Source organism: Pleurodeles waltl, chromosome 11 (genome assembly GCF_031143425.1).
Source record: "Pleurodeles waltl isolate 20211129_DDA chromosome 11, aPleWal1.hap1.20221129, whole genome shotgun sequence".
NCBI classification, from domain to species: Eukaryota; Metazoa; Chordata; class Amphibia; order Caudata; family Salamandridae; genus Pleurodeles; species Pleurodeles waltl.
Genome location: NC_090450.1, coordinates 771,032,848 through 771,104,936, shown reverse-complemented (window position 1 = coordinate 771,104,936; position 72,089 = coordinate 771,032,848).

Below are 72,089 nucleotides of genomic sequence, written 5' to 3'. Positions count from 1 at the left end.
TCCTTTTTCATGTTCTTCAGAGACTAGACCAGGCACTCTAGTTAACAAACACAAATCTACAGAAAATACTCAAATTCTGTTTCTCTCCTTGTTTTTCAATAGCAGTGAGCTACAGGTCTATCTCGCTCAAGTCGAGCGGATTTGGACTGATTTGTTACTTGGAGTAAGGAGGAGTCTGTAAGGACTTAGGGTGGGACTAAGTCAATATCCAGAAAAAGGAAGTTATCAAGTCTATCAACTTCAAAGGGAAACCAACAGGATGATGACTCAGAGGCCTACTCAGCTCTGTAAACTGGAGAAAGGTGCGTTGATTTAGGAAATGCTTCTGAGTATGTGTGCTGCTCTCAAATGTGAAACTCTTCTTATATGGGTGTGGTCTGGGGGGGCCTGTTTCATGTGAGACCCACTTGTTATGCCACATCATCATCTTCTCTTGACGCACGCACTCGGCTACATGTTACATAGTTGTGAGATTGATCAGCCTGGTATATGCAACAACTTGTCTGTGATTGGTGGTAAATTGCTCTAACTTCTCAGTTAATCGATCTGCCATGAGTGATAAAATGAATGATTGCAGCAGCCTATGCTTTTGCGCTGCCTCTGTCTTGGCAGTTTGTACACGACTTATGAAGCTTAACTTTTGTCCTTTTCTTTGACTCTACAATATTGTGTCTGTTTTACAATCCGCAGACCTCTTCCCTTGCATCAAAGGTGAATGCTCCATAACACTTTTGCTGATCTTACTAGACCAGTTCAGCCAGGCACCCACGATGGACATTCTGAAAAGAATGCAGATGCACTGCCAAATTTGGCAATGCAGTGTTATTTTTCTTTTAAACAATCATAATTTTTAGAACTGTATGTGCTCACTAATTACAGTGGGAGCCAGGCTGCACAATCAATGATAAGGGTTGTACAGTAAACTTTATCAGGGACTTTTGACCTGCCCCTCCCTTAATATGGATCCATGATCCATGATCCATTCCCGATACCTTTGTGCTTCTGACACCTTTTTTGACTTCTCAGGACCCCATCTGCTGCCCCTTAAATGTTCTCTCATGGTACCTCAACTTTGCTAGTGCACCAACCCATTTTCGAGCCTTTGAGTGACTACAAACAAACACCCTTCCTTTTTGCTCTCCATGTGCATTCTCTCAATAACCCAGGTGCTTTTGTCGCTGTTCAGTCTCAAGTGGCTGGTTGGATGCACACTGCTCGGGTATCCACTTTCCACTTCCACTTACCACCTTGTACAGCCCCTCTCAGCACACCCAGGCTTCACTTCTTTTCACTCCTCCATAATTTGTATTTTTCAAACCTAGATGACAGAACAATTAAAAATATAATTACTTGAGTCTCTGGTGCTGAAGGACTGTTTGCAATGCATTTAACTGAACTGAGTCATACTCAGTCCTTAATTTCTTTCCACAACAGATTAATGATGATGTGCTGTTCATTGCCGTGATGAATATTGCTGTTGTGTAGTGTTTGTCTATGTCACTCCTTTATCCAAATTCACTTTCCCATCCATTCACCAAAACTCTAACCCTCTCCCCATGGGATTTATTAAGGTGTGACTTTATTTACACCATAAATGAATGACACACTTGGTGGGGCAGATGTGGTCAAAACAACACCAACTCACTTTGGAATCTTCTTACCTGGACAATACAGAAGCCCACACCTGCCCAACTTACGCACCCAGGCATGAAAGGAATAATATGAGTGCAGCAAAAGAGTCAGAACAATGTCTGAATCTTTTCCAGTGTCCCACAATAGTGCACACTAGTACAAGAGTTTGGTGGTCTCAGTCTTTGATAACGTACTAACTCTGTGTTTACTTTTTCTTTCAGTCGAGTTACCTATTATGAATAATCTTTCTGAAGAATCTGACAGTTGGAGTTCACCTGTCACAACTCCATCTTGTGCTCTATGTGGGGAGGGTTTTACTCACCGGGCTCATGTCACTTTTCCCTCTTGGTGCCTCCTTAACCTGAATACTTCCAGTAATGCTTGCTTCTCTTGTGACAACTCTCAGCTGGAGGTCTCTATATGGTTTCCGCCCTCCCAAGAAGTTTGAACCATTGACCCATCTGCTTTGTTGCAATGCAAGTTTTCAGCTTGTTTGCACCTGCAGATATCACATGTCTATTTAGGATGGTGATGTCTCCACTGTGAATCATTGAGTTGTATCATGATGCACTTGAGTTTCCATTTTAATTGGAATATTCCATGCTTCCACGTGGGTCACATGCCCTTTTGGAACACACTTGGCTTCATGTATAAATGCTCCATTTTGAACTTACCCCAGTGTTTGGCCTCAAACCTGCTCCCAACATGGGCAAGCATGGTTCCTGCACTCACCTTTTAGCATTCCAGTCCAGAGCAATACTCTTCTCTGCAAATCTCTCCTGATTCGGCAGGAGCTTCCAGCACTCTAGCCTTCCAAGACTTCCAAGACTGATGACTCAGTCTCATCTTAAGCTTCTTGCATTGAGTTCCTGTTGCCTTTGGATTCCTGTTCCAATATTGTTAAGGCTAAGTACTTAACTCTCAGTTTAGTGCACTCTAATCCACAGACTAGCAATATTTTAAGAATTAACCCCCTGAAGGCACAAGCCCATTTTGGATTTTAAACATTGTTGGAATACAGAACCACTCCCATGAGGCCCAGCACTTTAGACTCTTTCACTGTAGCACCCTGAACTTTTGATATGCAAACTGAAAGTTTATCATTGTGTTTCTTGGCCAGTTGTATTGAGTACCTTGGAACAAGTTCGTAGAGACTAAATTTGTATTGGTTTAAAATCAGAAGTTCTGAATGTTCTGGAATTCTGGAAGATCACCATTTGTTCTTGAATTGATTGCTGCTCCCTTTCATGCAACATTTATGATGATGCTTGTAAGTGTACTAGAAGCGCAAACTATTGCTTGAGATTCTGAGTAAGGAATCTATAGGTAACATTGTTTGTTGCCACCTGTTGTGTATCACATCTGCAGGTTTATCTTTTTCTTGTTTTATCCCATCCCCCTTTCCCCTCTGGGGGCTGTTGGTGGATCTAGGCAGTCGTTACTTGTTACCTTGTGTAGCCCCAGCTGGGATTGGAGGTCCAGCATTGCCCCGTGGTTGGAGCCAAGTGAGTGTGTGACATCACTTCATTGGACTAGGTGAGAGCAGGACCTCGTTTTGATTTCTTCCCTGGCATCACAATAAGAGAAGATAACACTGCTACTACCACCACTAATAAGAAGCCTCTTTTAGGAAACCCTGTAATAAGGTTTGCAAAGATTTTTAAGAGGCACCATCTCCTAATCAGTTCGGGGAAGAAACTAATTAACTTAGTACTTACATTGTTCTTCGGAAGATGAATTACATTTTGTATTAAGGGCAGTAAGTTACTAGACTAACTACTACTATACTATACAGTAAAACTGATTGGTGGCTGGGAGATAGAAAACCTCATCAATACTAATTTAAATTAACCTATTTTCAGTTGCCAGACAAAGCCACTTTGGTGGCTGTGTATATAACTTGACTGTAGGAAGAGGTAAGTAACCTACTGAAGAGTAATATGGCGGAGGACTCTTCAGGTAAGGAAGGTTTAGGGGGAACAACAGTGCACTCAGCAATGCTATATACTGCACCAACCAGCAACAGAAATACAGAAAGAAAGAATGATGACAAAAAAGTAAAACCCATTTATTATTTTCCACAAATACACAACCCAACAACAGGCCCACACCTACCCAAGCCAAAATGTTCTAAAATGTTCAAAAAATTCCAGGGTAAAGTCCAAAAGTCCAATGTGAATATTAAGGAATAAAGCCTTTCCCCCACCCTCTGAACCCACAAAATGCCCTCCCACCAAAACAAACAAACAATAAAAAAGGTCATTAAGGACCTCCACTTCTTTGGCACATTTCTGCTGCCTTTCCCACACCAGTGCCATCTCCTACTACACGTTAGTTAGGTATAGGAGGTGATGCTGGAGGTATGGGTGGCATGGGATAACAGCTGTAGGAGACGGTTGTGGCATAGCTTTGTTGGTGGTGGGCCTGGCAGGGGGTCTGAGGTCCCCAGATATTGAAAGTCTTGTGTCTGATACTCCTCCACTTTGAGGGCCACCAGCAAGTAAAAATAGCCCGCCACTGCCTCCAACTTTTTCTGCCACAGACAGGTGGCTAGCTCCTGCAGTGTTGGTAGGTAGTGGTGCCTTTATCCAGACACACCATCAGTAGGAGTAGCTATATCAAGAAAGTAAGATAAGAACAAAATACATAAAAACACATTATGATGTTGCTCACCTCAAACACTTGTTTATAACGTAATGACATAGTACAGTAGCATAACATTGCCATTCCCCTAGGGCCATTGGAATTTTAATTGAGTGTGATTAATGATGATATTGATAGTAGTATTAGTCAGTCACACACTGACTTGGCCCGGGCCAAGTCTTTCCCAACCATCAATCACATCATAGCTAGGTAATCAATCATCAATCATAGCACTGACTGCAAGGAATAATCTTAAACAAAACACTAAGACACAAAAGAAAAAAAAGAAAACATTATTTTTCTAAAGGATTTAATTTCATACTAATTTGGATGACCTTACCAGCCATTAATGAGTAAGGCCTATAAGTATATATATGCTGCACAATTAATACTTGACTATGCAACACAACAGAACCTCGCTGGTGGGTCTGGTTACTGACTACTCCAGTATGCTGTTGGGACAGCTCAGCTATTATTTGAACTTAATAATTCCAATGACCCTGCACTTCTCAAACTCCCTCCTCCTTTCTACTACCCTACATCCTAAATTACGTTATAGGCTTAGGCTGATAGTCTGGCAAATGGGACACAATGGGGGGATAACGGATATCCCACCTGCCGCATTACAGTAGACAGTGCATAGAAGAATATGATTAACCATAGTATCATAGCTGCTTGGGCAAACATCCTGTGTTTATGTTCAACTGTTGTTGATGTATGACTATGGAGTACATGTGTTACAACATTGTGCCTAATTCCATGTACTTTTCTCTCTTCAGCTCACCTGTCAGTTTGCAAGCTACTTATTGATTTGCCTGTTGGCATCATTGACACCGGATGTTACTACAATGTACTTACACACCTGCTGGAGATTCCTACTTCATCCGTCACTTTGACATTTCTGTGGTGCCGACACGTGTATATGATTGTTGCTTCAAACAGAATTTCGACTTTAAGCAATGAAGACACATGTACCATGACTTGTGCAAATTGGTGTTTATTAAGTGTTTTATATCACAGTCCAGGGGAGTGGGGACATGGTTTAGGTGAAGATCAGAGTGGATGCGACAGCTGTTTGTTTCACATCATGTATCCATTAGCTATGGGATGATGGGGATTTGGTATTGGACAGCCAACAAGGTGTAACAGTGGCTCACATGGGTGACAGTTCAGGAGAGGGATCACTTCCTGGTGGGGGAATTGGTCTTTGCCTCAGGTCCTGCAGGATGTCTTGATGGCTGACCTCTTTTATGGGGAGGGGTCCCTCATGTGCAGGAGTAGGGTGTGGTGACCTGGGGTCCTCCTGCTGTGCCTCCATTCCAGTAGCAGGTGCTGAGTAGAGGGCAGTGGTGCTGTCTGACTACTGGATGGGGTCTGCTGTTGGGTGGAGGATGTCCGCAGGATGTTGTTGAGTTCCTTGAACTCTTCTAACATGGAGACCATGGTGGCATTGAGTAGCCCTTGGGTCTCCTACAAGGTGGTAAGTATCTGGCCCATCTTGTCCTGGGATTGCTGGAAGGCTCCTAGGACTCTGGAGACGGCCTCCTGGCTAGTTGCGTCCTGCTGCTGCCTCGTCCCTTGGCCTACTCATGCCCCTGTCCTGTAGGGCACACTGATGCTTAATGTGACTTTGGGACACAGGTTTGGGAAGGTGGGCTCTACTGTGCAATGGATGCCTCAGGGGAGGTGGTTTAAGTTGTTAGCAGGGTGAGGCTGGTGGTGGTGGACTGGGCCAGGTTCACCATCCATATCCAGACATCCAGGGGATTCCTCCACTATTGGACCTGCTTCCAAGCCTGGGCTTTCTGTCACTGGCATCTCTGCTATGTAGCAGTACTTGGGGGACCTGTGGAATGAGCGGTATTGTGTCACATGATGGTATTGTACCAGTGATACACATGGGTGTATGCCATCATTGACTGGATTTGCAGGGCAGTAAAGGCATTGACAGGTACTAGGCTAATGCTTATGTTTCCATCAGTGGAATGTTCCAATGGTCCTATTTTGGGGAATAGTTTGGATTTGTCTTGCTACTCTCATTGCCATGTACTGATGTGCATTCCAATTACTTGTTGATGAAGGGGAGTGACATGGTTTAACGTGCAGGTGCAGAGATGTGAAGTGGATGTAGCAGTCAAGCAAGGGTAGGAAGTGTTGCATTGTGGTAGTTATAGTACTTGCTGCAGTGTGGGGTATCCATGCACTAGGTAGGCCTTTGAAGGAATGGTGTTAGTAGGGGTCCATGGTGGGTTTGTGCATGTTAGGATGGTGTGAGCGGGTGAGAGGGTGGGGGGGATACATGCTGTGAACAGGGACATGTTGGCCGGGAAGTGTAGTTTACTCACCAGTGTCCAGTCCATTAGGTATTCCCGTTAGCCCCTCTGGGTGTAGGATGGCCAGGAACTTCTCCTCCCATGATGATAATTCTGGGGGAGGTGGTGGGGGCCCACCACCAGTCCTCATTACTGCGATTTGGTGCCTGGAAGCCATGGCCTGTACCTTCCCTTGTAGGTCATTCCACCTCTTCCTAATGTCCTCCCTTGTGCGTGGATGGTTCCCCCCAGCATTCACCCTGACGACGATCGTCTGCCATAAGTCATTTTTCCAGGATATGTATGTCTGCTGGACCTGTGCTCCAAACAGTTGTGGCTCCACTCTGACGATTTTGTCGATCATGACCATCAGCTCCTCATCTACGAAACGTGGGTTTTCTTGTGGTGCCCTGTTGGTTGTGTTGTATGTGGTGGGGTGTGTGCAGAGATACTATGGGGGTCATTCCAATGTTGGCGGGCGGCGGAGAATTCCCCCCTCCGAAATACCGCGCCGCGGTCAAAAGACCGCGGCGGGTATTACAAGTTTTCCCCTGGGCTGGCGGGTGGTTGCTGAAAAACCGCCCGCCAGCCCAGGGGAAAACGACCTTCCCACGAGGATGCCGGCTCGTAATCGAGCCGGCGGAGTGGGAAGGTGCGACTGGTGCAGTGGCACCCGTCGCGTATTTCAGTGTCTGCAATGCAGACACTGAAATACTTTGCGGGGCCCCCAGGGGCCCCGCAACCCCCCCTACCGCCATCCTGTTCATGGCGGCTTTCCCGCCATGAACAGGATGGCGGTAGGGGGGGTCGGAATCCTCATGGCTGCGGAGCGCGCTCCGCAGCCATGGAGGATTCACACGAGCAGCGGAAAGTCGGCGGGAGACCGCTGACTTTCCGCTTCTGACCGCGGCTGAACCGCCGCGGTCAGAATGCTCGTTGGAGCACCGCCAGCCTGTTGGCGGTGCTCCCGTGGTCGGTGGCCCTGGCACACAGAATGACCCTCTATGTGTGCTGTTTGTTGGTGTGAGTTTGTGTGATAGGATGTGCACGTGGTTTGTGGTATTTGTGTGCAGTGTTGATGTGTGTGTTGTGTTTCTCTTGATATTGTGTGTTGTGTGATACATGTTCAGTGTGATGGTTCCTGTGATATGTAGGTGCAGTTTTTCTTTCAGTGTTCTCTTGCCTTGCTCTGTCAAACTTTCTCGGTGCAAATGGTTCTGGGCATGTGTGGGTGTGTGTTTTGTAGTGTTGTGGTCAGGTGTATGTGTGTATCAGGTGTGGGGTATAGGTTTTGTCCAATGTGGAGCAGTTTTCTGTTGGAGGTGTGTTTTTCCCATGGCGGTTCAGACCACCAAGGGACTGACAACCTGCTAAGACCGCAGTGTTGATTTGAGATTCCTGATTTGGCAGATGAGATGACCTCGGCGTGACGGTGCTGGTGGCGCAGACACCTCCTTCACGCCGCCGTTTAGGCCGACTGTGTCGTTTCTTTGGTAATTTTTGGGCGGTGTTGTGTTGGTGACTTGTAATACGGCGGTCTTCAGGCCACCATCACTGGTGATCTTATGGTGCCTGCTTACATGGCGGTCTTCGGTAAAGACCGCCAAAGTCAGAATGGCCACCTTAATTGTGTTGTGCTGCTGTGCTGCAGCAGACATACATGAATTTAATCACTGCCTGTACTCACTGCAACAGCAGCACTGTAGATAACACTGAACTGAGGTTTTAGGTGGCGAGTAGATAAGAGCAGGAACTGAGTTCTGGAGCTAATGGGTCAGATAAGGATACTATCTGCCTCACTTAACAAGTACAATACATTGTCAGTAAGAAAGCAAGAGCTCGAACCAGAGACAATATATTGAACAAAACAATGATGAAAAAACCTCAGGAAGACACAACTATCAGATTTGTAATGACATACACCAAGGAGAGCCATTTAATCTCGAAAATTCTGAGGAAAGAGGTGGGAAAGTTGGTTGGGGAAAAACCTATGGTTACCTATAAAAAAGTACCATCTCTACAGGACCTTTTGGTTAATAGTCACTTTCAGATCAAAGAACAGTCAAACTGGCTCTCGAGCCAAACAAATGGTTTTGTTTGCTGTAAGAAGTGCAAAGCATGCCGCATTGCGGTGAACGTGAAGGAATTTGAGGACTCTGGTGGTAACAAGATGACTATCAACAAAAAGATCACATCTAATTCCAATTATGTGGTATATGTGATTCAAGGCACATGTGGTCTGCGTTATGTGGGCAGTACAATTTGTCCTTTAAAAAACGCATTTTGGAACACATTAGAGCCGTGCAAAATAAGGATACAACCTATGCTATTGCAAAACACCTTATGACTCATGATGGAGCTAAATGGACAGACATGAGATTTTTTGGTATTGCGAGTATAGATAGCAATGAAAGGGGAGGAGATAGAGAGTTACAACTGAGACGTTTGGAGTCACGGTTCATAATACAGCTCAAAACCAAAAGCCCGAGGGGTCTGAATGGGGATGAAGAATTGCATAATCATCTGTAGGTTGAGGATATATAATGCTCTTGCTAACAGTTATTAGATAAGATTACCTGTGGATGTGTGGATAGAGGACACTTATAGATAAATATCAAGGAGAAAATGAGGCAAATTTAGGATGTATATGAGAAAGTATGAAAACAATAATAGATAAGTGCACCAATCTATTATCAGGTATATATAGCAATCACAGAGGTAATTGCATTAAATAAGGTTAATAGTACCAACAGAATAGAAATGGACATAATGATTGTTGTGAATAGTGATATTCTTTGTACATATTAATTTAGACAATTTGTGTAGCGTTGGGCACATTCTGTGGTGGTGGGGAGCTTGGTTTTTAATGAACAACATTTAATTTATTTTTAATAGACTACATGTCCCACAATGGACTAATAGGGGTCATAGGAGAGGCACTATAAATAGGGGACATGGAGATAGGACTAAGTTACTGTGATCAAGACCAGTAGGTCGAAACGCGTAAGTGGTGAAGGATGGTGATTTAATCCTGACTGCAATAAAAATAAATAATTTCCTCCTGGAGTGCGGTGGTGAAGTTGCTTGCAACTCTTTGTTTTTGGATTCATGAGAGGAAATTGTCCATTCTTCACACCTGCACCAACAGGAAAGAGCGCGCCAGAAGCAGGACCAGTTTGTGTTCTCATATATATATATTTATAAATGTGTGTGTATATATACACAGACATATCTATCTATCTATCTATCTATCTATTGAAAAAAACAGAGGTTACAGGGACATTATAGTTAGCTCACATTTTAAACGTACAAAACAATAGAAATGCATTACCTTAAGTAACTATATTTTTTAAGTAACTATAAATCGTGCCTTAAGGTAACTATAACTAATCAAAAGCACCAGGGAGGTGGTGGTCCTCGGAGGTGTGGGGGAGGCCATCTAGCCTCTCCCACATCAGAAAATCATTTTGCCCCAGGGAGGGATTGGTCCCCGGAGGGGGGGGACAAGATGCCCCTCTATTTAAGAAAAAACAATGCCCCAGTACCTGGCCCATCTGGGGGCATGGTAAAAAACAAGCACGGAAGCCTGTGCTTGTGTTTTTTTTATTTTATTTTCCTATGATTCACATTGTCTCGATTTCATGGTAAAAATGTCAAAAATATGTTTTTTTCCCCTGGAGTGGTACCTCCTGGACCCCAGCATCACAGCTAAGGGGTCAGGGTGACTCTACTCTAGTGTTGGCAGTCAATCAGAGCTGTGCATTTCGGTGCACAGGCTTGTCATTTTTCGTGAAGTCTTCGCAATACAAATTTGGATATCCCTTAATATCTGAAAAACTACTGTGCGGATTTACCTCAAATAAGCGAAAGTGTAATCCGCTTACCGAAAATTAGCTTTCTGCCAAATTTGTTGTAATTCTGTCCAGTGGGTCGGGCTGAAGTCATGTCTAAATGTCTTATGGAAATAAATATGGGAAATACAACTTTCTTGACCCCCTTTTTTCTCAGCCCCACTTCACAGATCACCCTGAAACTTTCCATGCACAATGAGAATCACCGAGGCACGAGGTTTGGAAAATGTTGTGAAGATTCGTCAAACGGTTCCAAAGATATAGGTATGTCAAAAAATGCTTTTTCAATGGAAACATGTTTGTAACTATAACTACCTAGTGACGACTGTCAGTGGGTAATAGATATCTATATATATTACCTGTGATCATGTTTTCTATAAAACAAATTTCAAAAACAAAAATAATTTTTGTAATTTAGTATTCACTGAGCCACGCAACCCGCCACACCCAGCAGGTCTTGCTCCTGGTCAAGGACATCTGCCCAGCAGTGCATTTGCCGCTGCTGTGTGAAAGTGAATCTGGTTCTGCATTTGCATGCACTGTCCCCCTTGCCCCCACACCAGCTGACTCTCCCAGAGGGCATAACCCTTGCCAGGACTGCTGCCTGCTGTCAGCGTGCGGGGAGGTGGCTCTGCACCCAAAAAATTAGTGTGACTACCTCTGCGTCGCTAAAGATGGGGTGGAGCTGCACCCCTGCCTGCGGAACCCTCATGTAATATGATTGGTGCCCGTGCTGCCTGGTTATGCCATCTGGACTGGAAAAGGAAGTAGTGGGTCTGAGACAGGAGGGAAAGTTGAGAAACATGAGGAGGACCAACAGAGGATCTACCAGGAAAGGGGATTAAGGATTAAACAATAACAAACATTAAAAAGTAACCAAAACAAAACCAAACTAAACATAAAATAAACACAAGGAACATTAGACAGTAGCTAAATAAGTGCAAAAAAGTTGAAATTCAGGTTAATAAAGAGCAGATGGGGTTAGATTGATGAGGATTCAAATAACATGGAAAGGGGAACAGACGAAGACAAAACCAAAATGGCCATGCCCATGCATACCACATGGTACCTTTTGTGCTGAGTTTTCACTGTAGAATGCGCTACCGGCACGAGAAGCAGCGCAAACAGGTGACTGAGCATTCTTCCTTCCGTTCGCAGTGTTACATCCAATCTCACTGAGTTTTTTTGGGAACTCCACGTAATTCCGCAGAGCAAGCTCCTGTGAGTTCCGTCCAGGCCTATATTATTTCTGCATATGAACCACACATGTTGACAGCAACAATTAGGGAATGTTCCACCAAGTTACCATCCTGATAAATAAACACACATTGCGACAAGGGCACTTCATCAAGACATCTTTGGATTGTGGTGCGCACTCAACTCAGAAAAAATAGCAAAGGATGATTCTCGGCATTAGATCCAATGTAACAATTTTAGCTCCTGATTCTTTATTTTCATTTCAGTGGTACAGGAATCTAAAATTTCGAAGAGAAAAAATACAAACTCCTTGCGGATGCATTCCTTCAATGCTTCTCTGTAAATTCAACAAAGTAATAGCCCCTCCACAGCATGATCTGTTCTTCGATACAGCTTCATATCCTGAGTTAGCATTAATGTTTGGAAGTTGAAAACATGAACTTTAGAATCTTTGGTCCAATACATAAAATTCTTCTACAGAGGTAAGATTCAACATATGAACACAAAATATTTGTGACAGTTTGATGTCACAAATGGATATCCCATGTAGTGTTTGAACTGAGTTGATACCATAAGTGTACATATTGTCAGACATTTTTCTTAGAGTATTTTAAATGCCCATACGATCATATGCACATCAAAGCGTATGTATCATTTCAAGGGAAATTTGAGCCACATGCCATAAGTTATATATAGGTGTTTGTTTGACAACAATGATAGCATTTGATTTGGAACTAAAGAATGATCAGATTGCTCCTCATAGACACTTTAGCTAGTTATTAGTTTGTTGAGAGTCAGAAAGAGGCACAGCTAACAGGATCACATCACCACCCAGGAGGAGGCAAATCAGGCGTGGCCATTTTTGATGTCTAATGTGAAATTAGCATTAAAAAATGACACTAATGTTGCACTAGAGATTCTTAAATCTGAGCCTTTGTTCTCAAAGGTGTTGGAAGTTAACCACACAAAATATGATAGAAGGAATGCTTGTGAATTGTCTAAACCACTGACAATCACTCTGGGTAGCATTCTAGCCTATCATTGTTCATCATTCTTCATCCACTCTAGACAAAACACAAATAACCTTGGGCTTTGGGCAAGTTACATGCCAAAAGCAAGGAACCTTTTCTACCTGATATATTTGAAAAGGAGGTGACCCAGAAGCCACTAACACCTAGAGTCCAGTGATATTAAGTGTGACTGTCAGTTGAGTATTTGCCTGGACACATTAATGAATTTGCTCTGCTTGTTGTAGAAGAGAATCTAATGGAGATCCTGGTCAGGTTTTAGCTGCATTGTTGCTACTATTTGACTTCTCAACAATAACAAATTTTGCACAGCTCTAGTGCTGGTGTAGAGTATGGGAGGCCATGGCCAAGGCATTAACACCATTCAGAGTTGAGAGTACGAGGTCTTAAACTACAACTCTGAAGTCACTTTCTAGAAGAAATTGTTTCACTTTCCTTAGAAGAGAGAGTTGGTTGCAGCAGTCCTTGTTTTGTTAGCAATGTGTCCATGAGGGTGAGGTTGGTGTTCTGGGAGAATCCAAGTGATTTTTATTCAGTGAAAGTGGGGACAGTGGGGATTCAAAATTAGCAATGCTCTTCATTGAGAGAGTTTTGTAGTGTTTCACTGTTATGTCTTTCCTACACAGTGCATGGCTGTATTGCAAGATGTATTAGTTTCAATTCAGAAGGCGTACAACCCACCGGCAGCATACCATTAGTTGTTTTTGTTGTCACTCTCATTTGAAATCTTTCAATTGCTTACATCCTGTAGGCTTTGCTTCCTTTCTTGTGTAAGCTCCTCACTGGAGGAAGAACCAAGTGCATTTGTTCTTCCTCATCTTTTTCCAATGCACTTTTTTTATAAGCATTTCAGTAGTATTCCTGGATGTGCAATGTGCTTTCCTACTCAACATGGCATACAACTTCTTATTTATGTTGCCTTCACCCTATCTGCCATCTCTAATGAAGGTTTAGTTACTTAGACACACAACTGTACTACTCTACACCACTCTACTCTATGGCACTTCAAGCTACGCCAATCTACTCTACTCCACTCTATGAAACTGTATTCTACTTTATGCTACCACTCCACTCTTCTCTGCATGATTCCATGTCATTCTGTGCCACTTTAAAAAACTCTATGCCATTCCACTCTATGCACTCTGTGCCATTCTCCTCTATGTCATTCTACTCCACTCTATACCACTCTCTAACATTCTACTCTATGTCACTCTATTCTATCCCACTCCGCACCACTCTACTCTATGTCGCTCTACTCTATGCCACTCTATTCAATGCCACTCTACTCCACTCCAAATCACTGTATGGCACTCTAATCCACTCCATGCCTTTCTACTCTTTGCCACGCTTTGCCACTCTATATCATTACAGTTCACTCTACACTACTCCACTCTCTACCCCACCACTCCACTGTATGCCACTCTATTCTAGGCCACTCTACTCTACATCTCTCTACTCTATTCCACTCCGTGCCACTCCACTGTACTCCACACAACAGTATGCCATTCTGTTCAAAGCCACTCTATTTCACTCCACTCAATGCCACTCCATGTCACTATATGCCACTTAACTGTATGCCACTCTACTTTCTCCACTCTGCACCACTGTACTCTATTCCACTCCACTCTATTCGCCTCTACCCCACTCTAGTCCACTCCACCTCATTCTATGTCACTCAGCACTATGCCACTCTACCCCATTCTACTCTATGGCACTCTGCTCTATGCCACTGTGCACCATTCTGTACCAATTTAATCTATGCCACTCCACACAACTCCACACTACTCCACATCATCCACACAATGCCACTCTACTGCACTCTAAGAAACTCTACTTTATGCCATTCTACACTGTACCACATCCCTCAATGCCACTCCACTCTTTGCCACTCTGCTCTACAATACTCTACTCTACATCCCTCTACTCCACTCTATGGCACTCTAATTTATGCAACTCTGCTCTACTCTCTACTCTATGCTACTCTACCCTATGCCACTGTAGTCTATGCCACTGCATTCTACACCACTCTAACCCACCCCACTCCACTCTACTCCACTATACTCTACACTTCTCTACACCACTCTCCATGCCATCACACTCTATTCTCCTCTATACCACTCTCACCTACACCCCTCTCCTCTAGGCCACTCTACTGTATGCCACTCAACTAACTTTTAGTCATGCTGAACAACAGCTACACTGCAGGGCAACATGGCTAAACACATTAGCAATGTCAGTAGCTTTCACATAGGTGAAACCTATTGGCTTTACCAATGCTTGTTGTTGTTTTTGGCAACATTCTGGAATTCTGTCGTGGTTGACTTGAGCATCAGGTGGGCATTAGATATCCAGGTCTGGTGTTTGTGTAGGCAATGTTTGAGATGTTGGATGTTTGAGCAGAGGAGACTTTCAAGTGTAATTGTGTATCATTGACCAATTGGTGACTCTTGAAGCTGTCATCTGTAAGTAGAGCACCAAGCAGCTCCATGTGAAGGTTGAAGATAGCAGGGCATAGTATAGAGTGCTCAGGGACATCACATGTGAGAGGGAGCTTTTTGGGACTTGGACGTGCCCATGTGAACAAACTTGTGTGAGTTGGGGAAGTTGAAGGAGGACATTGCTGAAGAATCCAATTTGAGATTTGAGGATTTATATCAGGTTGGAATGTTAGACCATGCCAAATGCAACTGATTGATCCAGAAATATCAAGAGGCAGGGGCTATCTTCATCTGTGGTTAGGAGGGCATCATCTACGATGTGTAAAGTAGTAGTCTCCATGTTGCAGCATGATCTGAAGCCAGACTGGTGGTCTTGCAAGAGATTGTTAGCATTATTGTGATCTTGGAGTTGAACGTAGACTGCTTTTTCACTGATTTTGCCAATGATTGGTAGATAAATGATGGGACTGGTATTTGGATGGATCATTACGGTCTAGAGCAGGCTTCTTTAGTAGTGGGCAGATTAGGAGTTTCTGGAGAGCTTCTGAGAAAATGCCTGGCGTGAGGGTGGAATTGAAGATTATTAGTAGGGGTGAGAATGCATCACAAAAGAGAGAAGTGGTTTGAGGGAATTGAGAATGTCAGCAAAAACTATGAGCAATGGAGCTTGGAGGGCTGAACATTGTGGGATTCTGTGGGAAGAGTGTGGACAAAAGAGATGAAGTAGGCTTAGTGTTGTCAAAGTACTATCAGTTCTTCAGTATTTTTCAATGAAGAAAAGATTAATGCATTGCACGTTTCTGTGCAGTAAGGAATTAGTGTCTCCAGAAGGGGTTGATGCAGTTCTTATATGTATTGAAAAGCTTTGAATGGTGTGAGGAGTTGTATGTGTGTTGTTTATAAGGACGTAAGTATCATGAGTTCAACAGAGATTCTGTTTTTCTTCTATTTTCTTTCCTGCTTGAATGATAGATTGTGCATTGTCAGCAAGTTCCTTAGACAACCAGGGTGCTCAAGGCTTTGATTTGCACTTTCTTGTTTAAAATGAGGTGTGAAATGGCAGTGATATAGGGGTTCAAGCTACACCTTAACTATGAAGTGAAAAAAGGCTGAGATGGGGCTTGCTTATTCGTGCTGCTATTCTGAATACTTGTTGCCTAATAACTCCTGGCATTCTGATAGGGCAAAGCTAATACAAATAGTTGATGAAGGCACATGTAGGGAAAAGGAAATAATGATTGTTCCAACTCAAATGATTTCAAGTACATCCCAAATGTAAAGATTTGTTTCAGAAACTATGCCCTCATAAGGGCGAAAATAAATGCACTATGTACAGAAACAATTAAATCCAAACATCCATTGAGTAAACTCCACTTCAGTGGAATGACACAGCTGGCAGCACTTTATTCTTGCTGTCCCAGGCTCACAATCATAGTTAGCATTATAACTGAAATGGGAATTCAATGACTGTATGGCTATTTATTGTTTTTTAAGGATATATGAAGGTAACAACAAATGCACTTACAATGCAAGCCTCTACAAAGCAGTAAGTACAATGCATGGTCATTGCCACGCATGCACTTACCACAAAATGTTTTTACCACGCATGTCTTTACCACGAAAATTTCATAGTAAAGGCATAGTTTGTAAAGACATGCACATGGTAAAAAGTAGAGGTAAGTATAACATACATTATTATATATATATATATATGTATATATATATAAATAAATAAATATATATATATATGTATATGTGTGTGTGTGAATACATATATATATATATATTTCATTATATATGTGTGTGTGTGTGTGTGTATATATATATACACACACACACACAAACACAACTTTCCACGCAAAAACCCTACTTACCCTAAACCCTAAAAATTACCTTACCACCCCTAAATCCATACCCACCCTAAAACCTAAACACCCCTTACTACCCCAAATCCCGTACCCACCCTAAAACCTAAAAATTTCCTTACCACCTAAAAACTCATACCCACCCGAAAATACAAAAAATTCCCTTACCACCCCAAAACCCATACCCTCCCTAAAACCTAAACATGTCCTTACTACCCCAAAACCTATACCCATCCTAAAACCTAAAAATGCCCTTACCACCCCAAAACCCATACCCACCCAAAAACCTAGACATGCTCTTACCACCCTAACACCCATACCCACCCAAAAACCTAAACATGCCCTCACCACTCCAAATCCCATAACCACCCTAAAACTTAAAAATGTATTTGCCACCAATAACTGTTACCCAACCTAAACACTATATATATACCCACTTCATACTTACCTCTACTTACCTTTAAAACCTCTACCACGCATACACCTTTACCATTCATGGCTTTACAATTAAATTTGTTTTAAAGGCATTTGTGGGAAAGGGATATTCCTGGTAAAGGCATGCGTGGTAAAGCCATGCATGGTAAACGTATATGCGTTGTAAAGGCATTGTGGTAAGTGCCTCTTGTTGCATTTACCGCGTTGTATGTGATGTTTCCCATTGTTAACGTGTCCTGATGATCTAAACGGGATGGCGTCTTATTCTTTTGGGGTTTGCATGGTTGAGGGTAGGAGGCAATTTCTAATTCAATGTCTTTAGATGAGGTAGCCTATGGTCACAGCCTCTGTAGCTGTTTGCAGTATAAAAGAATATCAGAGAGTGGAAGCCTACCATGTTTAGAACATCAACTATGTTCCTATTTCCACCATTACTCCTAAAAAGGAAAATGTTGGACTTGATATCTTTAGGGTGGTCTTCTTTCCAACTTTTTTGTATTTCTCCTCCACTTTTCTGACCTTGTTTTGCTGGCTTTAGGAGGGAGTCTGTGCACTTTACCACTGCTAACCAGTGCAAAAGTGCTTGCACTCTCACCTTTAAACATGGTTATATTGGATTATTATCATTGGCATATGTTATTTACTTTCAAACCCCTAGTAAAGTACACTGCATGTGCCCAGGGCCTGTAAATCAAATGCTACTTGGTGGCCTGCAGCACTGATTTGCTGCCCACTTACATAGCCCTTTAACCATACTTCAGGACTGCCATTGCATATCCTGTTTGAGAGGTTTCATACAGCCATGTCAACCTGGCAAAATAACCCTTTTGCCAGGCTCATACCTTCCATTTTATTTGTATATGTTAGTCAACCATTAAGGAAGTCCTGGATAACCCAGAGTGCTGGGTGCAATGTTTTCAAAGGTAAGATGTGTACTTTTAAGTTTTACACGTTCTGGTAATGAAAAACGTGTTTTCTAGTTGTTTTTCAATACAGAAAGGCCTATCTCTTCCATGGGATAGCATTGTATTACCTTATTACATCTTATAAGTGTAATTCACAGTCTGCAGGAGATAAACATTTCAAGTTTGGTGTCTTTGGAATCACAATTTAAAATCACAATGTTTGATGAAGTTAGATTTTAAATTGCAATTCTGAAAATGCCACTTTTAGAAAGTTCAAAAAGAACAGGCGATGAGCAGAATACTATACATTCACCCCCAGCCATATATCTGGTCCTAAATCCATCACATTTTGTTGCCACACCATTCCAGTTTGGACCCAGTTTGAATATGCATATGTTTGGGTTCAAACTCGGGTGGCACTGTGGGCAAAAAAGCAATGGATTTAGGCCCAGATCTCTGACTAAGGGTGTATCTGTAAGATTGTTCAGCATTCTGCCCATCATCTGTTTTTTTTTTTTCATGTGTCACCCTAAGTTTGCTAGGTATGCTCAGACATGGGTCATGGGCTCACTGTGCTACTGGATTTAAGCTAGCCTGGCTGATGAGGGATGATACCCTGAAACCTTTCCCAGGATGCTTGTTTCTGGCCCAGACAGTACCTGGCCTGGCAGATCGGGCTGGACTCTTCCCATGAGGAGCAGGGTCAAGACCGATTTGCATATGGTTGGTTCCAAATTGGAGTGAAATACTGAGCAAAAAAACTATGTATTTAGCCCCATATCTCTGACTAGGAGTGCATGTTTGACATTGTTCAGCATTCCATATATCATATGTTCTCTTTACTTTTAGAAAGATAGAATTTTCTTACTTTAGCCATCTGGTGCTTGCCTCTTGTCCCTGATCACTTGTCTGGGGTGGGTGACAGCTAGGCTTTGTGTAGTCCCCCTAGACAGCCATACACAGTGGGAGCTTAGGTGAGAGTTGATGGGGCATCCTGGTGGGATGGGAGAGAGGAGCTGGCCCAAACCTTACTCACACCTGAATGGATTGTGTCCTGTTCCCACCAAAGGGCTGCATAAACCCCTGTAGTGAGTCCGGGGCAAGGGCAGGAAGGGCAGGACCTCTGTGCACAGACAATGCCTGTATTTGAAGACTCAAACACTCCAAAGACCTAACTGAGTATAAGTAATGGACCTCTGAGACCACCAACCTAGTATATTTAGGTACCTGTGAATATTCGGCCAGGAAGAAGGGCTGTTGTGCTGCTGAAAGATTGCCACTCTCCTGAACGTCTGCTTTGCTGGACTTCTGCCTTGCTGTGCTGCCCAGCTGCCTACTGTTCTCCTGCCTGGTTGTGACGAACGGGACCTGCATTACTTTAACCCAGAGTCAATTCAAGGGCTAGCTGATCTGAAAATTCAGGGACATAAAAGACCCTCCTCTTAGACTCTTCAATCTGTGAACCAGCTCTGCCAAGTGGTGCCACCCCAGTCCTGGACCCTTGCAAGTGAGCCTCTAAGGGTCCAGGAGCAGCAAGACAGATGCATCCTCTGCATCCTCTGCTGTAGGAGCAGAACTGACTCATTACTGCTGTTGCTTGGAACAAAAAGGGGAGAACACCTTCAGAACCGGCACTGTGACATTCTTTCTGATGCTTTGCATAACTATCAACTGCAGCTTTGATGACAAAACTGAGTCCACGCTTGAACAACGCATCCTCGGCCCTGGACTTTCCATCACAAGCACAGGTCCCACCAACCTCAATGTCAACGTTGCAGGATCTCGCCCCCCTACTCCACTGCATCTTGGATCTGATGCATTAAGACTACTCCTCGGAAAAAAATTGATGCATCATCTCTAGTGCTTGGAGAAAATTGATGCATATTTGCATGGTTCAGAAATGACACAATGCTATGCAGCCAGGATTTAAGGTACTTTAGTTCAGCAGGCCTAACTGGGTCTCTGTAGCCAGACTGCACTCCATATCTGTTGGCATGAGCTTTCGACTTTGTCCCGGTTCAGTGCAACCAGATATCCCAGTTAGCGCTTCCCTCCCCTAAGTGGTATTTTAAAGTTTAAAAATTCATAACTTAAGTTCCACATATTGGATTTTTTTCTACTTGGTGTTGTTTTTCTCTTAAAAGATTTCTTTTTCTAACCTGATGTGAATCGTTTTGTATGGTGTTTTCACTGTTTTACTGTTTGAAGTATTTCACAAATACTTTACACATTGCCTCCAAGTTAAGCCTAACTACTCAGTGCAGAGCTACCAGAGGGTGAGGGCAGATTAATTTAAAGTTTGCCTGCTACTTACCCTGACTAGGATTATGGCTGCTGTGTAAACAGGGCTTACACTCCAGTCAAACAACAACACAATTTCTAACTGAAAGACTAAGGAAAACTGAAATATTGAGCTACATCAGTCCCAAGTGGAGCGATTGCATGAGAGGCTAAAACTACATCACAAAAACATGCTGCAATATGTAATTAAAGGAGAGACCTCTATAATAAATAGAAGGGGAAAGTGACAGTCAAGTCTAGTGCCAGTAGACAATGTAATAATTTGAGAACCAACCACATTAACCCTCCTCAAGACTGAAGCATCATTCTACTGTGAAAGAATCAGGTGGATTTTCCCCTCTAAAAATGGCATAGTGTAAGATAGCAAATGGTGGCACATAACCCAGTGAAATGTAAATGTAGAGAAAAACTGTATCAGCAAAGCTTTTATGGTTGAACATTAACTAATTGATTCGTTAATTTATTTATCAATTATGCATCACTATAAACTAAGCCTTGTGGTAGCAAACCACTGCACATGATAGCCAACACATAACAATACAATGAATAACACAATAGTTGGTCAGTTAGGAAAACACAATGATTGAGCAGATAGTAACGAGCAGGACTTCAAGATCTTGTGGATAGACAGCAGTGACATTGAGAGTCTAATTCCTTATGGTAAGGCATTTCATTTTTTTGGTGCTTATCCTTGAAAACATGATTTATTTAGCTTTTAAATCTTTGGATTCCTAGCATTAAGCAGGACCTGCTTTTGGTATACCAGACACTCCTGATATGATGATTTCTTTATGTTGGTAGGGACTTTATTGCCTTATATGTCATTGAGGGATCATAAAATATAATTGTGACTTCCAATGTTAGCCAGTAAAGTTTTTTCAAAATGTTGGAAATGTGATCAAATGTCCTTACTCATCGTTATTAGCCTCTTTGTTGTGTGACGGCCTCTTTGGAAACTGACTACGGTATTGTTAGGCACAACTGCTAGGACTGTGTTTTCTTTGTCAATTGAGTATAGTTTCAAAGATTCGGAATCCTAAAGAAGTTAACCATTTGTATAACCGATGTGGGTAATTGGATTATAAATAATCTAAACCACAGTGCCACTGAGAATTCCTTGTGTGACCCTTCATAGCTATTTCAAAGCAGCAGGTAGTTCCATACAGATGTATTTGTATTAAATCCATGTAGAACAAAACAACATTAATTTAAGAAACAACGCAATTGCATTTGCCAAACAATTTAGAAAAATCGTCAGACTCTTAATAAGCAAAATTATGTAAAGGTTTTTAAAAAGATTAATTAATTCAAAAAGCAACAAGCAAATACAAAATGCCAAACTAAGTCAAAGGAACAAGCTCTTTCAACAGAATTAAACAGTATGCTGTAGACAATGAGGGAAACATCAAGTCAGATACTTATTCTTGGATGCACCAGAAAATCCCCAAATTATTAGGGAACTAACTCAAGGACTAGTTCAGAAGTTGAGATTGGATCATCTACATTTCCTGGCAGGGGCACAGCAAGGTCTAGACCAAACTACAGTCATCTGATTATTAGGTTCTTCTTTAAAGGAGCCCATTTCAGCCTTTTGTGACCCTCAGGATGTCAGATAGCAGTTTCCTAGGTGATGAGAGTATGTCTAGAGCCTCAGATACAGGAAACAACAAGCTTAAACTTTAGTCCCCCTCTAAGCAGACAGCAGACAACAGACATCTATCCTCTCATGGGTCTCTGAAGGTTCTTCCAAAGTTAAATTGTGTTCTGATGAGAAGGAAGCTGGTTGCCATTTTCATCCTGTACACTAAAAGAGTGATTTATGAAAATCCATAATCCAATCTTTAGTGAATTCCCCAGTCTACCCAACCCAAATATGTAGCAATTTCCATTTGTTTGTCTGGAACCTATCTCAGAAGTCTTTCTTCAACAGGGCAGGACCAATGCTCAAGGATCACAGCTCCCAATCTCCACTCATCGCTTACCCTAAGAAAATCATTATACTCCATTTTCAAACTCCTTTTGGCACTTAATAAAATCAGTTACCCTCACTCCACACTGCTATTCGAGACAAACTTCTGAGAGTTTAGTGTTCTAATTGCGGAACCTAAAGGGAAGGGAAAATATCATACCTGAGTTATTTCTGCCAGGCTTTCAGGAAGCAAAATATTATATTTCCTAAGCCACCGTAAAGACATACTAATTCATTTTTAGTGTGTCAATCTTTTATAACAGATGCACTATGGTCTATAAGACATACTTAGGGGTCACATAGGTAATAGATGAAAGTATTTTTCTGTTTCTTTTTTACATGAGATACTGTAATTGTTCGAAGATTTTTACCATAGTGGTATATAAGAAATTGGGTTATTAGATATGATGGGTGGAACCCCCACTCGACTATTAACCACAATCCTTATCGGGGTGAACCACAAAAGTCACTAAATAAACCTATGCTTAACCTTCTGCTAGCTTGGCACAAAAGCAGTCAGGCTTAACTTAGAGGCAATATAGAAAGTATTTATGTAGAACTCAAACAGCAATAAAGTGAAAGCACAACATGAGAAAAATCCCAACCAATTAAAAAAACTAGAGTATAATATAATGAATAAGATGATACCAAAACAACCAAAAATCTGATTAGTGGAACCAAAGATATTAGTTTTTAAACTTTTAGGTGAAAATGCCTCCAAAAAGCATAAAGCACCACTGGCCGTCATCTAGTCACGCTAGATCTGAATAAAGTCACAAGTTCAGGCCGTCAGGTGATGGAGTGTGGGTCAGATACATGGACCACATGTGTCCCACTGAAGAGTTATCTTCTCAAGTCCACATGAAGAGTCCCATTGACACTGGTGAAGTCTTTTGGAGGAAGCTGTTAGTGCGAGGACCAGGTCGGGCATCACAGCCGTTCGCTGCTGTTCCACGAAAATCTGGCTGTTGCTTGAACTGTGCATTGGCGATCAATGTGGGCTGTTACTGTCGGCATGAAGAGCAGGTCTCTCTGGAGCTTCAAAATGGCTCCAGTAAGACCTGCGTTATTGTATTTTTAACCACTTTCTTCAATGACTTTTTCACATGAAGGCAGCATACAGTAGCTGAATACTGGTTTAAGTGGAAAATGTCTCTAGGTGAGATTTCTTTTTTTCGAACCAGTATCCTGCCAGGCAAAAATTACACAAAATTGTTCAATGCGTAATTTGAAGATATTTTGCAAAATGCATGTGACGCTTACCTCAGCAATTTCACTAATTTGACTTGCATAATTACAGTTTCACCAGGCCTACTTTTAAGCAATACAAACTGATCATAAGTCACTTCATTAAACGTTTAATCAAATGCACTAATTTATAGTTCATGTATTTAATAAGGCCTTTTGTGAACATATAGAACTATTGCCAGCAGCTACTGTCATGAGAGATAATATCCATATTGGCACTAACACCTACAGCCAGTTGCGCACATGTATACAGGTATAATAAATGGTTATATTTGTGTACGGCATTACTGATGTTAGCAAATTCTTACAATTTCATCAGTAGCCCTCATTGGTCGCGTCTGTCAACGGATGTTACTTACATTGCAATTAAGATAAAGGTAAACAAACTCCATGAAAATCGTACACAGTGAAATAGCAATCTATTTCAAGCATCACTACAGTATATATTGCCATAATAACTACCAAATTTTAAATGCGATTTCTGATGCCATTTGCAATAACTACATTCCATTAGAACCAGTATGAATCAAGCTGGCTTTATTCTAGTCATAAAATTATTATTATTCAGTTAATCAATCACTTCACAGGGAAGTATAAAATCCATTTTGCCGTGAATATTAAACACTTCCTTTTGCATTTTTAAATAGAAGATATACCAGGCACTTTAATATTGTAGCAATTAGCAACACAGCACAAACATTATTATAGCTCGGCTAGTTCTACTGGAATAGGCGATAACCATGAAACCGATCATATATTTGTGATTTATTCCAATTAGCATTAATCGAAAATAAAAGGTTTACAAATAATGAGACTGCAAGATCAAGTTCCGCATTCAATGTGTTCTGAGTAGAAAACAAAATAGCATCGTAAGGATAATGTTATACTTCATTGAAGACACACCACTACTTTAGTGTGGCAAACTAAACCCAAGCATATTGTGTATGAGAAGGAGGTTAAAAGAGGTTATTCTGCTTCGATGGGATTCATAATGATATTTTACCTTCTTCTTAATGTGTGAGTGCCTATGGAGGATTACATCTTACTCAGTCATATTGAATTATTCTTATAATAGCATTTATCTACATAATTGAGCAATTAGGTTAAAAACAGGTAGCTGCATATTCCTCCTGCCTAATTCTCTGGGACAGAGGATCACATTCCCTTGAACCTCCTGCAGAGAGATGCTGGAATCTGAGACAGAAACTCCCTTATGGCTACTCTCCATGTTAATCATAGCCGTTAGTTGGTCCGAATTAATTCTGGCCTTCTAGGATTAGCAAAATTGTTTTTTTGTACCAGCAATCTGCACCATTCTTCTACGAGCTCAGCAAATGGAACCACATTTTTCTGAGTTTTGACATATTCTGATCACTCATGTCAGAGAGAAGAATCACAGACGATCATAAATAATGTACAAGGAAGGACCAATCCACAGTTTACGAGACTGTACCTCCGCATGTTATTGTGCACTGGGTTGAATATACTCAATAACCACACCGCAGACATCGAATACACCATTTAGACATAATTCAGTCCATCAATAAATACTCTGTGCTATTAAAAACAGTGGGTTAGTTGGTGTGAGCCTGACCTTTTATCAGCCTCTATTCTGGAAGATCGAATGGAGGTTTCTTGGCTGGCTGCCTATGTTTCAGGGTCGGTTTCTTGGGATGCTAATGTTAAGGGCACTAGGTCACCTCCTCCGCATTCCCACTGTAGCGTGTTTATGAGCCTTCCTCTGGATGGTCGGGTGGAGGTTTCTTGGCTGGCTGCCTATGTTTCAGGGTCAGTTTCCTGGGATGCTAATGTTAAGGGCAAATAGGTCACCTCCTCCACATTCCAACTGTAGCATTTTGCTGGGAAGGACAGCTTTCATATTTTTGTTCATCCCCAATGAAGGGAATAGTGCAAGCACCCGGTGGCAGATTATTGATGTTAGAGCACCCCAGTACATTGTTGTCACCAGTTGTCAGGAATCAGGATAGGAAGCGTGAGTTATTAAGCAAGATGCAGTATATGCCGTCTAGTGGATTTGTCGATCTACAAGCACATGTAGGGAAAATAATGAAGTATTGGGCAGTGGAAGGTGAGTAGCAGATAAAACAGCTTTTTAATCCTCACTTCTGGGCTAGGTCTTCACTTTCACGTTGAAACAGGCAATGCAACTATTTAACCCTTCAACCTTTCGTGGAACTGCACAGTAATAATTTAGTTTGTTGCATTGATTCTCCACTTGTCAACTAGTTTCGCTCGTGGGCGTCTGTCCCTTCACTTTGTTGTTTTGCTTCTCTTTAGGATCCCTCAGTTCCTTTAGTTAGCAAATTACTGCATCAGTGTATTTTGTTTGTGACCCCTACTGATTTCACATTGCTACTACCTCACCACTGCACAATGTTTTGAGCCAGTTCCAGGTTGGTGTGAGACCTATTAAAGCTACATCCACCCTGGAATAAGTCACGATATCTGTCTTCCAAATAATGTGCATGTAACCCAGCAGTATCAGTCTTTACCACTGTGGCACTGTTTTCTATACCTGCTGAATGAAAACACTGTATTTGTGAACCCCATGACTGAACCTATTTTTTAGAAATGGGGTCTTTGGTTGGCAGTCAGGTTACCCCCTGTCCAAGCAAGAACCCTCACTCTAGTCAGGGTAAGTCACCCACAATCCAAGTTATCCTGTGCCCACCCTCTGGTAGCTTGGCACTGAGCAGTCAGGCTTAACTTAGAAGGCAATGTGTAAAGTATGTTTGCAATAAATCATATAATAACACAATATAGCACCACAAAAATACACCACACAGTGTTTAGGAAAATATAACATTTATCTGGATAAATGCAGGTCAAAACGATTAAAGATGAAATAAGGAAATGTAGGGATATCACTGAAAAGTTTTATAAAGTGTCTTAAGTTCTCCTAGAAACAACAAGTTTCTCTTGCAGGGCAAAGTACCTGGTTTGCGTTGAAAAATCCTTGCAAGGGACTGCAGAGGAGGAGGTGCGTGGAAAACGGTAGGTGTGCGTTGGTTTCGCCCCTTCGCACATGGACTTGTATCATTATTTTCCACGTGGGGAAGATGTTGCGTCGATTTCCGGCACACAGACTTGGATCCTCTTCGGGTTGCGGGGTTTTTGGACACCCCAGGGATGATGCGTGGAATCCTGGGCTTCTGGAGCGAGGTCACAGGTACTGTGTCGATTCCGGTGGGTGATGCGTGGAAGTTTCTCCCGCACGGCAGGTGCTGCGTCGATTCCTCTCAAGAAGTCGGGCTGCGTCGTTCTGTATCGGCTTGCGTCAATCCAGTAGGGCCGTGCATCAAAGTTCCTGTTGCATCACTGGCACTGCGTTGATCTTCTGTCGCAAAGTCGGGCTGCGTCGTTCAGGTCTCGGCGTGTGGTGAATTTTTCACAGCGAGCAGGCTGTGCGTCGTTTTTGGCAGGCAGTGCATGGAATTTTCACCACATGGGGATTTCAGCTGCAGGAGAGAAATCATTTTGGTCCTGAGACTTCAGGGAACAGGAGGCAAGCTCTATCCAAGCCCTTGGAGAGCACTTCTGCAGCACAACAAGAGAGCAGCAAGACAGCAGGGCAACAGCAAGGCAGCAGTCCTTCTCAGAAGGCAGTCAGGTGAGTCTTTTGGGCAGCCAGGCAGTTCTTCTTGGCAGGATTCAGGTTCTGGTTCAGGGTCTCTTCTGCAGGAAGTGTCTGAGTTGGTAGAGCAGAGGCCCTGTTTTTATACTCAAATGTGCCTTTGAAGTGGGGGAGACTTCAAAGAGTGGCTGAGAAGTGCACCAGGTCCCCTTTCAGTTCAATCCTGTCTGCCAGGGTCCCAGTAGGGGGTGTGGCAGTCCTTTGCGTGAGAGCAGGCTCTCCACCCTCCCAGCCCAGGAAGACCCATTCAAAATGAATACACAAGGAGCTGTCAACTAAACTCAGCCAAACATGGATTGTAAGGCACAGAAAGGTTTTAAGTGCAGAGAAATACTCACTTCCCAAAAGTGGCATTTCTAAAATAGTAATATTAAATCCAACTTCACCAGTCAGCAGGATTTGGTATCACCATTCTGGCCATACTAAATATGACCTTCCTACTCCTTTCAGATCAGCAGTTACCACTCAAACAATGTATGAGGGCAGCCCCAATGTTAGCCTATGAAGGGAGCAGGGCTCACAGCAGTGTAAAAACAAATGTAGGAGTTTTACAGTACCAGGACATGTAAACTACACAGGTACATGTCCTGCCTTTTACCTACATAGCACCCTGCCTAGGGGCTACTTAGGGCACACCTCAGGGGTGACTTATATGTAGAAAAAGGGGAGTTTTAGGCTTGACTTTTAAATGCCAAGTCAAATTGGCAGTGAAACTGCACACACAGGTCTTGCAATGGCAGGCCTGAGACAAGGTTAAGGGGCTACTTAAGTGGGTGGCATAATCAGTGCTGCAGGCCCACTAGTAGCTTTTAATCTACATGCCCTGGGCACATATATTGCACTCTACTAGGGACTTATAATTAAATTAAATAGCCCAATTGGGTATGATCCAAGGTTACCATGATTAAAGGGAGAGAGCACATGCACTTGAGCACTGGCTAGCAGTGGTAAAGTGTGCAGAGTCTAAAAAACCAGCAAAAACAGTATCTCAAAAGTGGAGGGAGGCAGGCAAAATGTTAGGGGTGACCACCCTAAGGCTGTCAGGTCTAACACTATTCATGACCATTTCCTGTGTCTCTTTCCTTTCCTCCTTTTCTGATCGCATTGCCATGAGAATCTCTGTATGAAAAGAAGGTGGGAGGATTGAAGCCTCCACAGACCCAATGATTTAGGCCAAGCCTGATACCATTCAACAAATCTCACAATGTTTGTTTGTTTCTTATATAGATGGGTGGGGTAACTACACCCCCTCCCTTGAGCATCGGAGCTGATCAATATAAAACTCTAAACATTCCCTGAATCAGGAACAAAGAAACAAGCGCTCATCTCATTGACCCTGGGCCAAATATACTAAAAGACAAGTGAAAAAATATAGTTACTTATTGCACTTGAACTTTTTGCAACCTGTCTCTGATTTTACAATGCAACCCATGTACCAACGTATTGCATCACAAAATCTCCATTGCAGGGGGTCACATAACAACATGCATAGAAAAGCATTAATTAGGCAGGTCACTATTTGTTACCACATGATTGGCTATTAAAATAGGAATGGTGGTCTGCAACACCTCCATAAATATAATACTGAATTATAAATGCAGTTTAATTACAATCACAGCAGAAGTTGAGATGATATCTATTGTCCTATTAATCAAATGGTTAGGTGTTACACCAAAACAAATAAAATTATCCATAATGCCTACATGACATGGGCAAACCTTTACTGCACTCAAACAGCAGGGAAAACCAGTTGATATTCTATTATATTGATTGTGTGATCAAACATATCAGCGGTGAGACCATTGAAACTATTCCACAAGCTCCACAGAACACTCCAGTACCTGGTGGCATCTCACAGTAAGTACTATTCAGTCTGGGCCTGCCTGTGGAAAGGTAGGAGGTGTACTGTACTCTCTAGTTGAACCCCAAGACTGGAAGAGGCATCCAAGTGTCAGTTGGCTGGTATTCTATGCTACCTTAGGGACACAAAAATCTTAAGAAAGGATCTACCCTGCATGGGAGATTTTGTAAATGGGATCTGCCCATTAAGTTCACCAGGATTTATTGTCTTTATTCATCCCATGTGTGGACTTTTACTGTTGGTGAGTCTCACTACCTGAGACTCACTACATTATTTTCATGATAATTGGATTGAGAATATTTATATTAGTATCCACCTCTTAAGATAAGGTTACTGCAGCACATCTAGGGTAAGTGGCACCGGGTTGATTACACTTGAATCTGTGTACGAGTGTATGTGCATATATGAAAAGGCTGTGTGTGGAAGACTACGATTGCGCACAGCCTGTTAGCTGCATACAGGTAAACTGCAAATTTGACCTGAGAAGCCTAAACTTCCCTTCTAATTAGTGATGTCACCCCTATGCAGGCCTTTATTGCCCCTAAAGTCTGGGTGCATGGTATTTAAAAGTAGAATATGCAAAAGTTAATGTTGGATATGACCTTACAGTGAAATATCCCCAAAAGCTATTTTTACTGTAGCAAGGGTTGCATCCTTAGGGAAATAAATGCTAGATTAAGAATGGTAGCAGCTAAAGAAATAATTCAAGGGCCCATTTTTATAGCTATCCAAAATACAGTTTAATTCAATTTAATGATAACATCACATTTTCTCCATTACTATTTTAAATGACAATTTCCCAGCCTAAAGATTGTATGTGTTAACTGTCACCTGGCAGCTAGATGGATCCCCTCTGGTGAGATGTGGATTGCTCCCAGATGGAGGACAAAGGGATTGGGTGTGGTGGAGGTGTTGGCCATCGATTGACAGGATGGTCTGTTGGCTGTGGCTAAGGACTACTTACACTTCAAAGGTGCCTGCCATGTCGCAGGAAGATGAACATGGCACCAGGTCTGCCCCTTCCTTTGTTCCAAAATCAGGATTAGCTCCAAAGCAAGTGGGTAAGGTAGCTGCCCCATGACTGGTTTGGGGTGACAAAAAGGTACATTTTGCACATTACCATAGCCACACTTCTGGGTAAGCACAGATAGCACTGGCCAGGGAAAGAAGGATTCTACCATGTTGAATTGTCCCAGAATGCTGTGCATCAGGGTTGGAACAGGGGCAGAGGGATGATGCTGCATCCTAGGAAAAGAGAGAGGTGCCTGACATCTACAATTTGTCACCCACATGTATATAAACCCTTGCACAAGAGAAAGTTTAGTTTAGTTTTATGCACTTATGGAGCGCGTAGCTACCCTAGGGCATCCCAGCTCTGAAGGTACAGGAACGTTCTTGAGAAAATCAGGAAGCAGGAAGGATAGGCTAGCAACTGAAGAGAATGGTTTTCAACCTCTTCCTAAAAAGAGATTCAGAAGGTTCATGGCGGAGCTCAAGAGGTAGGGCATTCCAGAGACGGGCAGCCTTAATGATGAAAGAGTTTCCGCCCCATGATCTATTGACACGGGGTATATGAATCTGCCGAGTAGAAGAGGATCTCAGGTGTCTCGAAGGAGCGTAAATGGAGATTCGCTTTCTGAGGAAATGTGGACCTCTGTTATGTAGAGCTCTATGGGTGATACACATAGATTTACAATGTATGAGCTGTTTGATCAGTAGCCAATGGAGAGCTGCAAGAGCCGGCTTGGCAGATAGATGTCTGGGACCGTTCGTAAGGAGTCTAGCTGCCGCGTTCTGCACAATCTGCAGTTTCCTTACTACATATTCCGGGGGTACTAAGATAAAGAGAATTCCCATAATCCAGATGGGAAAGAACCAATGCCTGGACCAGGATTCTTCTGGATGAAACAGGAAGAAGATTGAGAATCTTCCTAAGAGATCTAATGAAACCAAAGCAGACAAAAGAGACTTTCTTTGCTTGTAGTTCCATCGTGAGACGGGACTCCAGTACAAAACCTAGGCTTTTTACCTGTCCTTTAGGCGGAGGCAGACTGATAAAGGCCTCCGAGTACCATGTTAGAGGGGATGCTGGAGAGTTATTGCCTACGATGAGTACTTCAGATTTGCCATCGTTAAATTTGAGTTTGGATTGAATCATCCAGTCGCCGATGTCCCTCATACAGCTGGCTAGGTTGACGGAGGAAGAGTTCCCAGTACTAGAAAGGGAGACCACTAGTTGAGTATCTTCAGCGTAGGTGACCAATGAAAGATTGTAAGGAGTAACTACTTTAGCTAAGGAGGATATATGGATATTAAAGAGAGTTGGACATAAAGAGGAACCTTGAGGAACTCCACAAGTTAGGGGAACAATATCCGACAGCAAAGAACGGTCCAGAACATGGAAAGTTCTTCCTGTGAGAAAGGAAGATAGCCAGGAGAGTGCTAGGCCTCCCACGCCTGCCTTGGAGAGTCTGTCGCAGAGGAGAAAGTGGTCAACTGTATCAAAGGCTGTGCTAAGATCAAGAAGAATGATGGCCGCATGTCCTCCCTTGTCTAATAGTTGACGGGCAGACTCAGTCACTGTTAGGAGCGCAGACTCAGTGCTGTGTTGAGCTCTAAAGCCCATTTGAGTAGGGTGAAGGAATGCATTACTCTCAAGATTGGTCATCAGTTGCAAATTTACATGTTTCTCCAAGATCTTGGATAAAATGGGGAGAAGAGAAATGAGTCTATAGTTATCCAGGTTGGAGGGGTCAAGTTTTGGCTTTTTAAGAAGGGGTTTTACGATGGCATGTTTAAGAGACTGGGGGAGAATACCAGAGGTAAGGGAGTTATTAAGTATTTTTGTCAATGGAGAAATAATAATGTATGCAGCCTTTACCAGAATAGCCGGAGGGGCAGGATCCAAAGGGGAACCCGATTTACTATTAGTAAGTAATTTAAGAGTTTGCACATCTGTGAGCGGTAAAAACATAGTTAGCGAGGACCCAGCCGGTAGGGAGTTCACCACCTGCTTATCAAACGACTTAAGGGGAGGGGCCAAGGAAAAGCCAGCATATGTCTTCATAACCTTGTCCTGGAAATGAGCTGCTAGAGAGTTACTATGTACAGTGAAAGCTTCTAACGGAGAAGCCGGCATAGGAATAATAGTAAGCTCTTTGAAAATTTGAAATATTTCCTTCTGGGAATTGGAGGGGTTCTCTATTCTCTTGCTATAGTAGACGGTTTGAGCTGCCTTGATATTCTGATGATAAGTTCTAATGGCTTGCTTGTAATTTTCTTTAGCTGATGAGCTGTAGTCCTTTTTTCAAGTCCTCTCTAGTTTTTTGCAGTTTTTCTCTGAGTTCTAATAATGAGGATGAATACCATGGCTTAGATTTGTGGTAGGGTTTTATTATTCTTAGTTTGGTGGGCAATACTGGGTCTAAAGTGGTAGAGATCCAGCTGTCGAATGGATCAAGAGTATTCGAGGGGGGACTGTCGTTAATCAAGGTGGAGGCACGAAGTGCAGTATGCCAAAGATTTGGTAGCAACTTCGACCAGGTGCGCCCGAGGTGGTCAGCCTGGGTTGAGGGTCTCTGGGAACATCATAGGGGAAATTAAATTAAAGGAGGGAATGATCTATCCATAATAAAGGCAACGAGGATGAAATGATAAGATCAGGGATGTTGCTGAATACCAGATCTAGAGTGTGGCCTTTCACATGAGTAGGGCCCATAACAGATTGGGTCATATCTAACGCGGTAAAGGAAGCTAACAGGGATTTTGCCGAAGGGCATTCTGGATTGTCAAGATGGATATTAAAATCCCCAAGGACGGTTAGATTCGGAGTCTTACCTGTAAGACTAGCCACAGCCTCGTGTAGCGCTTCTAGAAAGAGGGCACAGGGGCTGACTGGGCGATAGAGAAGAATTCCCGAAAAGGTAAAAGTGGCTGATAGATATAAGGAAAAGGTCATTCCTTCACAATATGGAATCCTAAGTGGCAGTGTCAGACACTTAATGGTGTTTTTGTAGATAATTGCTATACCACCACCTCTATTCTGCGGTCTGTCTATATGGGTTATAGAGTAGGAGCGGGGTAGAGACTTACAGATATCGACTGAAGAATCTTCATTGAGCCAGGTTTCGGTCAGGAACAGGGCATCAGGCGCTGATTCTTCCAGAAGCGTATAGATATGTAAAGAATGTGCTGATAAGGAGCGTCAGTTGAGCAACAGCATGTTGCCCAACTGATGGGGAGGAGAATTAGTCAGAGGGGCAGTAGAAGGTGTCCAGGAACAATTAGGACAGGAAGAGCAGGTAAAAGGGTGATGCATGCTTGACCTGACAGGACATGACAGGTTGCCTCTAAGGGCACGCAATTGAGAAGAAGGGTAACTCAACCTATTGGTGGAGAAAAGGGCAGCATCCCTGGGCTCTGGGTGCGGACGAGTGTGGACGGGCTTGCCTTTGGCGCGCCAGAGGCGCGTCCGCTGCAAGGCCGGCGGCCGCCCGTGCTTAAATCTTTCATGTTGGTGGGCCAACCTAGCTCCAAAACCCCAAACAACTAGTGCGGCAACCAAGATGGCTGCCGCAAATGGAAAGATAATGTCTGCCGCTCAAAACAAGTAAAAAACACTGGATGCCTCTGCAGAAATAGGCACCGGAGTGAAAAGTCCCAGTAATACAAAGAATTAAATTAGAGATAGCCCCCCGTGGCTCCCAAATTCGATGTATGCACACCAAAAGATAAAAAGATTTAAAAAGTTGCCTTTCCTTATATTTAAAAAAAAAAAAAAAAAAACACAGCACCCAATTTATTAAAAGAGAAAAATCGGCCTATTAAAAGTATACACCATACATGTAAAACGATAAAATACGAGCAGCAAATTCAGCAGTTTCAGGGATCAGAAAAGAAAATGCCTATACCTGCAAGGAGCCGGCGGCCGCCTGTGCTTAAATCTTTCATGTGGGCGGGCCGACCTAGCTCCAAAAACCCAAACAACTAGTGCGGCAACCAAGATGGCTGCTGCAAATGGCCGAATAATGTCTGCTGGTCAAAACAAGTAAAAAACACCAGATGCCTCTACAGAAATAGGCACCAGAGTGAAAAGTCCCAGTAATACAAAAAATTAAATTAGAGATATCCCCCCGTGGCTCCCAAATTCGGAGTATGCACACCAAAAGATAAAAAGATAAAAAAAGTTGCCTTTTCTTATATTTAAAAAAAAGAAAATAAAACACAGCACCCAAGGTATTAAAAGAGAAAAATCAGCCTATTAAAAGTATACACCATACATGTAAAACAATAAAATACGAGCAGCAAATTCAGCAGTTTCAGGGATCAGAAAAGAAAATGCCTGTACCTGCAAGGAGCCGGTGGACGCCCGTGATTACATTTTTCATGTGGGTGGGCCGACCTAGCTCCAAAAACCCAAACAACTAGTGCAGCAACCAAGATGGCTGCAGCAAATGGCCGGATAATGTCTGCCGGTCAAAACAAGTAAAAAACACTGGATGCACCTGCAGAAATAGACACTGGAGTGAAAAGTCCCAGTAATACATAGAATTAAATTAGAGATCGCCCCCGTGGCTCCCAAATTCGGAGTATGCACACCAAAAGATAAAAAGATAAAAAAAGTTGCCTTTCCTTATATTTTTAAAAAAGAAAATAAAACACAGCACCCAATGTATTAAACGAGACAAATCGGCCTATTAAAAGTATACACCATACATGTAAAATGCTAAAATATGAGCAGCAAATTCAGCAGTTTCAGGGATTAGTAAAGAAAATGCCTGTACCTGCAAGGAGCCGGCGGCTGCCCGTGCTTCAATCTTTCGTTTGGGCGGGCCAACCTAGCTCCAAAAACCCAAACAACTAGTGCGGCAACCAAGATGGCTGCCGCAAATGGCCGGATAATGTCTGCCGGTCAAAACAAGAAAAAAACACCGGATGCCTCTGCAGAAATAGGCACCGGAGTGAAAAGTCCCAGAATACAAAGAATTAAATTAGAGATAGCCCCCCATGGCTCCCAAATTCAGAGTATGCAAAGCAAAAGATAAAAAGATTTAAAAAGTTGCCTTTCCTTATATTTAAAAAAAAAAAAAAAAACACAGCACCCAATGTATTAAAAGAGAAAAATCGGCCTATTAAAAGTATATACCATACATGTAAAATGATAAAATACGAGCAGCAAATTCAGCAGTTTCAGGGATCAGAAAAGAATATGCCTGTACCTGCCATAAGACAATGAACAAGACTCTGGACCTGAAAGGCTACTAACAATAGAGTCACGGACAAATGGAAGGAGAAGTCTTGTCATGCCCTGCTAAGGACTCTCTATGCAGCTGACCCCCAGGACTAGAAGGGTCTCTCCAGAGCCAGTGGAGTTGGACCCCTTATGCAACTTGAGGACAATTTGGGGAAGCTCTGGTCTCCACTGCTACCACAAATGTTCTGAAAGACAGCCAGGAGGATTTGGTGATTGGAAGCATAGCAGGCAGGAGGCCCTTGGGCTTGGGAGTATAGGTAGGAGTGTATAGTTCCAGCTGCTGGCTTGTACTTCAGTTGGCTAAAGGGTAGTACCCTCTGCTGGCTAGTGGTAGGGGGGCTGCGCAAGAAGCCTCTACCAGCAAAACAGAGAACTTGGAGAGGAAAGGAGAAGAGAGGAGATGAGAGGAGAGGAGGGAAAAGGAGAGGAGAAGAGAAGGATGGTGCACGGAGGCGGTTCATCCAGCTGCCACCAACATGTATCCTTTAAAGGCCATGAGCACCTTTCAAGGTTTGCCCACTAGATTGACCTAAAATGAAAATGGAGTGCGGGGGGCTCGCCGCTACACTTAATCTACCTGGGGTGGGCCAGAGCCCATGGGATAATGCATTGGTTAATTTTTTACACAACCATGGAGGGGGCATGAGTGGGGCGCCCTCCTCAGACTCATCCTTGACCCATGGCTCCCATCCCCATTACCTGGCCTGGGTGAAGGTAAATTTGTCCCAGGGACCCAATCCCCTTTGACAAAAAATGCTAAGCACAGCTGCACTCTTTACTTCTCAAACAGGGTGCTAGAAGCTCAGAAGCAACACCATGTAACGCGAGGAAGCAGAGTCCTGCCCACCCTCCATGTGATCGGGATGTGGATGAGTGGCTGGAGGAGTGGCTGGCTGCCACGCCAGCCTGTGGAATGGACCAGGCATGAGGGAGCTGTTATGCAGCTCCTACTTTGGCAACAGACTTGCATGTCTAGGATGGCAGAACAGCAGAGTGTGGAAGACTGAGCCTATCCACACCATTAGTACCTATCGGCCTAACTCATATCTATCTCACAGTGTCTCACCCGAATCTCACACCTACCAGGGCGAAAGCTGATTATGGCAACCTTAGCATGACACTGTGACTCCCCAGAGTGGCCGTAGAAACAGATCTTGCTCCTTTCACACTAATACTCATGCATGCCAAGGCGAGACACAAAAAATGTGAGACAAGTTTGATTGTATTTATTGCAACACACACAACTGGCATATAGAAAGTGAGCTGCAATAATCAGGCAGATGAAACAAAGCAACGGTAATCAGCATTACTAACAAAGTAACAAAGATAAACAATTCAACCATGATGCATGTGGTTCAATGTTCTAGAGGTTCCTACCTAAACCTAGGATGATGCTGAGAACATAGCAGATGTTGTCGAAGTAAGCCTCAGCAAGGCCTACTAGTGCAAGAGGTTTGCCCTTCTCTGCCCAAAGTCCTCAGACCAAGAAGCTGGCACAGAAACTGAAATAAAAGACACAGGGGGTCATTATGACCCTGGCGGAAGGCGGAGAAGCGGCGGTAAGACCGCCAACAGGCTGGCGGTCTTTTTTTTAAATTATGACCATGGCGGTTACCGCCATAGTCATCCGCCGGTTCTCCATTCCGCCCGCCGGGCTGGAGACTAGGGTCTCCAGCCCGGCGGCCGTCACTATACCGCCGGCGGTATTTGGACCGGGCTGACCGCCATGGATTTCATGCGGTTTGAAACCGCCATGAAATCCATGGTGGTAAGCACTATCAGTGCCAGGGGATTCCTTCCCTAGCACTGATAGGGGTCTCCCTCACCCTCCACCCCCACCCCGACTCCCTCCCCTACACCCTCCACCACCCCTGCCACCCCCCAAAGGTGGCAGGACCCCCCTCCCCACCCCGACCACCAACATCACAGCACTCATGCACACACGACACGCGCGCAGGCACCACCAACACACATACACGCACACACACCGACATACATGCAAACATCCACACACACAGTCAGACATGCACATCCACATTCAAACATACACGCACACAACCATACTGACATACCTTCAGACATAAATGCACTTATTCCCAAACACACAACACCCCCGCAAGCATACACGCACTCACACACCCCCTCTACATACACACACACCCATGCACGCACACAACACATAACACCCCTTCACCCCCCTCCCCTCATGGACTATCGACTTATCTGGTCCGACGATCCTCCGGGAGTGGACGGGAGCCATGGGGGCTGCTCCGCCGACACCACACCATCAACAGAACACCGCCACGCCGAATCACAGGACGTGATTCGCTGAGCGGTTTCTGTTGGCGTGGCAGTGGAGGTGGAGCAACCTCCACTTCCCCGCCCCCCGCCAGTATGGCTGTTGGAGGCTCTCCATCCGTAAAAGGACGGAGAACTGCCAACGGTCATAATAGGCAGAGCGGCAAACCGCCACCACTGGCGGTCTTCCGCACGGCAGTCTCTCGGCGGTCTTAGAAAAAGACCGCTGAGGTCAAAATGACCCCCAAAGTTTATTAAACCTCATGAGGTGGTACTACAGTTCTAACAGCACCCTTCGGTAATGTTTGAAGCAGCACACTGAACTAAGGGCCAGATGTAGCAAGGTTCCAAATTGCGAGTTGCAATTTGTAAGTCCCAGCGACTCGCAAATTGCAACTCGCAATTTGGAATGCAGAAAGGTGTCTCAGACACCTTCTGCGAGTCGCTATGGGGTCACAAAGACCCACCTCATTAATATTAATGAGGTGGGTCGCAATTTGCGACCCCATAGCGATTCAGGGCACTCACGGGGATGGTGGCCTGCTGGGAACAGCAGACCACCATGTCCGTGACTGCTTTTAAATAAAGCAGTTTTTTTTTTCAAAGTGCAACCTGTTTTCCTTAAAGGAAAATGAGCAGCACTTTGAAATAAAAACCGAAACCATTGGACCACTGCCTGCTCTGAAAAATTATTTTTAATGCCAGACACAAAGGGGAAGGGGTCCCATGGGGACCCCTTCCCGTTTGCGACTGGGTTACCATCCACTTCAAGTCCATTTGCGACCGCAAATAGAATTGCATCGCATTGCGTTTCGCAATTAGGAAGGGAACACCCATTCCTATTTGCGAGTCGGAAATGCATTTTGCGAGTCGTTTCCAACTCGCAAAATGCATTTCTACATAGCAAAGTGGCTTTAGCGACTTGCAAACAGTGATTTTCGCCGTTTGCGACTCGCTAAACCTTTGCTACATCTGGCCCTAAGAGAGCATGGTCCTTTTATACCCACGCAGGGGCTAAAAGAAGGTGGTACAGTTATAGAAGCAAGACTTACATAAACATAAGGTCATATGGAAATGCACAGTCGACAGGTAGGAGGGGCTAACAGTTTTCAAGGACTAGTTGACACATTACTGTCTGTTATTGATTACTAACAGCTGCAGATCTTACTGGGCATGTGCGAAAGTGGGAGATGCTAAATATAACTTGTCACTCGACAGATTTTCAAGAGTAGTTAACAGAAAGGTAGGACAGAGCACATGGCGAGCACATGGCAGAGAAAATGGCTGCCATGAATATAAAATAGATTCCGCAAAATATTCACAATAGTTGCAAAATACAAGATGTCTTCTGCTAATGCTTAATCTAATCGATACTGACTTACAACAGACGACCCTTTCAGCATTAGCTGAAGACATTCGTCTTTCTCGGATAATCTAAATATTCATCTTGTATATTTATGCTCATCATTTCAGCTATTTCCTTATATAACATGTGTTGTGCTTTCATTTCTGTAATATTTCTTTTGATAGGCATACAAGCAGTAATACACATGGAGCAGAACATTGGACCACACTGAATACAGATACAGCATGTGAAAAATATTGCAATCATTACACACAGGATAGTCAGTAGTTTCCAGCCCCAAGCGGAAACAAGAGCCCAAAACCATCCAGAAAAAGTCCAAGTACCAGTCTCTGTGTGGATTTCTGCAGCAATTTTATGCAATTTAGATATTGCATCATATACTGAAGGTGAGTGATCTGGAATGAAAACGCAGCAACTACTACCGATGATGAGACATGCACCACCTCGATCAACTAATATCACATCTAGTACCATACGATTTTGGAGCGCTAAAATTCTTGCAATTTGGAGCTCCTCAGTAATATTCCTAAGTGCCAGAGCTGCCTGATTGGTAACAGCTTCCACAACCATAGTCAATCGTCTCACTTTCCTACTGTTTAACGCAGCACTCACAAAGAAGAACGACCCTAAATTAAAATCAACATATTGTTGCAGGCTAGTGTCCGTTTGGTCTACCTCATTTGAACTTATTGTCCTTTTATATCTATTTTTAATGATGTAATTGAACAGTTTAAAATCTCGGTGATATGATGCAGGTGCCAAAAACACAGAGGGTAATAGAAAAGATACATAACACATACCTGACCACCCAACAGGTAGTTGGTAATATCCATAGTTACCACAAACAAAATATGTATTATGTGAAGCTGTAAAACTACTAATATTTACACTCTCAATAGTTAAAATCAAGGTACAATCGCTTATCCCCACTGGAATTTGCCCAATGCTACGTATACATAAATCTGCTTTAGTTTTTGTAACAGAATTCAAAAATTGTTCTTTCTTGTCAGAGTCTCTTATATTTGTGAAGACATGGTATTGAAACATTGTCCGGTTGATACTCTTCCCATTCCCATTTAGTTCCTTTGGCTTGGGGATACCCATCTTTGTCTTGGTAGCATACTTTATTAAGGCGAAAAAGAAGTCCGCCCTCTGTACGTTTTCCAGATGCAAACAAAAGCGTATACCAAGCTCGACAAGAACCATAGTGTGAAAAAGGAAGAGGAATGAAAGGTTTTCCTCCTTTCTTTTGATGCGCAGGTATCATTCCACATACCCAACAGTTAGTAGTATTTGTAGCATTATGAGTATGATGCAACATCTGAATGAAAGTATTATTGAAGTACGATTGATGGTGCTTCTGCTCCTGATAGGGAAGCATAAAATAATAGTGATCCTCTGGTTCTGGAGTAGTGGCAACAAAAAACTCACGAGCAGGAGCCTTCTTTTCAACAAACCAGGTGATTATTGCTATAACCACCAAAACAACAACAAACCCCATAGTACTAATGATCAGTCTGTTATTCATTTTAGCAACAGTGATAATTGAAAGTTTAAGAAATTAGTTAAAAACAATCGATGGAACTGTTATCCCTGGGCAGCCGCTGATTTCTTCACCACGTGCCAAGACGGGTGTCACTACTCTAATGCATGGCTGATCCCCCCCCCTTGCCACACTGGCTCTCCGTTTCACTAACACAGGGTGGTAGCTCAAACTGTTTTCTCCAGCACTACAGGGTCTCTCCTCGGTCCAAAATTATATCGCAACACTCCAGAAATCGTATGGTCCGGGAAGAACTCCGCAGATTCGTCAGGTGATATAGCACGGCCTTTCTCTGTAGTCAAAATCTCTTGATGATCGGTCAGCGCAACAGGTTCCACCAAGGTAGGTAGCACTCTCTTGCAGTGAGTACTATGGACCCAATTCTTCCGGTTCGTCACTCGAACTGCTGTCCTTGTCGCAAGGAGCACCTGCTCTGGGCCTCGCCACCTTGGTTCCAAGCTGCTTGATCTTTCAAAGGACTTAATCATCACCAGGTCACCAGGTCGGAGTTCATGGCCTTAACCTGTAGATCTGTCAGGAAGTGCTTCTCGAACCTGTTGATGAATAGAAATCAAATTGTCGATTAACTGTGCCAAATAATCATTCATCAGGATACAAGGTAAATCATATACAGAATTTGGCTTAGGAACTCCCCAAATGTTTATTGGCCTTCCAAATACTATTTCATAGGGGGTAAGGCCTTTTCAAGAGTGTGGCACTGACCTAATAGACAATAATGCCAACGGTAATGCATCCGGCCAAGTTAAAGATGTGGAAGCCTGTATCTTTGCTAACTTCAGCTTCAAAGTAGCATTATACCTTTCCACCAACCCCGCTGAATGTGGGTGGGAAACCGCACAGAACTTCTGTTTGATCCCCAATCCTTTCAGGACATATTTAATAACTTCCCCAACAAAATGGGTTCCGTTATCATTCCATAAAAGCCTGCAAACACGAAACCTAGGGAAAAATTCTTTCAAAAACACCTTCGCTGTGGTAATGGCTGTATTATCCTTTGTGGGGAACGCCTCTATCCATTTACTGAAGGCACATACCACCACCAAGACATACTTTAAATTGTTGCAGCGTTCAAGCTGAATATAATCCATTTGTAGAACTTCGAAAGGTGCAGTTGGTGTAGCAAACCTCCCGCAGGAGTTTGTGTCCCTTTTCCAGGATTGTATTGTAAACAGATCAAACAAGACTGTACTACTCTCTTATCTGCACTGGAAATTTCTGGATGCTCCCAAACCTGCTAACCAACTTCGTTATTGTTGAAGCTCCAACATGTGCCAGCCCATGTGCCATCTGAACCTTAGGTTATACAAAAGCTATAGGCAATTTCCATTTATCCATCTGCTTATTCTGCCAACAGCCCTTATCATCCAATTCTCCTTCTTCAGACCATTGCTCATGTTCTTTCACAGAAGCAGATTTCTGTATATCTAATACGTCTTGTCTAGCATTATGACAACGTTCAGTTTGTGACTTCACTACATACATAGAAGTAGAACTTCGCTGCATCGCAGTCTCACGTGCTACGCGGTCCGCAAGGGCATTACCTTGCCCTATCTTATTGGTCACTTTCTTGTGTGCACTACATTTCACAATAGCTGGTGTCTTTGGATATGTCAATGCAGTCAAGAGGTTATGCACTAATTCTCTGTGAATTATCTGCATCCCGTAGGATGTGAGAAAGCCTCTCTCCTTCCAAAGCAAACCAAAATCATGAGCCACTCCAAAAGCATAGCGGCTGTCTACATAAATGTTCACACATAAGTCAATACTAAGCTCACATGCTCGTGTCAAAGCTATTAGTTCAGCTGCTTGAGCTGACTTCTGTGGTATACAAGCTATCTCCACTACCGTGTGTATTGTGGTGATTGCAAATGCAGCTGAGGTCGTACCGTCTGGCAACTTCAAACAAGACCCATCAACCCACAATTCCCCATCTACATCGGGAAGGGCCCTATCTTGTAAATCAATACGACCCTTTGTCTGTTCTTCGGTAAGGAATATACAATCATGTGTATCTTGTGACTGAGGCTGAGTCACGGGATATGGAAACAAAGTGGCTGGATTTAGTGTTGCACATCTCTTCAGTGTAATGTGAGGAGCCAGCAATGTCAATTCATATCCTGTCAGGTGAGCGCTAGTTAAATGTTGCATCTTTGTTTGATTTAAAAGAGCATCAACTGCATGGGGTACTAACACTAACAGCTTATGTGACAAAACTGTCCATTCACTCTGACGTATTGACACAGCTGTTGCGGCAACTGAATGAAAACACCCAGGCAACGCTCGAGCGACAGGATCAAGTACTGCTGAAATATATGCACAGGGACGCTGCTTATCACCATGTGTCTGTACTAAAACTGACAATGCACATCCATCTTTCTCATGTACGTAAAGTGCAAAAGGCTTCGTGTAATCTGGAGTACCTAACACTGATGCTGAACAAAGGGCTTGTTGTAGCTGCCATAAAGCAGTCTCACATTCATCTGTCCATGGGAGGGGCATTGGAGTATCTTTAGTCAAAAGTGCTAGCAAAGGTTTGACAATGTGCAAAAACCCTAATATCCATTGCCTACAAAAAGAAGTAAGACCAAGGAATGCACAAACATCTTTCTGAGTAGAGGGTACTGGTGTGTCTAAAATTGCTTGAATACGATCTGATGTAAGTGCACAGTCCTCCTTAGACAAAAGGTGACCTAAATAGGTTACATTTGGTCTACAATCTTGCAATTTCTTTTGTGACACTTTATGATGGTGTGAAGCAAGAAAAGAAAGTAAGGACAAAGTGCACTTTTCACATTGTTCAGGGGTATCAGCTGCCAACAAAATATCATCAACATATTGTATGAGAGCCACACCTTCAGGCAAAACAAAAGAATCAAGTTGTCATTTTTCACGCTTGACTATAAATACTAGGATACCACAGGATATTGCGGTACCACAATCTTATTGACTTCTCATAAATCAAAAATGAATCAGTAAATCCTAGTATCAGTATCCTTTTTCAGAATAGGAAGAATCGGACTGTTACAAACATTATACGGAACTTCCTCAACAACTCCAACTGCAATAAGATCATGCACAATTTGTGTGAGTGCTTCTTCGCCCTCCTGTGAAATTTTGTATTGAGGCAAACGTGGCAATACAGCTCCCTCCTTGACACTAATATGTACCGGTGGAATAATTATTTGTCCCACATCAGTATCTGAAGTAGCCCACAAAGTACTAGGGATTGAAGCTAATGCAATATCCTCTTTAACAAGATAAACTCTTTCCGTCACAGGATGATTATCATTCAAAATAACACGCACCCCTTCAGGAGAGCATCGTATTGTAGCCCTGAAATACTTGAGCATATCAAGACCCACAATATTGTCTGGTGGATTTGGAGAAAGCAAAAATGGACATGGAGCAGTAAATGTATCAACATGGAATGCAAGTGGTTGTGATAATGGGCTAGGGGAAGGTGTTCCATCGAAACCTATCGATGTAATGGTTAAGCCAGACGGGGGAGCCCTTGGAATCAATTGTTTAGACAAGGCGCTACAAGTAGCTCCTGTATCAACCAGAAACTGATCAGTAGAACCCAAAACATGTGCTGTAACATAGGGACCCCTCTGATTTACTTCAACTTCAACTGATTCCTTACCCCATCCTAGGCAATCCTCTGTATATGCAGAATCCTGGAAATCAGGCTGCACATAGTTAGACATCTGGTATTGGTTCCGTCTATCAAAAGTGTTAAACCCATCCTGCCCTCGTACATTAGCATCAAGCCTAGCATGATCATTCGTGCTTCTTCTAGGCCCTGAATATCCTGAGTGATTTCTCATTTGCCCCCGACCACGTGAACACTGCTGAACACGTAGTGCTGGACAATCGGCAGCCCAATGCCCAAATTTCTCACAATACGCACACTGATCAACAGACAAATTCGAACGAGTGGAAGATGAACCATAAGATCCACGTCCACCTCTAACACTATCTCTAAAAGGCGGACCATTAGCTTGAGCCAACATAACCTTTGTCTTTAATTCTTTAATCTTTTTATCCTCGCTATCTTTTGCTTCTAATTCCTGATGTTCATAATACTGAGCCATAGTCAAAAGAGAAACCGGAGTAGAGGTAGTCCATTAACTTTCACTAGATTTTAGATGACTAGCTATTCCTGGTAACAGATTTGCGACATATTTATCGACAAACAAATGTCTGCCCGTATCCTCTGACAATGACTGGCCGCTAAAATCATGAAATGCTTCTTCAAAGCGTGTAAAGAAATCAGAGACTGATTCATCTGCCTTTTGCTTACAAGACGCTAAAACAGTCCAATCTATCCTTTTAGGGGGATTAATCATTTTTAACTTAACTAATATGGCTGCGGGAAGATCTAGAATCAACTGATATGGGTTTTTTGAAGGTTCCCTATCCCCGTAAATCTGTTCGAATTCTTTCCATGATGCCCCAAAAACTACACGATCATCAACTTTACGAACAGTTCTCCAGATATCTGGCGGTAATATCAATCCGAAAAATAAATCAATATCAGCCAAAGTCATAGTACAAGAACTAATTGCTCCCTCAACATCCTCATAAAAGGCGGCTGGATTTTTCCGCGGGTCAGGAAATGCTGTTTTAAGTGCCATTACATCTGCCCTATTCCAAGGAGTATACACCCAATTATAAATAAAATAACCCTTAGCATCAACAGAAGTTTTATCATCACTTTTACCCAATCCTTTAGGAGGAACATACAAAGGTGCGGCCTCCCGCATTGGTTTCGCCTGAACTATCATAGTCTTATCTGTTCCGAAGATGGAAGCTTGCACCCCGCCGATCTGAGATGTCCATGTAACTACGTCCATGGCCCTTTTCTCCTCTTGCAAACGGATTGCCACAACACATAATGTCACCAAACGCCTGATTGCATCAGTCACCTGGGAGAAAACAAAAAGACCATCATGCATTTGCTTATGATCAGCTGCTACATCATCAGGCTCTAACTCATCAGAATATTTCCGAATTAGTTCAATAACTTCTGTGCCAAATGCCTCAGTAAAATATAGCTGCTCCTTTTCCGTCCACCCTTCCATGTTGTCTAAAAGTTCAGAAGCGGAGACAACGCTACGAATTGTTTTACGAGAAATAGATCTAAGCTCAGACGCACGGTCAGCAGGCAACATAGAGCGACTGTCTCGTATTTCTGTTGCTCCGAACTGGAGACCTCAGCTAACACATGTGGGGCATAAGGAACGAAATACGGAGGTGGAGGGCAGTCTAGTAACGAAAAATCATTGTGTGGTTTATTGAGGATAGGATAGATAGGTTGCCTAACAGTTTATTGGCCAGTTACCTGTAATTTACGTTCTTTCTCTTCTAGCTCCTTTAAGTCATTTCTTTCTTTCTTTCTCATTTCCAATGTTTTCACATATACATTCTTCCGCTGCTCTTTCTCAAGCAAGACTTGCTCACGCTCCACTTGTCCACGCACTTCTTTCTCCCACATTTGTACACAGTCAAACATATCTTGCCTAGACCTTCGCTTACACATACATTGGTCCACATACTCAATCTTTCACAAATCAAATGACCCATGCATAGGCCAACGTAACTCAGGATCCGCACGAGTGTATTTATTCCATAATGTGCTGTACATTATAGAAGAAAGACCATGTTTAACATACATATCTCTATTGGGAGTCCCCTCTGGGGGTGCCGGTTGCGATTCTTCCCATCTCAAATTGGTACCATTACAAAAGCAACACATCCTACGAAGTGTGCTAAAAACAGGCATGCCAAAAATAGTGCAGAATATGCAATAGTATAATCAAAGTAGCACTTAAGGTGCCTTTCAAATCAAAATTAAATTGGAGAAAATTCTCCTCATTACCTGCCTATATAAATTGCAATTTATATATCAATTCAAAGGACACAAATTGACTAGTCACCCAAAACACGAGAGCGACAGTAAGTGGTGCTAAACTTCATTACCAAACAAAGGCATCAAAACCCACAGCAAGTGCTGTAAAACTGCTCTTACCAATCACAGGGTGTCCAGGTTCCTACTGCCAAGTTCTAAAATCGACCAAATGGTCACTGCATGACGAATGAACAAAAATGATCTCAGTCGAGGACCGGCACCATCTGGATGGTCAAATCAGAAAGAAGGGAAAAATGCTGTGGTTGCCAAGACTCGGTCTCCTCAGGCATTGATCGTCTGCAGTGAGATCCCAATCCTTCGTCGCGACCAATCCGACGGGCGTCCGAGTCCCCGATGAGTCCCTGTTCAGGCGCCAATTTGTCGAAGTAAGCCTCAGCAAGGCCTACTAGTGCAAGGGGTTCGCCCTTCTCTGCACAAAGTCCTCAGACCATATAGGAAGAAGTTGGCACAGAAACTGAAATAAAAGACAAAGTTTATTAAACCTCATGAGGTGGTACCACAGTTCAAACAGCACCCTTCGGTAATGTTTGAAGCAGCACACTGAACTAAGAGAGCATGGTCCTTTTATACCCACGCAGGGGCTAAAAGAAGGTGATTCAATTATAGAAGCAAGACTTACATACATATAAGGTTATATGGAAATGCACAGTCGACAGGTAGGAGGTAACAGTTTTCAAGGACTAGTTGACACATTACTGTCTGTCACTGATTACTAACAGCTGCAGGTCTTACTGGGCATGTGCGAAAGTGGGAGATGCTAAATATAACTTATCACTAGACAGATTTTCAAGAGTACTTAACAGAAAGGTAGGACAGAGAACATGGCGAGCACATGGCAAAGAAAATGGCTGCCATGAATACAAAATGGGTTCCGCGAAATGTTCACAATAGTTGCTAAATACAAGATGTCTTCTGCTAATGCTTAATCTAATCGTTACTGACTTACAATATTGTGCCCTCAGGCTGGCCCAACCTAGGGGAATAGCCCCAACCTCATACCTGCAATACTGTCAGTTGTTAGTCGGTAATGTAGATGGCAATTCCCTCAGGAGGCTGGTAGATCAGTGCCAGTCAACCTGCATGTTGTATAGCATGTGTCCCAGAATAGTCATTGCCAGAATGCCCTCTGCCTCTTCCAGGTAAGTACATCGTTGTTGGAGAGTTGTTTACTAGTAAGGGCAGGTATCTACCTACACATAGTAATGAGTCCACAATCACAAATAAGGTCCATTCAAGGTCTCAGTAAATTGATCCTTGTTCATCACTTGGTAGCTTGGGCCATGAGCAGTTAGGCTTAACTTAGGAGACAGGTGTGTAAAGCATTTAATATCAGCAAAACAGTAAATAAGAGTTACATAAAACACAATAAAAAGCCAACACCAATTTATGAAAATAGAAAATATTTTTATCCTTAAAATGACATAACAATGACAAAAATCCAATGTAGGGAACCAGAGATATGAATTGTTAAAGATTAGGGCCTGATTTAGATTTAGTTGTAATGGTCCCACAATTGAGTTTTCAACTGAAAACCTGTCCACGGCAGTGACGGGCTGCCCGCAATATTTAGATGTTGATTTTCCCCTTGGCAAAAGCCTACATTCGAACTGATGTTTCCGCCAAGAAACACCACCCACATTGACAGCGGGATAGGGAAAAGTGGCTCCCAGCAGGACCCCACCCACCCATCCCCCAAAGCAGATTTGGATGTGCCTTACCACCAGGCAAAAAGTGGCAGTCCGACCTCCACTTCTGAGTTTGGTGGATTGAGGGGAGAAGGGTGAAAACTCAACTCCTTTCACCATTCCACCTCTGTTTTCGGCTGGACACAACTGATAAACACCTGCCATTGCTGCTGCCACTGACCCACAGAGAAAACATGACCCCCCCCAATCCCCAGACTCTAAGGTAGGGATGCAGCGTACACAGGGTATGTTTGGTGGGCACTGCACAGGAGGTCGGGACCACTGCAGGCATATACATGTGACAATAATTTTTTTAAATCACTGTGACTTCCATATGTCTGGGGGACCTTTGTGTCACATATGACTGGGACACACATGAACATCATGTATATTGCAAACATACACATGTGTCATTGGAGTGCCCTTATTCATTGCCAAGTGAATGCTGGCACCACTATGAATGTACAATCACACTTGACAACAGTGTCCATGTGCACACATTTGAAGGGGACCTGTACTGGTAGGTTTGTGCTATCTGTTGTGTATGTGAGTCAGAACATGTATGTGTGTGTGTGTGTATGTGTGTGTGTTGTGTCATGGATGTATACTAATGTATGTTTTCTGCATGTACGGATTGTTTCGTGTTGGACTTGTAATGGATGATGATGTGTATGTAGTGTTTTGTGTAATGTGTAGTGCAAGGGGACACCTATAGCTATGGCTAAAAGGTGTGTCATTTACCTCTATTCCAAAGCCCCTGCCATTGTACAAAGTCCATTGGGACATGCCTCATCTCCCTCCATCAGCAATCCATCACTAGTCCACAGTTTGGAGAGCTGTATCATCTAAATACAGCAAGCAGAACACCACCGACTTGACGGTGTTCTCAGATCCCCTGCTGACGTCGCTTACCAGTAACATTGTCAAGATCTTAATTAGGCCCTAAGTCAAAAACTGTGCTTTCTAATGCTTACTAACGATAAGTGACAATACAGCCATCTGGTCGCACCTGACGGGGTCAATGTCAAAGTTTGAGGTGAAACGTAATGGAATCCAAGTCAGATGCACTGAGTGGTAGGCCTGGGGTCAAATTTTACCTTTGGGATTAGGGCCTGATTTAGAAATCGGCTGATGGGTTACTCTTTCACGACAGTGAGTAATATGCTGTCCGACGAAATCTAAAACTCATAGGCTATAATGAGATTTAGATTTTGGCGGAGGGGATAACCATCACCTTACGGATTGAGTAACCCATCCGCCGCTTTCTAAATCAGGCCCTTGATCTTTTTTTGGATCTTTTTCTCTCAACTTCAAGCAGGCCTTCTCATCAGGCCGCTTTGTGGTTCAGCAACAGTGGCATGGCTTAGCGCAATACCTGTCAACTCCTTGAAACGTTGTTGATGGCAAAAAGCTTCAGCTGAGCAAACATGAAATTCAGACCAGGTCGCGGTTTGACACAGCCGGCTTGACTGTCGATGACAGGTTGGACACCCTATGGAGCTTTTTTCCAAAAATTCTCCTTGTATCTTCTTCCAGACCTTTTTGGGGGCTTGAAGAGTCCACAACCACAGTCCAAGGTTCCAGAAGCTCTGAATTGCTCCTCGTCGTTTGTGACTACAATTCTCACAATGCACCTGGCCAAATCCTTTGTACCTGTTGCTTACAGAGACTACTCCTGAAGCTTTAGAAGCAAGGCAAAGTCCTTTTTGTGTTGAAGCCCATGGTGAGCAGAAGATGCAGTACTTTAGAATGCAGTCCTTTTTGCTGAAGACCAAGGGTTCAGCAGGGCAGTCCTTCTTCTCCTGATTTCTTCCAGCAAGAATCTCAGTTGCTGGGCAGCTCATTCCGTATTTATCCAGGTTTCTGGGCTGGCAAGCAGACAGCACCCTTGACCAATGGGATGCAGGGTGCCACCCTCTGTGGTGATCACTTCCTGCTAAGTGTGGCACATTTCTGTCCCAGGAAGCACTGTATTTCAACAATTCAGGATGGAAGAAATCTCTTCTGGAGAGTCAGGTCTGGCTGAGCTCATCCACAGGTGTGGCTAACTTTTCCCTACACTCCACTTTCAACCCATCTCCTAATGTAATTGCAGGGGCTCCCATCTGTCTGGAGGTGCAGGAAATGGGGGAGGTCTTGTTCCTGTCCCAAGTGTCTTTCCCTCTTTTGAAGGCAAGTTTGGCCACCCAGCCTACTGCTTGATCTGGCATCTGCTGCCATAGTTCTCCGCCTACCAGATAGGTCCATTGTGTCAGCCCAGGCCACTTCACAACTCATTAACGTAGTTTCCCTCAGCCTGTCAAACACTGACCAATCAGGAAAGGCTACTACGAGGCTGAGTTCAGGTCACTTTTGAAAACTGATTTAAAACTCTTTTCCTGTGATACTTAGAATAAAACTAACATTGGCAGTCTGTTGGATTTATTCTAACTACTAATATGACAGCTTCAATTCTATTCAATTCCATTTTTTGCTCACCCTAGCAAAAGTTGTACTTTATTATTTAGCCTATAAAGCTAATGCACTACAATAAGGAAAAACAAAACTGGCAGTTTTTACCTCACCAGGGCTTGTGAAGAAACTTTTATAATGTCCCTGCTTATGATTACACAGCACTCTACCCTTAGGGCACCGAGGATAGACCTTAGAGGTGACATATGTAAAAATACGGTAGTGTAGTACTTCGGAAGTATTTTAATTCCAAAGTCGAAGTTGGGCTTAATTTTATTTTAAAAGCAGCCAGCAAGTCAGGGCTGCCTTTAGAATGACATCAGACACCACAGTAGTTTAACCATAAGTACCTTAACTCCACTGGGGTCCGAAACCTGCATGCCCTAACGTATACTAGGAAATTACAGGTAGGTTGTCAAAGCCAATTATTATTTGGCCAAATTACCTTACACCTTTTCAACAGAGCACTGGCCCTGGGCCTGGTTAGTCGAACCCAGAGCACAGTCAGAGTCAGTAACCACTTGTATCAATCAAAAAATGGGGGTGTTCAGGGCCAAAAGGATTACTTTCTCACAATTGTTTATATAATGAAAGATACCGTATTAGAGGAATAACTTTAATGCAATGCTATGTCTAGATGGAGAAAGTTGTCTCCTGAACAGGTAACACATACCAGCATATTATGTAAAGAGTTATTTACCCCATACAGAAAATAATGATTATATTTCAAGAAAAGACTAACTAATCAAACAGCTTGTTTATCAATTTCATAGAATAAAGCTAACTGATAAAAATATATAAAATAATTGCTAAAAGCAGCCATACTGAAATGAATAAAATATGAACACTTTAATGAACTAAAGCGGGGCAACCAACCCAGGATCTAGAGGTCTTCACAAGAAAGCCAGCAGGCAGTGCAGGAGTGAGTTCCCTGCATTGCCCAATGTGAAATAAGGCAGCACATGCCCCCCCCTTGTGGGACCAGGTCACCAACAGAATAGAAAAAAACTAAAAGAGAAACACATAACATGAAGCTGCATAAATGGGAGAACTGCAGGAGAGGTCCGCTGTTCTTTTATTCACTTCTCCTTGCTGGATCCCCTCCCCATAATGCCCCCTTTCTTGTGGTGCCTGAAGAAAGGGTAGAGGTACACCAACGTAATTTCTAGGTGTTGTGGGTGGCTGCAGGAATGCAGAAAGCCCCAAGGAGTGTATTCGAGACACACACTAGGTTTTGGGGGTCCTTAAAATGATTACGCCCCCAGACAAAAAAATTATGCAATCTAGCACTCCCAGGACTGGAGCTATGGCCCTTCAACATAAGACTGAAAGGATATCTTGGCTGGTTGTATGGTTGTATTATGAGGCCTGAAGTAAATAATGAAAGAATACCACATTTTTTGTGATTGTTTTCAAAATGCTTCATTTAAAGTATTTTACTGACAATTACCAATGAATATTGGAATGCTTTTATTAATAGTAAATGTATTTGAATATGATTCCTCATCTCATTGATTTAATAACAAATCTGAAATTGTGATTACTATTTATAATCATGGGGGGACTTCTTGGCAAAGCTAATAGACTTTCCTTATACATAATTTATGTGGAAACCCCTTAACAAAGCCAATAGGCTTCCTCTTTATAATAATGTGATGAACCCTCGACAAGACTAATAGGCCTGCTTTATATAAAATGACAGCCCCTTATATTGTGCTGTTGCATCTGCTATTGGTGGGGGGGGGTATTGTGATTATGAGGTTCATGACCCACAAGGGGATGAATGTGATATATAGATGTCGCCAAATAATATTTTCATCTACCTACTCTATATATCGTTATTAAATGTGTAATATTTATTAGTATGCCTGGAATAAATGTACTTTTGAATCTTCCAAACCAAAGCACTGTCTAGACAAACATGTATTGAGTTACGTTGTTATGTGCTAGGAAATGGAGATTACTAGCCCATACTTACCAGAGTATTCCTTGGACTTCTTTGCTTCACTACCCTTTGAGACTCAAGTGCTACAATGGATACTTGGGGAGTTATTACAACTTTGGAGGAGGTGTTAATCCGTCCCAAAAGTGACGGTAAAGTGACGGATATACCACCAGCCATATTACAAATCCATTATATCCTATGTAACTTGTAATACGGCTGGTGGTATATCCGTCACTTTACCGTCACTTTTGGGACGGATTAACACCTCCTCCAAAGTTGTAATAACCCCCTTGGTTCCCAGTAAGGAGACAATTGCGAACCTATTACTTGTGAAGGACTCATGACTATCCCAACTAATAACCACATTTCTTACAGGAGAGCTAGGTGACAATTTAGGAGTGGATTGCACTTGCCCTTCAGGGGTCCTGGCAGGAAAGAGAACTAGACCTCATAGACTACCCTGGAGGCCAGTGAGCTGTAAGAGAGATAAAGAGTATCATATCTATCATTTTCTAGAAATGTTGACTTTTGATTGTAGTAGGAAAAAGGGTCAAAGAATCATGTCTTAATTTTGGAGCTGTAATTGTACTCTCCAGGAGGAATACCAGGAATATTGTAAGCATCTGAATGTAACAGTCTCAATGTAAATGACAAGGCATCAACCATTCTACCCTCTGTTAGGTACAAGAGTTTGCTGGTAACTTTTTTCTTTTTTCATGCAAGAGTAGCCTTTGGTCATCACTTTTGGTAATATATATATAGACTAATGTTGACATTTATAACACCAATGTTTCAATTAATATTTTTTACTTAAAAAACACAACTCTGGGTCCCATTATATACTTGTCTACCATTTTGGGCCATTCTGTTCATTACATTTTCTTGATTTGTTTTTAATGTTACTTGATACTGCCTGAAGATGCACACATTTCTCTGACAAAAGTCATAGGTCCTCATTACAACATTGGCGGTAAAAGCCGCTTACCGCCGTGCAGATGACCACCAACACACTGCTGCGGCAGCGGAATTCCACCACGGTCATTATAACCCACAGCTCGGAATCCACCAAAATTGAGACACCCACACAAGCCAGCCACACCAAAGGTCAGTGATAAACTGGCAAAAACAAAACCTCCACCGTCACGCCAACAGAAATATGCCCACACTGTCACGACCCACGAATCCACGCAGCGGTCTTACAACTGTGGTATTCCATTGGCAGTACACACTGCAGCGCTCAAAATACACACACTCTTACAAAACAATCCCACATTGGACAATTACAAATACACACACCTGATACACATACACACACCACTCCCACACACCCAATACAATACAATATAAAACACCCACCCACATCACCCACAAACCCCTACGACCAAAATCCCGAAAGAAGGCCAGAGAGAGACACTACAAACTACAACCAAGCATCCACAGGCACACATTACCATCACCCACATAACTTCCACGCACCTCACACAACACACCACTAAATATCACTCCACACATCACAACACACACCACCCCACACATCACCCACATCACCCCATGGCACGGCAAAGACACCCCAGGTTCTCTGAGGAGGAGCTCATTCGGATCACAGGTGCAGCACACCTCCATAGCTAGGAAGATGGAGCTATGGCGAAGAATAGTGGACAGGGTCAACGCAGTGGGACAGCACCCAAGAAATAGGGATGATATCAGGAAGAGGTGGAATGACCTACGGGGGAAGGTGCATTCCATGGTATCAAGACACCACCTTGTTGTTCAGAGGACTGGCGGCGGACCCCCACCTCCTCCCCCACAACTAACAACATGGGAGGAGCAAGTCTTGGCTATTCTGCATCCTGAGGGCCTCGCAGGAGTAGATGGAGGAATGGACTCTGGTAAGGCAATTCTTTACTACTATATCGCCCAACCTACCTGCATGCCATCACATACCCCCACCTTCGCCCTCACCCCCAACACTCCAACTCCTCACAAATGTCCCAATATCACAAACCATACATCCCAACACCAAGCCCTGCATGCAACAACAAAGCATGGACACCCATCACCAAAGCATGGCCACTGCACACACCCATACACCCCCCTAACCCATCATCACACTAGGTCCCACACAGGAATGCAAGCACTGGGGTACACGGTCACACACGGTCACACACCCATTGCACACCATGGCACACATAGATGCAATAATCAAGCTTTTATACCCCTGCAGGACCCCTACCCAAAGTCACCGCACAGGAGGGTCCAGACATGTCCACACCACCAACAGAAGATGCTCACAGTGATGACAGCAGCTCTGTCCAACTGGATCTAGATGACCAGCCCGGCCCATCTGGGGCCTCAGGACAGTCGGTTCCCCTGACACAGTCACAGGCCACCACAGAGCTCTCCCCCTCTGGAAACACCAGCACAGCACCCACCCAGCGGGCCCATACCTCTGTCCCCAGGACACGTCAATCAGCAGTGTCTCCACCACTACAGGGAACCCAGGCTAACCCACCTCCCCAACAACAACAGGGACCTGGGGGCAGTGGCAGCGGGCACACGGTCCAGGGGACATAGGCCCAGGGAAACAGGGGAAATAGGAGGGCTGCTGTGCGACAGGGGGAGGACAGGACCAGGGAACCCACTCTCCACGAGGCCCTCTCCAACATCATGGGAGCCTACCACCATTCCCAGGAGACGATGGCAACGGTACTGGCCAAGTTTCAGGAGACCCAGCGGCTGCAGGAGGAACAGTATTTGGGGTTCAGGAAGGAACTCAGATCCATCAATTCCACCCTGGGCACAATCATAAGGGTGCTGAAGGAAGTCCTCAACACCAGGAGGGACACTGTGGCACAACTAGGGGCCCCTGACACTAGCATGGACGATGAACTGCCCACCACCTCCGCCGGCGGTAGTGGACAGGAGGCACCGCCACAGGACCACCACACCAGCACCCACCCCCTGCAGAGGGAGAACCACCCCGCAAACGATCCCTGAGATCCAGGACAAAGACAGAGAACAATGCCAAGACCCCCGCCAAGAAATGAGACCACCCTGAATGTCATCCTTTTGTCCCACCTTGTCACCCTGTCTATCCTCAAACTGCCCCAGCTCCACTTCCTATGCCCCTTTGGACAATGCACCTGTGAGACTAACAGACTAGACTCTGCCATGGACATTCCTCCATCATCCTCCTGCAGAAAAGGCACCTGTCATTGCAAAGCTAAGTTGTGAAGCATACAGCAGGCCACGATGATCTGGCACACCTTCTTTGGTGAGTAGAATAGGGAACCACCTGTCATATGGAGGCACCTGAACCTGGCCTTCAGGAGGCCAAAGGTCTGCTCTATAATCCTCCTAGTTCACCCATGGGCCTCATTGTAGCGTTCCTCTGCCTTTGTCCTGGGATCCCTCACTGAGGTCAGTAGCCATGACAGGTTGGGGTAACCAGAGTCACCTGTAAATGGTGAGGGACGACTGTTAGACACACACTAACATGTAGGGATATCCCCACACCCAGACAACTATTCCCAACGATTTGGTTCCAGGTGCTCACCTAATAGCCACACACGGTGCCTCTGGAGTTGCCCCATCACATAAGGGATGCTCCTATTCCGCAGGATGTAAGCGTCATGCACTGAGCCAGGGAATTTGGTATTAACATGGGAGATGTACTGGTCTGCCAAACACACCATCTGCATATTCATCGAATGGTAACTCTTCCGGTTTCTGTACACCTGTTCACTCCTGCGGGGGGGACCAAGGCCGCATGCGTCCCATCAATGGCACCAATGATGTTGGGGATATGTCCAAGGGCACAGAAGTCACCTTTCACTGTAGGCAAATCCTCCACCTGAGGGAACACAATGTAGCTCCGCATGTGTTTCAGCAGGGCAGACAACACTCTGGACAACACGTTGGAAAACATTGGCTGGGACATCCCTGATGCTATGGCCACTGTAGTTTGAAATGACCCACTTGCAAGGAAATGGATTACTGACAGCACCTGCACTTGAGGGGGGATTCCTGTGGGATGGCGGATTGCTGACATCAGGTCTGGCTCCAACTGGGCACACAGTTCCAGGATTGTGGCACAATCAAGCCTGTAGGTGATGATCACATGTTTTTCCTCCATTGTCGATAGGTCCACCAGCAGTCTGTACACCAGAGGATGCCGCCATCTCCTCACATGTCCCAGCGGACGGTGCCTATGAAGGACATCAGCGAGCACAGAGTTAACCAACTAAGAGGTACGTAAACACAGCTTACTCAGAAAACCATTCATAACCCGAGTTTTGCCTGTATGAGTGTTGAGCCAAGGCCTAGGTATGTGTGACGTAGTTATAAATCAAGCCATGTGGGCCCCTGAAATGAGGGCTGCCTGACCTGTAAAGTGGGACAATGGGATGTGAGGTAACTGCGCTGGCGTTGCACACCATTGCGGTAGGCGGTCGAAGACCGCGGTGCAATTCTGCATTGGTTAACATTGGACCCTATGGATCCCAGTAGCCAATGAGGATGTACGCCGGCGGTGACGGTACGCACCGCCGCGGACGTGACTGCCATTTTCTATCTTTTCAATCACTCAATACCTGATCTTCGACAGGAGAGGACCTACACTGCAAGTGCTGCTGTGACCTCAGTCTGGAAGAGACAATGGCTCGTGTGTCTGGGGAAAGGGCCCCTGCCTTCACCACGGAGGAGTTGGAGAAACTCGTGGATGGGGTCCTCCCCCAGTAGACACTACTTTACGATCCTCCAGACAAACAGGGAAGTACACTGGGAGCATGCTGCATGAGCAATGCCTGTGTGGAGTGTGGTGGATGAAAGAGAGGGGGCGGAGAATCAGGTGTGCATGAAACGACGGTGAGTGCATGTGCCACATGGCAAGGGTAGGGATGCGGGCCAATGACTGTGACGGTGCAGTTGGTAATAACTTCTCTTTTTCCCCTGTACAATTCCTGTAGGTAAGCGCACCCCAGAAGAAGGATATTTGGCGTGCCATCGCCAAGGACGTCCGGACCCTGGGGGTCTATCACAGACAGAGCACCCACTGCCAGAAAAGATGGGAGGACATTCGCCGCTGGAGCAAGAAGATGGCGGAGGCTCAGCTGGGGATGGCCTCCCAACGTAGGAGGGGTGCCCGTCGCACCATGAACCCCCTGATGTTCAGGATCCTGTCAGTGGCGTACCCGGAGTTGGATGGGCACTTGGGGGCATCACAGCAGCAAAAAGGGGGTGAGTACATTCTCATTCTGCTGATTCAGCACGCAGTGGAGATGTCTGGGTGGGGGAGGTGGGCTGTGGGTTTCCCTAGGCCAGGGCGAGTGTGCTAGTTAAGTCCCCTTTTTCAGGCAGACCCTGTGGTACCTTCCCCACCTGGGTACAGTGCCAACTACACCTAGTCCGGCTCCTGTGACATCCATGTGTGCAGATATCGGCCATAGCTTTGTAGGCCTTTTACCAGGCATTTAATACTGGACCCCAAGTGTTCGGCGTAGTGCAGGGGGCTTCTGTGTCTGTTGTGTCTGCCAACAGTAGCGGTAATGCATGCACTCAACTTGTCTTTCTTCTGTCTCCCCCCCTTTTTGTGGACTCCCTGTACATGTGTTCATTAGCATCATCAGGTGGAGGAGCACTGGCACCGGAGCAGGAGGGAGCTTCCTCCCACATGGCCCTGGAGGGCGACACTACGGACTCTAATTTCACCAGTGGGACGGAGGGCGAAGGGAGCTCCACAGCGGGGGCAAGAGCTGGCACCAGGGATACAGACTTGTCCTCTGATGGGAGCTCCCTTGTGGTGGCGGCGCCATCTGTGCTCCCCGCATCTACAGGTACAGCCGCCACCCCCCCTCCAGCACCACCCTCCCAGCAGCCCCTCAGCCTTTGCCCCATGCCCGCTCACCCAGGAGGGTGGGCGTCTCCTTAGCCCCAGGCACCTCAGCCCCTGCCACAGTCACCCCTGCTGCCCTCAGTGAGGAGGCCATTGACCTCCTCAGGTCCCTCACTGTTGGGCAGTCTACCATTTTGAATGCCATCCAGGGTGTAGAGAGACAGATGCAACAAACCAGTGCATTCCTGGAGGGCATTCATTCTGGTCAGGCAGCCCTTCAGCAAGCTTTTCAGACTCTGGCCTCAGCACTGATGGCAGCCATTGTCCCTGTCTCTAGCCTCCCCCTCCAACTTCCTCCACCCAGACCCAATCCCCTGTACCTCAGCCTACCCCAAGCACACCATCAGACCAGCATGCACACTCCTCAACACACAAGGGAAGCTCAGGCAAATATAAGCACCACACATCCCACATGCACTCACGCAAGCATCACACACATGCAGACATACCAACATTCACTGCCTCCACTGTGTCCCCCTCCTCCTCGTCTCCCTCCTCCCTCCCAGTCTCGTCTCCACTCACACCAGCATGCACTACATCTACAGCCACTACGTCCATCACCAGCACACCCACCACCACACCCCGCTCACGTGCAGTCACCACCCCACTACCATTCACACATCTCCTGTGTCCTCTCCCAGTGTGTCTGAGATGCCACCTCCCAAGGTACCCAAACGCAGATACACACCCACCCAACAGCGCATGCACCTTCACCCAAAGTCACCAAACGTACACCTCTACAACCACAACCTCTTCCTCCACTCCCAAACCCCCTCCAGCTACCCGTCCCACTGTTCCTAAGAACATTTTCCTGTCCACCCTTGACCTCTTTCCCTCACCTCTCCCACCCCGTCAGTCTCCTAAGGCCCGACTCTCCAGGTCCCAACCTAGCACCTCAGCCACAACATCTCCGGAACCAGTGGTGCCAGTAGTCACCGGATTCTGGAGTGCACCAGGCAGCAGGGCAGCCAGTGTGGCAACGATCCACAGCACTGACAGTCCCCCACCTGTCAAGCATCAAAAGTTGACCAGTGCCCGGCCGGAGAGGGGGAAGACAACAGCCAGGAAAGCTGCTCCGAGGAGCACAGGTTGGAGTGTGGAGTTAGCAGCAACACCTTCCAAGGTGGGGAAGGGGCACAAGAAACCCAGAAAGTCTGGGAAGGTCACCGCGGTGGAGAAGACCGCCAGCTGCCCCCCTGGCCCAGAGAGGACCACCAGCATCAGCCCCGATGGCCCAGAGAGGACCGCCAGCATCAGCCCTGCTGGCCCAGAGAGGACTGCCAGAAGCAGCCCCACTGGTCCAGACAGGACCGCCAGCATCAGCCCTGCTGGCCCAGAGAGGACCGCCAGCAGCCCCGCTGCCCAGGAGGCAACCGCCAGCAGCCCCACTGCCCAGGAGGCAACCGCCAGCAGTCCCGCTGGCCTAGACAGTACCGCCAGCATCAGCCCGCTGGCCCAGAGAGGACCGCAAGCATCAGCCCGCTGGCCAGTGCCCGGCGGGAGAGGGGGAAGACAACAGCCAGCAAAGCTTCTCCCAGGGGCACAGGTGGGAGTGTGAAGTCAGCAGCGACACCTTCCAAGGTGGGGAAGGGGCACAAGAAACCCAGAAAGTCTGGGAAGATCACCACGGTGGAGAAGACCGACTGCTGCCCCTCTGGCCCAGAGAGGACTGCCAGCATCAGCCCCGCTGGCCCAGAGAGGACCGCCAGCATCAGCCCTGCTGGCCCAGAGAGGACCACCAGCAGCAGCCCCGCTGGTCCAGACAGGACCGCCAGCATCAGCCCCGCTGGCCCAGAGAGGACCGCCAGCAGCCCTGCTGTCCAGGAGGCAACCGCCAGCAGCCCCGCTGGCCCAGACAGGACCGCCAGCATCAGCCCCACTGGCCCAGAGGGGACTGCCAGCATCAGCCCGCTGGCCCAGAGAGGACCGCCAGCCCAGAGAGGACCGCCAGCATCAGCCCGCTGGTCCAGAGAGGACCGCCAGCATCGGCCCGCTGGCTCAGGGAGGACCGCCAATCTCAGCCCCGCTGGTCCAGACAGAACTGCCAGCATCAGCCCGCTGGCCCAGAGAGGACTGCCAGCAGCCCCGCTGCCCAGGAGGCAACCGCCAGCAGCCCCGCTGGCCGAGACAGGACCGCCAGCAGCTGAACCGCTGCCCAAGACAGGACCGCCACAAGCACCGCTGCCAAAGACAGGACCGCCACAAGCACCGCTGCCCAAGACAGGACCGCCACAAGCACCGCTGCCAAAGACAGGACCGCCACAAGCACCGCTGCCCAAGACAGGACCGCCACAAGCATCGCTGCCAAAGACAGGACCGCCACAAGCACCGCAGGCCCATGAGCGCCAAATGCACTGACGCTACTGAGGCCACCACGAGCAGGATGAAGCTCTCTGGGCACCAAGCCCCCTTCAGAACCAGTGGAGAGTTACATCCACTACCTCTGCCCTTGGCAGGATGAAGCACTCTGGGCAACAAGCCCCCTCCCTCTGTCCTTGGCAGGATGAAGCACTCTGGGCACCAAGCCCCCTCCAGAACCAGTGGAGAGTTACATCCACTACCTCTGTCCGTGGCAGGATGAAGCACTCTGGGCACCAAGCCCCCTCCAGAACCAGTGGAGACTGTTATCCACTTGAGAGACTGACTGTGGCTTTGCACTCCCCAGGATTGAACAGTGGGCAACCCACCCACTGTAGATACTTGAGGGACTGTGGCTTTGCACTCCCCAGGATTGAACAGTGGGCAAACCACCCACTGTAGAGACTTGAGAGACTGTGGCTTTGCACTCCCCAGGATTGAACAGTGGGCAAACCTCCCACTGTAGAGACTTGAGAGACTGTGGCATTGCACTCCTCAGGATTGAACAGTGGGCATGTGGCCCCCTCGTTGATTTGGTGTTGTGCACTCAACCGGCTGAGGTGCCCTCCCTTTCGCTTCCCCCTGAGGTGCTTGTTTTATTTCTATCTGATGCCCCTGCAGTGTTCTCTCCATCACGGTCGGATATCTTGTATGGGCCTCGCCCATGCAGTGTGGGCCCAGTGGTCCACGGACTTTAAGGGTGGAATACCCTGGACTAATATTCTTAGTGAATATATTTGTAAATAGTGTATGTATATTATTTGACTACAGAATTTTTATATATTACAATCGTTCAGCTCATTTCTTTTTGTCTTTGCATTCTTCCAGGGGGTTTGGGGTGTAACTGTAAAGTATTATGCTGTATTGGTGTGTGTGTTGTAGTGGGTGAGGGTGGGTGTGGGGGTGGGGGTGTTGCATGTTGCGTGTTGCGTTTGTGTGTCACAGTATTTTCCCTCCACTCTCCCCTGTGTCGTAGGTGCAGTACTCACTATGGTCTTCGCCGCCGGCGTTCATGCTCCTGGTAGAGGAGCAAGCAGATGAAGGCTGGTAAAATGTGGAGCTCTGGTTCCATAGTGTCCTGGTTCCTCATGGGATGTGCAGAGGTGAGTGTTTTCCCTTCAGAGTCCTGTTTCCGCCGTGTTTTTGTTCGCGGTTAATCTGCCCTGGAAAAGGTGGTGGATTGGTAGGTTGTGATACTGTGGGCGGTACATTGTCTACCGCCTGTCTGTTGGCGGTGACCGCCGTGCTGTTTGTTTGTACCGCCGTGGCGGTCGGAGTGTTAAAGCGGCTGTCTTTGTCTGCGGGTTCCGTCACGGTCGTAATTCCATTTTTTTTCCTGCTGGCCTGTTGGCGGTTTTACTGCCGCTTTAACACCAACCGCCAGGGTTGTAATGACCACCATAGTCTCTCCACCTGCCATTATCACAACATTAAGGGGGTCATTTTGACCTTGGAGGTCTTTTTTGAAGACTGCTGAGGGACCGCCGTGCAGAAGACCGCCAGTGGTGGCGGTTTGCCACTCGGCCTATTATGACCGTTGGCAGCTCTCCGTCCTTATACAGACGGAGATCCGCCAACAGCCATACTGGCGGGATGCGGGGAAGTGGAGGTTGCTCCACCTCCACCGCCACTCCAACAGAACACCGCCCAGTGAATCACATCCTGTGATTTGCCGTGGCAGTGTTCTGTTGGTGGTGTGGTGTCGGCGGAGCTGCCCCATGGCTCCCGTCCCCTCCTGGAGGATCGTCGGACCAGGTAAGTCGATTGTCCGTGAGGGGAGGGGGCGGTAGGGTGTTGTGTGTTGTGTGGGTGCGTGGGGGTGTGCGTGTGTGTATGTAGAGGGGGTGTGTGAGTGCGTGTATGCCTTCGGGGGTGTTGTGTGCATGGGAATGAGTGCGTGTATGTCCATGGGTATTTCTGTATGGATGTGTGCGTGTATGTTTGAATGTGGGTGTGCGTGTAGGACTGTGTGTGTGGATGTAGGCATGTATGTCAGCTTGTGTGCGTGTAAGTATGTAGGTGGTGCATGCGTGCATGTCGTGTGGGTATGGGTGAGGTGATGTTGGGGGTCGGGTTGGGGAGGGGGGCCCTGCCACCTTTGGGTGGTGGCAGGGGTAGTGGGGGGGGTAGGGGAGGGAGTTGGGGTGGAGGTGGGGGGTGGGTGAGACCCCTATCAGTGCCAGGGAAGGTATTTCCTGGCACTGATAGTGCTTATCGCCATGGATTTCATGGCGGTTCAAACTGCTGGAAATCCACAGCGATAAGCCGGGTCCAAATACCGCCGGCGGTATAGTGACGGCCGCCGGGCTGGAGACCCAGTTCTCCAGCCCGGTGGTCGTCTCCACCCTGGCGGGCGGAATGGAGAACCGTTGGATGACCATGGCGGTAACCGCCATGGTCATATTTCCACAGAGTGAGACCGCCAGCCTGTTGGCGATCTTACCGCCGATTCGCCGCCTTCCGCCAGGGTTGTAATGACCCCATAAATGTTCTGATTTAGGTTGGAAAATGCATGTTCTTTTGTGCTTCACCTAGTAAAGGTCCTTACTTTCTGTGTCACATTCACTTTGTTTTACCTAGTGCTTCATTAATTTTCTGCAGTTGCTTTCAACCACTGGCGTGGGTTACCTCTGTGTTGCTGTGGCTGAGTCTGATGGGTGCACTTGCTCTCTCAGCTTTTAGTTCAGACCATATACGCAATATTAAGTGGGGAAAAGATCATGGGTCTAATTCACAAAGGTAAACCTACACTTTTGTAAAGGTTTTCGTTTTTTTGAAAATTCAGAATCAAATTTTACAAGTAGCATCTTTAGGAATGCAGAGTTTTCAAACTAGTGGCAGAGATTCCACACATGAAACGAAGGCAGTCATAAAGATATTGCTCCTAAAATTGCGTTGTGAATTGCAAAAAATTGTACACTTACACAAAAGTGTAAATTTAACTTTATGAATCAGGCCTGATGTGTGGAGTATTCCCTTCTTCTCAAACAGCATCTTATGGGCAGTGTAAAAGGCTGAAGTGCCCTTAACATTACTGAATATGTGTTATTCATTACTATTAAGGATGACAGTACTGTTAAGAGGAACTGGGTGAGTTAAACCATAGGGCTTTTAAAAGATTTTGCATGGTACATTGATTGGGCTTTTGTAGGATTCATTTGCAGAATTTTGTTGTGTCCCACAGACTGGATACTTCACTGGATGGTTGGATATCCAATATGAATTCTGAATGAGTTTTGCTGCTGTGATGCATTTCTATTCCAGTAAGGAAGGATGTATTGTTTGGTGTCTCACAGATTTTTTTTTTTGCTGGAGATTTGATATACAGGGATTGTGCTTCTGCTATCACTATGAGCATAGCACACAGTGTAAGGTATATTCTGTTGCGCCGCTGCACGTGGCTCGAGCCGAACATTCACCTTACGAGGCCCCAAATTGGGCATGGGGCCTCTTTCTTTTTTAGCGCAACGCGCTTCCAGGCAGGTCTGACCTCCCCCACTCCCCTGTTCTTCTTTTCTCCTCTTTTTCTAGTTGTCTTGTTGTGCCTTCCTTTATGTTTTCTTCCTTTCCCATATTACCCCTCTCTTCCCAGCAATCCTTGTGCCCTCTTTCTATGGCTCCTAGTCTATTCTGTTCTATGTGTTTTTCCCTATCTAAGATGGGGTCCTTGTACTTCCTGTTGGCCGCCTCCTGTTTGTTGGTATTTAAGGGCTGTGATTCTTTCTCTCCTTGCGCTGCAACACTTTCTGTTTGCATGGTGTGTTCGCTCCTGCTTCCTTGTATCCTGTGCTGGTTCTCGTCCGTTCCAGTGTTTTTTCCTGTATTTTGCTCCTGTTTTTACCTATTCATTTTGTTCCTGTTGCACAAACCTATCTTTTTGGAAGTTTTTTTCCCTTTCAGGTTTTTTTTTTCCTCTGGCACTACTTCTGGGGGACACGGCCTGCTCTTGACGTACCCATTGCCTGCAGCACCGTGGCTACCGGAAAGAATCGCACCTACCTGGGCCAAGGCCAAACATTCAGGAACAAGATCCTCGCCTCTCGTTCTGCGGACTCCAGGTTAAAGCAGCACGGACGTCGTGACATATTCTGCACCTCTGGCTTGGTCAGATTTTCACTGCTAGAAAAGATTCTCCATTATCTATGCTGCCAGCCTCTAATGCTATGCATTCTGGAGAAAAGGTCCTCAATGTTGATCCTGCAATGTCTTATCTGACCCTTCCTAGCTTTTCCTGTGGCTCCTAGATTGTGGTCAATGAGATTAGGGAACCATATGCAGTTCCATCATCACCAATGTTTTTTCCAACACTGTGTTTTTTCCCACCCACTTTCATTGCATGGCACTAAATAGTTACGGAGGAAACTCACAAGACCTGTGTAGGGGTTTCTGAGCAAATCCTATGTGTGTGTGTGTGTTTGTATGTATGTTGGCATGTGTAGCCTACGCTGTGAGGACCAGTTTGGTCCTCAAAGTGTGGATAAACCTTGTCAGTTCCAGACAAACTCTATCCTTGTGAGGACCGGCTCATTAGTAGGACCTGCTCCCGTAGTGTGTTAAGGTAGTTTTGAATGAGTACATCAAAAAAGTAAAAGCATAGTTACATTTGCCTTGGTCTGCTTTATAACCTTCCCTACTTTCAAAGTGCAAGTGGAGTATGAATAGTACATACACACTTCATTACGGTCTAGGGCCAGTCCTCATATGTATAGGTATGTTATTTTGTGTGTGTGTGTGTGTGTGTGTGTGATGTGTAAATGTTGTTACATTATGTGTAGATATCATTTACAGTGACCCTCGTGCATAATGCTTAATGTGGTAAGTAATTGTTGCGGTATGCCCTTCTCCATAAGTGGAATACAAGGTAAATGGCTGTATGCAAATACTGTACCACTCCCAAACTATCTAATTTCCAATTATGGTGCCTTTTTAGCTATTTAACCTACTTTTTGTTTCAGCATCACACCCTATATATTATTATTATCGAACTCTAATAATGACATTATTCTAAATACCAAACTATACTTCAATGCTAATGTTACAACAGTTCTTACATTCAAATTTCACTTGATACATACCACACACAATTCACTATACATTTATTGAGTTTTGCTAATCTATTAACTGCTGTTTTTTAAAGAGATCCATTGGAGTAATATTATTACATTATGGCAACATTCCAAAACAAACTATGAAAAAACGATGACATTTCACAGTGGAACAATGTGTAAGAGTTTTGTTTTCTTGACATTGTTCACTGTAATAATTTTCCTCACTTTCAAATGCTTGTTCAAAGGAATTCTGTTTTCATAATGGATTTAGCAGTACCATCATTCAACACTACATACGTTTTTCCTAAATAAAGTTGTCTGTATGCTAGCCATGCACATCTTTTAGCCTTATCAATGGGTAGTTCCAGAAACTTGTATATTTTAATTAAATGCCCTTAGTTTTTTAGGACATGCACCAGACACGTGTTAATGTTTCACTTAAAATTTGCATTATCAAAACAAAATTTGAAACTTTCTCTTACACAGGAGATTGTTTCTCTAGTGTTCATTATATTCTCTCTTATAATAAGCACAGTTATGTACTGGTTTTCCTTTAGTTCCATGTGCTTTGTAATAAAACAATTTGAAGTTGGATCATTTTTAAAGTATTTTGTACCATCTCCTTGTACAGGGAGGTGTTTCAATTTTACAAATTCCTCCTTTCTTTCATCATAAGTTGCTATTATTTGGAAAATGCAGTCTTATATTGTTGTGTCTGCAGTCCAACAGATAATAAAAGAGTTTGTCCAAACACAAGAAATCCATAAAAGCTATAGTCTCAAACACCTAGCTTTGTCTACCAGTTCTCCAAGTGCTTTTCCAGGTGATCTGGCATCAGCTCTGCCAGATAGCCACAGATTGGACTCAATTTACTCTCAGGGTTATTGCAGACAAGCTCCATCTATGCTTGTTTGGTGAAACCAATCCCCCCCACAAATCATGATTCTGCATATTTTAAAAATCCACCCTTTCTATACCATAGCCTAATTGCAAATTCTCAAATAAAAGTAACCTTTCTCCATCATACCGGCCTTATAATTTCTCCAACCCAGCTCCCACCTAAGTACAATTTATATTATTATTATAAGACAACATGACTTACATGTTACATGATACATTACAGCCATAAGCAGTAACCTCCACATGGGGGAATAATAGCAATATCTCCTTATACTGATCTTTCTTCTGATAAGGGCCCAAATCTTGAATGTGCCCTGTAAGTTCTTAAATTTAGTTTTCTTATAATAACTGTGATCAACAAATCTTAAGAAGCCACATTTGGTTTCATCCCCTATTAACACTACTAACAGATCATATATTGGGGGTACACCCTCACCTAGCTGATAATTCCAGAACCTACCACAATGAAGGGTTTCAGATATTGTAGTGCTGTGTCCCCATAATAAAACCTAAAGTTAGGGACTGCTCACCCCCCTTGCTCTTTACATTATTAAGAAGTTAAGTGCTCTTGTGGACTTAGCATAAGACAAAATAAAGCTACTGATCACCCCCTCCCTGACCATAAACCATTTATTCTCACATGGCAGAGATTGCCCTAAAAAACTACAGAACCTTAGGGAGAAAGATCATCTTGATCACATTACACCTTTTGATAATAGAAAGATGGAGATTGTTGATCCTTCGGAGGTCCTTTATAGCTTATCAATGGTGGAGGCCAAGTTTAATTTTGCTACCTGATCTGGATCTGAGGTAATATTAACCCCTAAGTAGACTGCATGATACATAATTTTTTGTGATGAAGAGAATAACCACAAAATTTCCCAAACTCTGAGGCTTTGTTCGCTAACTCACTTAATGCCCCTTTCAGTGTTTAATCTGTATCACACACCAGTAAAAATTTCTAAATGGGAAGGACGCGCAGGCACATGCTGCCTGTGCTGTCATATGAGGGAAGCTGATATTGAGCATGTTTAGTGTCTGCCCAGTGCTCAAACTACTTAAGCAAGAAATTGCCCATTTTCTGCAGCTAGCACACCACATGGATGTTACTGTAACCTCTTAACTGATATTGTTGGGAGTGGATAGTAATATAAGGGGTGCTCAGGGCAGTCCGAGTTTTTAGTCATGGCTACGGCATTAGTCTATATCTATATAGCTGCTCCATGGCTTAATCCGACCCCCTCTACATTTGGACAATGGTTAACATGATTCCTCTCCATAGGTAATTTGGAAAGTAGACTGCATCTAGGGAAGGGTTCGATGGGTAGATAGAGGAGGAAGCAGATCTGGGGACCTCTGCAGATGTGGACAGAGGGTGACCACAGCAGTACGTAGTGAGGTTACTGTGTTTTTTCACAGACTGAGCTAGACCCCTCCATCAATAGTTCTGAATGTGTCTGTGGAATTTAAATCTGCTTTCTATCTAGTAATGTAATTATGAATCATGGGCCTTATGTTTTTATGAACAGCTAATGAGAATGAATTCCTCATTTTGTGATCCACAGCTGAATTATGCTTTAATAAATGGAATAATGCCGCTTTAGATACATTTTTATGTGACATATTGAACTATGCATCCCTTGTGTATAAAAAAAGTTAAAATAAAAAACATTGAAAAGAGCTGTCTATAAATCTATTGTCTCGTAGTTGTAGATGTGAGTTTTGATAATGTGGTCAATTCAGTCATTTATTATATCTCCTGTGTACATGAAAGAGTGAGCAATATACAATATGGAGTTTCCCTTAGAGGATGCTCTCACTTGACAGGAGGTGTCATAGCTCCCACAAAGAACAGCAAACTACTATGTCCCAATGGTGGACATCTAAGAACATAGGGAGCCAGCCCTGTGGGGTGGTGATTCCCAGGGTCATTAAAGATTCCAGTAGGTGGGCAGTGCAGCCCCCCTCCTTTGGAGCCCAGTGGAAGTGGTGGTCCCTGGGGCTGAAAACACTCCAGCAGGGTGACAGCCTAGCCCCCCTCTGCCTTTGGTAGTTGTGGCCCCAGGGAGGTGGTGGTTCCTGGGTGCGCTACAGGGTCGATGAGGGTCTGTGTACCCCACTTCAATTTACTAATAAAATCCCGGGGAGGTGGTGGCTCAGGGCTCTTAAGAGCCTCAGGAGGGGGGGCTCCTTCCTATTAATCAAGAAAGCCCCAGGGATGGTGGTCCTCGGGGCTCTTACAAGCCAAGGAGGGGGGTACGCGCAGCTACCACCATTTTATAAATGAAGTCCCATGAAAGTGTTGTTTCCTGGAGCTCTTAAAAGTCTCAGGAGGGGGGGCCACTAGTGCCCCTCCACACAAATTATAGTTTGCATGCCCCCTGGACCTATCCCACCAAGGAACTAAACTTTAAACAAGCACAGGAGCCCACGTTAGTTTTTAAAAAAATGTCTTGGGATTCACAGATTCTCCACAGTTTTGCAGCATTTGTTTAAAAAAAAAATGCTTTTAGGCCCTTGCGGGGTCCCTTGGAGACCCCAACACCCTTCACCTAGGGCTTCAGGGTATTCCTACCATGCCCCTTTTAATTTATTTGTAACTTTATTTTTGGGACCCGGCTGAGTCTGAGTCCAAAAATGCCTGCCAACACCTCCTGGCTGAAGTGTTGGCAGCCAATCAGATATCAGCACGGGGACTGTTGGATCTAAAGAGGATATGCATCCCTAGATATCTATGTTTGTTTAACTTTAAATATCGCAAAAACTGCTGAACAGGTTTACAAAAAGGGTCTTTCTGGACCAAGATCTAGCTTTCTGCCAAATTTGGTATAATTCTGTCTGATGGTTTGGGCTGTAGTCATGTCTAAAAATCCTTATGGAAATTGTATGGGGAAAAAGCTATTTTGGATCCCCCTTTTTCTCAGCCCCTGCTTGACGAATCACCCCTTAACTTTCAAGACAAAAGCTGAAGAGAGTGACATACTAGTCTTGAAAGTTTTGTGAAGATTCATCAAGCATTACTAAAGTTATTGGCAAAACAAAAACGCTTTTCCTATGGAAACTAGATCCTAACTAGAATTACCTACTGGCAACTGCCAGATATGTAGTTTAGTCATAGATAGGTGAACATGTTGGTTAAAACATAGCTTTTTAAACAAAAAAAAAACACTGAAATTCACCAAGTATATTTTACTGAAATAATTATGCATTGCAGCTTCGTCATGCACAGTAATGTAATCAATGATGTCAAAGAACATGTCATGAATAATATAATGTATGTGGTCCTAAACAGTTCATTGCAAGGGCACAAGTTAGTTACTTTAGTAAACTATAACTGAGGAATTTCAGAGTTTTTCTGAGTTTAAAATGTTAAGTTTCAACTGACATTTTCACATAAATATAACATCACTATAACCTTTGCTTTTTTCAGTGAACGTCTGACTTTTCTAAAGTAATTTAAGAGAATATTACCATATCTTAGTATAACAATAAATTATCTTTTATTTCATTAAGATAGTATTACTGTATCTTACTATAACAACATATAAACCATTGTATATTTTAGTGATTTTTTGAGTTTTTTTAGGCAATGTTATTGCCATACATAACTATGCCAACCCCCTGGCATATATACCTTTCAGTCCAGCAGCCAAGCCACCATTGACCATCGGCCAACAGCCAAGCCCCTGCTGCACATAGCCTGCATGTGGTTGGGACGTGGCCTGGCCACAGATCACAAAGCCCAGGTGTGCAGTTGCATGCGGGGCCTGAACTACCATTTTTTATAAGGCAGGTATACCCGCTTTGTTAAGGAATCAGCACCTTAATTTATCAGCAATCAAATGTATTCAAGTACATTCATTGTTAAAAAATGCTCAAGGAAGCATTTTCAATTTCCTTTCACATGTGTCAGAGTCTTTACTCTACATGTTCAAGCCTCATATTATAGACGTAGGACCAAACACCATTAGCCCTCACCCACAAGAGCCAAGAAGTAACGTTTCAGCCCTGGGAGTTCTTGAAATTGATGTAGCCTTACATTTGGCTCATTAATTTAATGTCCCTGAAAAACCAATCAGCATTCCGAAGTACTTTTTTTGGGGGGGGGGGGGTTCTGCAACTTCTACAACACAGCACAACACATACTTAATTCATTTGTTGTGCCCTTGCCATCCTTGGGGTATTACCTACACAAATAAATAGTCAACAATTACCTTTTGCAGGCGTTGTGGGGAGCTCCAGTTCTTTTCCGGCCGCACATCTTCCTTTTTTTCTTTCCTTTGGTGCCTCATTATTTCCCGTGTCATGAGCAGAAGCCAGAATATTTTTTGTTTTTTTGGGTTGTCCCACATGGGGTGCCCAGCAACTGAAAGTTTGTTGGGGAATGAAGGTGGGAGCCCTTAGTTATGTGACCCCTGCTGGCTTCTTGCTCACTCTTACACCCATCTTTAGCTGTGAACAGACCAATCTCCTCTAAGCGTGAGGAACACAGACAGGGATGCTGTAGAATGGCATCTCCCACCCCCAAGACACAGGGCATGGGTAATATGCCCAGCTTGTTTCAACTTTGGCTCTGGGGGTTGAGAGCTCCAGGCCCAAATTTGCCTTCTGGAGTGTGGTGTCATGGGTGCCCCTCTCCTCAATTAAAAAAAAATGACTTCTGTTTGTGACCCTGGGTATGAGGTTCCTGAGGCCAAAGGTTGGCCCAGGGATGGTGTTGTTACATGCATCCCTCTCCTCATTTGTATTAAAGTATTTACGTTGTGACCCCTGGGCTCTGGCTGCACTGGGAGATTTTGAAGATATTTGCTTTGCCTCATACCTTTACTTTTTATTTCACATCCTGGTGGAGTACTGTGGTGACCACAAGGGACTACACTGAATACTGCAGTACTTTCTTGGGACTGCAAGATGGCAAAACATAATTTTTTTCGTTTTAGACCCAGTGCTAAGGTGTCAGGTTATTCCTACTTAGCCCCGTTTTTTCCTTTTTTTAAACATTTTCAGGACACAGGGACCAAGTACATATGCCCTGTAACGGTAGCCTCACAATTTC